Consider the following 72089-nt stretch of genomic DNA (forward strand, 5'->3'; position numbering starts at 1 on the left):
GAGACAGCCAACCGTTAAGCGAACATAATCTACTAACTATCTCATCACTCCTGCGAACAGGAAGGGGGCCAGAGCAAATTACAGTCCTTGACATCGTACTTGCAAGTTCACACACCTCTTTAATATTAATTTTGGTGATCTCCGACTGGCGGAGTCAAACATCATTAGTGCCGACATGAATAATGATCTTAGAGAATTTACGATTAGCATTAGCCAGCACTTTTAAATTTGCTTTGATGTCAGGCGCTCTGGCTCCCGGCAAACATGTGACTATGGTGGTTGGTGTCTCTATTTTCACGTTCCGTGTAATAGAATCGCCAATAACTAGGGCACAATCATTCTCAGTGGGTGTTTCACTGAGCGGGGCAAATCGATTTGTTATGGTAATCGGAACGGAAGAGTGGTTTTTAGATCCGCGACTAGAGCGATCCCTCACTGTCACCCATTTGCCCGGCTGCTCAGGCTCTACTTCAGCCAGAACCGACTCATGTAAAGTGTTCACTATTCTATGCGCATCCAAAACATCTAAAGCACTAGCACTCTTACTATCCTCAATTAATGTTTGGATGCGTGTTTCTAATTCTGAAATCTTCTCTGTCAACCTAACTGTCTCCTTACATTTATCACATATAAATCCTATATTGTCGACAGAGAAGCCTATGCTAAACATGTGACATGAAGTGCAAGTGACAATAACAGGACAAGACATTACTCACCGTGTTTGTTGAGTGATTCTTACTCACCTGAGCTTTTTATGAACTCAAAGGCGCGGACGCGCGAGAGAAAAATAAATAAATAAAATAGCTGAGCGCACGGGTGGCGCGTTAACAGGCTAGCGAATTACTAGCGTTTTGTGCTAGTAGTACTAATAACAAAACCTAGCGATGTCAGGTTAATCTGAGATGTTGGGTAAAATGTAGTAGTATAAACAACTAGAAATGGTAGTAAAATGATGGTTCAAAACAAAGAAATATATGGCTAAGACGGAGCTTATCGCACACACTCACAGCAGGCAGCGAGGCAGACAGGAGCAATCGATCAGACAGCCTCTCTACAGAAGGAACTGCTTTGCTGGAAAAGCTCACTCTGAATGGATCTACTCTCACTGATGTTCTATCATCAGATGATGTAGGCCTATCTCACCACATGGCAGAATATCATGCATTCAGAGAAGCAGTGAGAAATGGGGAGCTGGGAGAAACTGGACAGTTTTGGATGGAATACATTGACTGCATCTGGCTAGTCCTGTCAATGAATAAGGCAATCAAAATGAATGACTACGAAGGATACAAAGCTGCTCTAAACAACATGCCAGACCTCTTCTTCTGCTCAGACCAGCAGAACTATGCAAGATACCTCACATACTTGGGATATTTTCTTGAACACATTGAAGAAACACATCCAGGATCAGAGAAACTTTTGCGCGCTGGAGCAATCAGTGTTTCCAGATCACATATCCCAGGCAACCGTTGCCACACAGACAAAACGATAGAGGAGACAGCTATGAAATGGCTCAAGTCAAACTCAGGGTCTGGGACATATTCTGCTGGGATCTGTGGAATAACCAGTAATTATGAAGCGAGTCAACGTCATATCCTGACTGCCCATGCCAAAGGAGAGTTTGTAGAAGCCATGTGGGAAATGACAAGTGGTCGAGGCGAACATACAGAGAAGCAACAAAGAGATCTCCGACCACGTGAAATCACTCGGTCTGAGGAGCAAGTGCAGCAAACAGTACAAGCTTTTCAGAGTTTTATCAACCCATTTCAGCTTGAGACTTCTCAGCCCTTGACAAGTTTGAGTTCAGGAGCAGCTATGCCAGAAGAGGTGCGCTATGATGTGCTGAATGCCCTGAAAAATGGCAAAACTCAAAAAGAGAAGTTCACCCGTGATCGACTTCAAACAAAAAAGGTCCTTTTCTTTGAACCCATCAAGAGGAATAAATTCAAGACAATGTCGTCTACCACACCTAAAAGGAAGCTTGTGGCATCAAACCAGAAAGTGATCCAGTACAAGGCCACAAGTGGGTTTATCTTTCAGATCTTCATCAAATCACAAGAACTTAAGTCACAAATAAGCATCTCTGACCTAATGACCTATCCCTTGACTCTGACGCCATACTCCATCTCAACAATCGATGGCTTTTTCGCAAAAAACAACAAAGCAAAAGGAATGAATCACATGATCAAAGATGCTGAGAATGCACAACTTCCTTCTCCAAGCCAATGTGCTCTCATTCAAGATGGAAACTCCTCATTCTACATGCGTGATTTACCACAGACAATGAAGACTATATCAGAGCGCACCTTCAAAAGTCTACCTGCTGCAGCTGAAACAGTATTCAGCACAGACACTTACATTGACCGTCTTTATTCATCAAAATCAGCTGAGAGAGATCGCAGAGGTTGTGGTGAACGTTTTATAGTTAATGGGCTGAATGTTCATCGACCTGCTGATTGGAATGGTTTTCTCACAAATGATGAAAACAAGAAGGCACTCATTCATTTACTTCTGGATCACTGGAGCTCTCATGATATGATGGAAGACATCATCCGAAGGCCTGTCATTTTCATAGAGGCTGGTCAAGCTTTCAAGATAGAATGCAATGATGGAGTTATGTCAAAAGAACTTCTACCAGAGATCTGTTCAAAACATGAAGAAACAGATGTGAGGGTGATCATTTACATGCAGTATATCCAAACCAAAATGCCTCACATCAGAACAGTTAGAGTCAGAGCAAAAGACTCTGACATTTTCTTCATCTTCCTGTATTATGCCAAGTCATCAACTGTCAACATCATCTTTGACATGGGGGATAGACTAATCAACATCAACCAGCTGGCTGAAGATTATTCACAGGAACACATTTCAGCTCTTCTGGCCTTGCATGCGTTCACTGGTGCTGACTGCACTTCAGCATTCAAAGGCAAAGGGAAGGTCCATCCGATGAAGATTCTTAATCAGAATTCAAAGTTTATTCAGATCTTTGCTGAAGTGGGGAACTCTTGGGAGCTCGATGAACAGATTCTCAGCGGTGTTCAAGAATTCACCTGTCGCCTCTATGGTTTCAATTGTCGAATCAAGAAAGTTGATGAGGCAAGAGAGATTAAAGTCAAGAAGATGTGTGGCTCAAGCCTTGAACTTCGACAGGGTCTCTCCGTTGACCTCTCAAACTTCCCACCTTGCAAGAGGGTCCTCTTACAGCACATGAAAAGAGTAAACTTTCAAGTATGCATCTGGAAGAGGGCTCATGAGCACTACCCAGAAATCCCAAGCCCTCTCGACCATGGATTTCACATAAACACCGAGACAGGCAAGCTAGAACCACTATGGTTTGAGGGCGACGTCATCCCCAAAGCCCTTGTTGATGTCTTGGCAGAAAATGAAACAGATGAAGATGACTTGACTGATGAAATCTATACGAATATAAGTGAAGATGAGGAAGAGGAGGAAAATGATGATTGAGAGTTTATATTCTACACTAATACAATACACTAACATGACCAGTCGTCGGAGTACAGCAAGGATAAGCAGCAAAAAGATCTAAGAACCAAAGAAATGTTTTCTATTTTATGTTTGAGCTGTATTTTAGTTCTCTTACGAGAGGTTCTCTCGTATTGCGTAAGTAGCTTACGCATCGGGAAAGTCTTCTTTCTTCGAGATCTGAAGCCAAAAAATTATCCTTAATTTTGTATTCATTGTCAACGCAGTGCAGCAGCCGACAGACCTAGGCAGGCTATATAAGCGTGCTCATTGGCTGCTCGGCTGCAACTGCTTAAGCCTATCGGTGAGCGCTCTGAACGCGGCAACCAATGAGGGCGCTTCGCGCCCTCCACACCCTTCTAACCGTCAGAATGGGCGTGGCCAGCGTGTATATATTCAGCGCTCACAGGCTAAAATTCTGATTTTCTTGTCTTCAGCGGCGCTCTTCGCATCGCTGGATCTTGAGAGCCGCCGCCGTTGAAACCAGCGACCAGCAAGCTTAGGACAGCGCCTGAGGAAGCCGGCCGTCTTCGCCGCCTTCAGCCATCCGTGCCTGCTACGCTATCCGGCGACATATCCTTTACATTATTACTGTTTCTGTGTGTACTCTAAACTGCCCTACAAAGCAAAAAGGCAGTAACTGCATTTTTGGTCAAAAATGAGTTATTATCATTTTCATGACATTCAAGGCATCCTTTGTTATGTGACAAAACATTTTATCTCAAATGTGTGTCGTTTTGGAGAAAAATGGTAGTCGTTTGTACAGTAACTGCAAAAAGCCCTCGTGAAACAAAGCATGAGTACAGTAACATCCATTACTGTGTTCTTGTTATGTTTTACCTAACAAAAAAATAACCGTGTTGCTGCGCAGTGAAGTTACTGTTGCCATGGTGAACACACACAGCTGATTTCGCGGCATCTTCACGGGTAGTGTTGTCAAAAGTACCGGTACTTCGGTACTGAATTTTTTTAAATGTGACGATACCAGCATTTCTGTAATAGGAGCTGCAGTTGCTTCTATGTTTATCTAAGTGCATATTGACGTAGCCGACATATACCACGATATAGTGTCTGTGTATAATATATTAAACCGCAAAAAGACAATTTAAACATTAACCCTGCATGTTCTGCTTGTCTCTGTGAATGAATGGCGCAGACGCGCGGTATTTACGGTACCTCTCTCTCTCTCTCTCTCTCTCTCTCTCACACACACACACACACATACACACACACACACACACACAAGCATGAGTGACGCTCGTGCTGTTTTCAGTCTCTGCTGCCTCACGATATGATGGCATGATGAAATTCATATCCAGAGCCGCTCTGAGAGTCACTTCATGAGCATTTTACCGTTTAATTTGAGAAAAACTATCGTCATATCATACACACACAGAAACTCAAAGGTCTTCACGAAAAATGTGATAAAAATAAAATAAAATAAAAGTTCGGTTTAACTTGAAGGAATTGACAGAAATAATTATATTAGGCTACTGTACAGTAGATTTAGCCACGTCTCCATGTATTAAAAATACTACTACTACTACTAAAAATAATGTGTTCATAGAAGGTTGCTTAATTTTCACTTGATTTTTTTATAAGCAATATTTACGTTTAAACAGCATGTAGCCTTCAATGCTTATGTATTATTTACTTATGATCACCGTCATAAATATTTTTTTTTCCCAAACAGTTAAATAAAATAGAAAAATTTCAACAGATTTTGCTGTGGTACCGAAATTGGTACCGAGAACCGTAAAATTTATCGGTACCGACTACTGGAATTTTGGTATCGAGACATAGGCCTACTCACGGGACGGTTTTAACATTTGCGATTTCACCCTTCTAACTTCACACAAATTAGAAACACGTAGGCAAAATGATTTTGTTTTGCTCCAAAGAAAAGTTGTTTTGCAGTGCTTTAACATTAATGTGATTTGTAGGTATAGCAGATACTACATTACAGATACAGAAACACCCCCAGACACACATTAATCTAATACTCACACATAATAATGTGGTCCTTTTTAAAATAAATGGTCCCCATTTGGACCTTGATACAGCTTAGCAATGTGCGACTTTAAGCAGCCGTTTCAGCACCAGAACAGCTTCCGGGTGGAAAATATTTACCTAAAATGGTCAAATTAGTTTGGGATTGGTATATCCATGTTCAGGAAAACAAATGGTTCCAATTAATTCAAATACAGTGTATCTAACACACCCAGAGCCCAAGTTGTGGCAAAATAGTTTTTGGAGAATCTGTAGTTACTGCTTTTTTCCTTGGTATGGTGCCACGATTTTAGTAAGTAATACAAAGCAAGAATACAGTAACTGCAAAATAGGGGTAAAATATCAAATTAAATATGAGGATTGATATGTACAAAGAATAAGCTAACATAAAGTAACAAAACAGCCACATGTCCAATAATCTACCTACAACTACTTAGGCTGGATGACAGGATAACTTTAAAGTCATTTTTCTCAGTTCTGCACTCTGCGTAGTTACTGCCTTTTTGCTTTGTAGGGCAGTAAAAGAGCACGAGGCGTTTTTGTGTTTTTTGCGGCTCGTGCCGCGCCCTGCTCAGCAACGGAGACCGCCACCTCTCTGCGCTCTCCGCCTGGGCCGCGGGCACGCCGCCACCGCACTCTCCGAGTGCGAAGAGCTTTCAATGTCGACCCTGCGGGCTCGACTTGAAGCTTTCGACCAAGCTGTCGCTCCGCCTGTCCCTGCCGGGCCGCGCAATAAGAAGCGCCGCTCGCAGCGACCACCGGAGACTGTTGTGACTGAGGAGCTCGCCGGAACCTCTCCCTCGAGCTCTCTCTCGCCTTCTCCCTCCCGGCCGCTCAACCGCCGGCTCTGCCCGCGCCGCCGCCGCGTCAGGAGATGAGGCGAATGTGATAGATACCCGTACTCTCCCTCTGTTCGAGCCGTGCAATACGCCGCTCACAAGGGATGGCAGAAGCGGACGGTCTCGGAGCGAGTTTCCTCTCCCTCTGTTCGAGCCGCGCAAACTGAGCCGCTCACGAGGGATGGCAGAATCGGACGGTCTCGGAGCGAGTTTCCTCTCCCTCTGTTCGAGCCGTGCAATACGCCGCTCACGAGGGATGGCAGGAGCGGACGGTCTCGGAGCGAGTTTCCTCTCCCTCTGTTCGAGCCGCGCAAACTGCGCCGCTCACAAGGGATGGCAGGAGCGGACGGTCTGAGCTCTCTTTACGTTACAAGAAAGCTACTCCGTCCTCGCGCGTCACTGGTGAAAGGGGAACAGAGTGTTTTCGTCCCGCTGTGGCCTGGACTATAACCTCCATTCTCACACATTTCTCAGTCCCCTCTTAAGTTCAGGCGACTGGAATTGTTACTATTGCAGTATACGAGCCTGTTATAAATACACGCTCGCCTGCAAGCAAACGCCGTCACAAGACATGATACTAATGTATTCTCCCCTGTGGCTCAGTGGCGGAATCCTAGACTGTCAAGCTAGAGACCGGGGTTCGGTCCCCGCTCTCGCGGCAGTTAAAGTTTATGCTGTTCGCTTCTCCGAGCTCGCGGCCAGTTTTTCTTACATACAGAAAACAAGCCCGCTCTCTCCCTCGTTGGGCCGCGCAGATTGCGCCGTTCAAGGGATGACAAAGCGGACGGTCACGAACAGCGTTCAGCGTGCGCGCCTCACTCACCGGCGAAAAGAGAAGAGAGTGTGTTAGTCTCGCTACGGCTGGACAACCGCCAATCCTCACACATTTCTCAGTCCCCTCTTAAGTTCAGGCGACTGGAAATATTACTATTGCAGTAAACGAGCCTGTTTTAAACACACGCTCGCCTGCAAACAAACGCCGACGCGACACATGAGGTCGCTTTTTATATGCTCGCGCTAACTGAAAGCTTATGTGTTTCCCCTGTGGCTCAGTGGCAGAATCATACGCTTTCATGCGAGAGATCCGCGTTCGATCCCAGCTCTCGGGGAAAATAAAATTTATGCTGCTTGCTTCTCCGAGCTCGCGGCCAGTCTTTCTTACTTACAGAAAGCGAACCCGCCCCTCGCACCACACCTTCTCAGGGTGCTCGAGTATTTTTGAGCGTCTAAACACGAGAGAAGAAAAGACGGTTAAATCCCGCAGCCCTGCGGCTGGACCACCGTCGAAGCTTAACGCTCTGTCAGTCCCCGTTGCTACGGCTACTGCAGCTGTTTACCCCGCAGTCAACGAGCCGGTATCTACCCGCTCGCCTGCGCGCATCCGCCGTTCTCACGGCAACCCAGAAAAATTTCAAAAGAGCATAATGTCTGGTTGCACGGCTGACGCCGTATGTGTTTCTAGTACAGTGAATGTGCCCACGTTCTGTGCTCACCCCTGTACACAAGCACTATACATCCCGTGTCTCTCACAGAGCCCACTCTCATGAAGCAGGCAAAAGCCGCTTTAGTGTTAAAAGTAGGTCACGTGTCCACTTCTCCGTGCCCACACCTACTCACTGCCCGCTCTGTCACACGGCCTCGCACGACCGGTCATGTTTTAAATGTGAGTCCTGTGCCCGCCCTCGAGCGCTCACACATACTAACTACATTTTCGCGCCTCACACTATGTTCCCCGTCCAAAGCCACCGGGACACTGTGTGTAAAACGGCCAGCTATCGCTACGTGCGATCCGCCGTATCTAACCACCAAGAGCGCGCGCGCCGCGCCCGCCCCTGAATGTAACTCCTGTGCCCGCCCTCGAGCGCTCACACATACTAACGAACATTTTCGCCCCTGACGCCGCCATCGCGCGTCGCGCCTCACACTTTATGTTCCCCGTCTAAAGCAACCGGGACACTGTGTGTAAAACGGCCAGCTATCGCTGCGTGCGATCTGCCGTATCTAAGCACCAAGAGTGCGCGCGCCGCGCCCGCCCCTCCGTTTCGAGCTCTCGAGCCCGCGATGCGCGGCGATCGGAGCCCGGAGGCCATTCTGCCCCTGGCTGCACACGCAAAAGCGTGGGAAACTATTCCAGGCGCATCAGAACGGGTGCTAAGCACAGTAAAACAGGGCTATACTCTGCAGTTCGCTCGCCGCCCTCCGCGCTTTCAAGCGCGTATCGAGACCAGAGTGAATGGGGAAGTAGCACATCTACTTCGAGCAGAAATAGCTACACTTCTGTGCAAAAGGGCTATGGAACCGGTTTCCCCTTCCATGAGCGAGTCGGGCTTTTACAGCCGTTATTTCCTCGTTCCCAAGAAGGACGGAGCTCTCAGACCAATTTTGGATCTGAGACGTTTGAACGAGGCTCTTATGAGAAGACCGTTCAAAATGCTCACAACCAGACAAATTCTCGCGCAAATTCGCCCGAGGGACTGGTTTATATCTCTCGATCTAAAAGACGCGTGCTTTTCAGATCCTGATAATACCCCGTCACAGGCCATTCTTGAGATTCGCCTTCGACAGTCAGGTATATCAGTACACGGCCCGCCTGTCGACACAGCGCGCGCACTGCATTCGACGCCTGGCCGCGTCCCTCCGGCCGGGCAGCACCGTACCTCTCAAAACATTTCAGAGGCTACTGGGTTGTATGGCCTCAGCCGCAGCAGTGCTTCGGCTGGGTCTTTTACGAATGCGCCCGCTACAATGCTGGCTGAATGCCCGAGTGCCTCACAGAGCATGGGCTTCCGGCGGTATTCGCATCAGAGTGACTCAGAGCTGCGTTTCAGCTCTGAAGCCCTGGTTAGCAGCCGACTGGTACCAGCGGGGAGTGACAATGGGAGCTATCTCACACCGCAAAATTATCTCGACGGACGCTTCCACCTCAGGCTGGGGCGCTCTGTTCGAGGGCAAACCGGCTTTTGGCCTATGGTCAGACTGGGAAAAATGCCTCCACATAAACTGTTTGGAGATGATAGCGGTCGAGAACGCGCTCAGGCGCTTCCTCCCATTCATACGGGATCACCATGTGCTAGTCCGCTCGGACAACATGTCCGTGGTATCCTATGTGAACCGACAGGGCGGTGTCAGATCCAGGAATCTGTGCAGGCTGACAGAACGCCTTCTCGTGTGGGCTTACCGCTCGCTGCACTCGCTGAGAGCCGCGCACGTACCGGGCCACCTGAATGTCGGTCCAGACAGACTGTCCAGGGACAACATTCCCCCGGGAGAATGGTCTCTGCACCCCCAGACAGTCCAGTTTCTCTGGCGCCTATTCGGCAGAGCGGAAATCGACCTCTTTGCGTCGAAAGGCAATGCTCAATGCCCGAAGTTTTATTCGAAGAGCGAGGACGCGCTGTCCTAGACATGGCCCAGCCTCCCGCTGTATGCTTTTCCTCCGATCTCCCTGTTGCCACAGGTCATTTCGAGGATCAGAGAAACGCACCACTCAGTGCTGCTTATAGCCCCGCGATGGGAAAACTAAAATTGGTACCCAGAGCTAGTGAGGCTGTCGCACTCACCCCCGTGGCCGATCCCGGTGAGAAAGGATCTCCTCTCCCAAGCCGCTGGATCGATCTGGCATCCCCATCCAGAGCGCTGGTCGCTGCATGAATGGTCGATCAACGGATACCCGTTGACCTGTCAGAAGGGGTCGTGAACACGATCACACAGTCGAGAGCCCCCTCCACGAGACGGCTCTATGCGTCTAAATGGTCGGTGTTTTCTAAATGGTGCGCTACTCAAAACCTGGATCCGCGCGCATGCGGGGTCCCGCGAGTGCTCTCCTTCTTACAAGAGCTGTTGGAAAAGGGCAGATCCCCTTCCACGCTCAAAGTATATGTGGCCGCTATTACAGCGTTCGCTGAGACGACGCGCGGCCGGGCAATGGGAAGGAATGAGCTCATTATCCGCTTCCTCAGAGGAGCTAGACGGATGAATCCCCCGTGGCCCCCCTCGGTTCCCTCGTGGGATCTGTCCTTGGTCCTGGCGGCCCTAAAGGCTTTTCCCTTTGAACCGCTTGAATCCGCGGATCTAAAATATCTGTCGCTTAAAACCGTTTTTCTGATAGCTCTGTCTTCAGTCAAACGAGTGGGTGATTTGCACGCGCTATCTGTTAGCCCTGCATGTCTCGAGTTCAGGCCGAATGACTCGAAAGTCATTCTCAGACCGAGGCACGGTTACATCCCCAAAGCGATTGGAACCCCGTTTAGGGCACAAGTTATTTCCCTCTCGGCTCTGCCAGCATCCGATAGTGGGGACAGTGATAACCTCCTATGCCCTGTCCGGGCGCTGAGAGTTTACATCACGCGCTCCGCCGCTTTCAGGCGTTCAGAGCAGCTCTTTGTTTCCTTCGGCGGACGCACCAAAGGTCTTGCCGCCTCGAAGCAGAGCTTGTCCAGGTGGATAGTGGACGCGATAGCAGCAGCTTATGCCTCCAAACACCTGCAGTGCCCTCTGGGCATCAGAGCCCATTCCACTAGAGGCATGGCCCTACAGGCAAAAATATTGTCAGTATAAGTGACATGTATGCTCTGCCCAGCTCCCGTGTGCAGACTACGTTCATATGCTGGCGCTATTCTGGTAACTACTCAGGGTGAAGTGTTTGACTCAGACCGGCTGATCCGTTCTGTTTCCTATTTCCCGTTACGCGCTGTTATCGGTGCTGGCCCGCGCTGCTGGCCGCCCGCATTATTCTCTGCCGCGCGGGAATTTTTCTCTTCATGTGAGACCGACTATGTCGTTTTCTCCTACCCTTATGAGTGCTTATGTACTGTATGGGCTCGCTCCGCCGGCCCTACTGTTTGTACTGTTATGTTTATAGACCGGCCGCGCCGCTCTATTTCATATGCTGCATGAAGTGCATGTACTGCGCTGGCCCGTCTCTCCGACCGGCCACATTTCCCAGCAGAGTGTTTTCCCCGGTTCCCCTGGGATTCATGGGCTGGATGCTCGGCGCACACGGCGTTGACAAAGGGTTCCCGATGCGTAAGCTACTTACGCAATACGAGAGAACCTCTCGTAAGAGAACGTACTCGGTTACTAATGTAACCTCGGTTCTCTCTAGAAGAGGGAACGAGTATTGCGTAACCTGCCGTGTCGCGCCACGAGCTTTTGTGCTTCAGACTGCGAAAACCAGAATTTTAGCCTGTGAGCGCTGAATATATACACGCTGGCCACGCCCATTCTGACGGTTAGAAGGGTGTGGAGGGCGCGAAGCGCCCTCATTGGTTGCCGCGTTCAGAGCGCTCACCGATAGGCTTAAGCAGTTGCAGCCGAGCAGCCAATGAGCACGCTTATATAGCCTGCCTAGGTCTGTCGGCTGCTGCACTGCGTTGACAATGAATACAAAATTAAGGATAATTTTTTGGCTTCAGATCTCGAAGAAAGAAGACTTTCCCGATGCGTAAGCTACTTACGCAATACTCGTTCCCTCTTCTAGAGAGAACCGAGGTTACATTAGTAACCGAGTACGTTTCACCATTTGGCTGTAAAGAATGTTTACCTTTACAAAGGGTTACTATCGTTTACTCTATTGAAGTTTGGCTTTTTGTTAACAGACTGCACAGAGTCATCTTTATTTCTTGTGTTTGCGAGGACTTTGTGGGCTTTAATAAATATCACATTTGGTTAATTGATTTTGTGTGAATGTACCCTATTTTGCACCCTGACCCCAGTCCACCTGGGGGCTTAATATTACTCACTTTTCATGCAATTCACTTCATATTTTATAGCAGTACATAATTCAAGTCTCAACTCTTTTTAGAAATATTGTTCATATGTGACTCTGGATCACAAATGTCACATGACTCACATGTCGCACGGGTATATTTGTGGCAATAGCCAATAATACATTGTATGGGTCAAAATTATCGATTTTTCTTTTATGCCAAAAATCATTAGGATATTAAGTAAAAATCATGTTCCATGAAGATATTTTGTACATTTCCTACCGTAAATATATAAAACATTTATTTTAGTGAGGGAATGCTGCACAATCGCCAACATAAATGGGCAACTTTAAAGGCGATTTTCTCAATGTTTCGATTTTTTTGCATCCTCAGATTCCAGACTTTCTAATAGTTGTATCTCGGCCAAATATTGTCCTATCCTAACAACCCATACACCAATGGAAATCTTATTTATATTTAGCTTCCATATGATGTATAAATCTCAATTTAATAATAAATTACACATGTGACTGGTTTTGTGGTCCAGGGTCACATATGCAAAAAATATGCTCAATCCCATATGGAATGGTAATGCTTGAAAGTTCTGTTTTCTCCGATTTGAGGTACAATGGAGATCTTTGGTTATTTCAGCTGTAATCCTCCTGATAGAAAGGTCATCTTGGACTTAAATTGAAGCCTAAACTTGGGAAGTTTTTCTTGTACATTTGAGGCAGTGATATGTATAATAAAATGCTTGAAAATGATCACCTTTGATGACAATTTGTCAGGCGGACAGACATTTTTTTGTCTTTTGGGGTATGTTGAGGGTGATATTTGACAGCAAAAAGGCACCAATCCCCAGAATCTTTTTGTGCTAGTTTCCCCTATGTGTCAGGATACACCATGCAAAATTTTAGGGTTATATGACCATTTATGTAGCTGCAGTACCTTAATATTCACAATTACATCATTCCGCCAAACGATTTTCCCAGAAAGGGTGTTTTTTGGCCCCTGAGACCAAACGGGGCCGAGTTGGGGGTGGTCATTATCAACTTGTGATGGCCCAAGGTATAAGATAATAGGAAATAATAGTGAAAAAAAGGTAGCAAAAACATCCTGAGGAGTGGACTTGGCTCCCGGCCTATTAGTTGTTACTGAAATATTTTGGAAGATTTATAGGCTGCTATGGTTATTGTTATTATTATTTTATGCAGCACTGCGCATAGCCTATGCCTACAAGGCACAACAAACCTGGTGTTCATTATATTATATATTGTTGGAAACATTTATGTGTGTGTGTATGTGTGTATTCTGTGAATTTTAAAATGCAATTTTAACCAGAAAAATCTAAAATTTATTCCCAAAATCGTGCAGGCCTATAGTTTCTCTTGATATCAGTATGTTCACTTTTTTTTTTTTTTTCAGGGCCCAGATGCCACTCCTGCTGACTTCAACATTCACATGAGTCTCTGTACATGAACATGGTAAAGTGAAAATCAAACACCTTGGAAATGAAAGGTATGAACAATGTTTTTAGGAATGGCACAAAGGTCTCTGTCTTTGGATAACTGTTTTCAATGAGTGCTTTTTTGTCATTTGTTTTGTATCTTTGGATTATGTTGTGTTGTAAATAAATCCAAATAATCTAAAAGCCATTCTTTTTTAAATCTCCTCATTCTTTGTGCAAGGTTGCTCAGAATGATAGGGCCTGATAGCTCCTAATTGGGCCGTTAGGGGAGGGTATTTGTCTTTCTCAGGTGTGAAAAGCTTACATATTAATGAGCTTCATAAAGCTTTTTCACACAAAACACGTCGTAAAATTTTTAAATCAATATATTGTCTTATCTGAATGAGCAGTCAGGGTGATTTTCACATAGTTTTAGAGCAAATATTCTAGGCTACGTCATACAATTTTCAAAAGTATTGTGAAGATATAATCAGTATGGGTTTCATGACCTTATTTCAGTGAGAATTTTTTTTTGTATTTTCACAAACTACGCATAAATGTCATTATCTCAAAACTACAAACTTTTACACAAATGCTGCTGATATATTATTGTAGCAGAGTTTGTGCTGAATACAGTGTAATTAGACTTTAGCCATGAAAATGTCACAAGTAAGAGAAATAAGCACAAATGTCAGAGCATGTCAGAACACCTCCAAGGCCCAGAAAACACCTCAGACCCCAGAGGGTTAATAGGGAGCCAATGCAGTGTTGACAGAACCGGGCTAATATGGTCATACTTCCTGGTTCTGGTAAGAACTGAGCTGCTGTGTTTTGGACCAGCTGTAGTTTGTTTATTAACCCTTTCACACGTAAGTTTAAAATATTCTGGCTGACCCCCCAGCGTGAGTTTTTCAAGGCGACCGTTATTTAGAACGTGTCACTTTATGGTTTCCATGGTGACGCGTCATTGCTTCTCACGTGACATACCGCAGCAACAACAGCACTGAATGAATGATGATCTGCTTTTATGTCAGTTTTCCTTTTTAATTCAAAATATTCACAAATTTGCTAGCTATGGCATGAAATATCTGATATTCCGATTGTCAAATATATGCAAGTGGAAGTGTTTTGTTGTTTAAACACCTTTATAACGATCGCGTTAGTTGAGCTGTATGCGCGATGGGCGCCGCCATGTTAGTTTGTGCCGCAGACGCAGTTCAGAGAATCAGATCTGTTGGATTTATTTACAACACGTGAATTCATCCACTTCTCCTGAAATACATAAAAGTAAGTGGCTGGTGAACTGGGAGAAGAATAGAGTAAACTTTAAAGTTACTTACACAATGTGTATCTGATATGAATAAAACGTTATAATGGAAAGGATTGTTGTTGCCTCTTCCATAGACATCAGTGTGTATTTTACAAACTCTAAATGTATTGTTTTTTTAGTACTTATGTAAATGTATATGTCTAAAACCTAAAATAAGCATTATGTGGTTGAAAACACTGAAAAGTTGTAATATATGACAGCTCTGAGCGCGCCTGTCTCTGGCTCAGCGCCAGCCAATGCGCGAAAGCACATTTGAATTTAGCAGTTGATCACGTGATGCACTGACCGTTCTAATCACACCGGTGTGATCGTACGCTCCAGGGACCAGCCTAGACTGATCACACCGGTGTGATCGTACATGCGAAAGGGTTAAGTGCAGGACAACCACCCAGTAGAGCATTACAATAATCTAGCTTTGAGGTCATGAACGCATGAACTAATTGTTCCGCATTTGTCAATGAGAGCATCTGGCGTCATGATTGAATGTCCTAAAAATTTAACACAATGTTAATTACCTACAATGTTTTATTCTAAAAACAACAATGTCAATAAACATAATCATGTCAATAAACTCCATGAATGACTTCACTCCATTCTTAATGGTACAATTTACACATTATTATTACTGGACATACTTTAAAACTTGTCTGGGATGACTTTGAGGGGGTACTGGAACCTGGTGAAGATTGGACTGATGACCAACACTGAAATAGACATGACACACAAAGACACGTAAAACAAAACCTGTCAGCCACAGCAACAATAAAGATGAGCAGACAGTGTAAGAGAGAAATTGTAAAAGAAAATTCTGTAGAAATAACAAAAACAACCAATTTTAAAAGTCTTTTTTTTTTTCTCATTCCCAGGATGCAAAAATAATTAACCCACACTGTAGTGTCACAGATCACCCTAGCCACAGTCCTCTTCACTTCATTTTCCATCACTCTCCTTGATTCCCAGCTGCACATCATTCCCAATCAATCACACCTGCACCTCATCATCACCCTCTTCACTGCCACTATAAAGGCACTGTAACGACTGAGACAATCAGACACATAACTATCTGTTACATTTAACAAATAAGCTTCAAAACCCACTCTTAGGAATGAAACATGAAATGAAACACCCCAAAAGAGACAAGAAAGGAGGAAAGGTTTCATTAACCAGGACGATGATCAGATAAGATGTCTTTATTGCTGTGAAAAATGTGGTCATGTGGTCAGGACCTAGGCCATAGGAAAGACCTACAGACCTTAAAAAAGACTTTCCTGCATTCATTTATTGACGAACTGATCTATAAATGAACATGCATCCCAGAACATTTTGTGAATGATTTACTGTCTTGTGTAATGTCTTTTAATGCTATTATTTTTTTTGATACTGTGTATTTTACAATAGAATCAGTGATCAATGTAACCTCACCTATACCATGTTTGGTCTCAATAAATTGGAACTTTGAGGATCGAAATGATTGTTTACATATGTTGATAGCTGCACAACATATGAGTATTACAAGAATCTTCCATAGTTTCTTCATCAGCAACCAATCCAGCTGCACATGCAAATGAGCACGCTTAAAACAAAGATCCATAAATCAACAACAGAGAAATTTTCCCACTTGGAAATTCCACCCTTCTCATTGGTCAAGCAAACCCAGAGAGGTGGGGCTTTTCTCGGGCTTTATTAGAGACAAATTCACAGTGACTCACCCTGTCTTTTCTTCTGGCCTCTACTGCGGCTTCTTCGGGTTGATGTCTGTGGGGGCCCCCATCAGGCCGTGACCACAGCCTGCCATGCATTCACTCTCCCAACAGAATCAGACAGTATTTTCTTCACTCCAACTCAGAAGAAAACTGCAACTTTACCATCACTGAATGGGCAACCATCAACTCTTCCGACTTCCTCACTCTTTGGTTGCCTGCGTGGCCTCTCCAGCCCAGGGCCAGCAGGCCACAATCTGCATGTGCTCAGCCATGTGCTCATGGAGAGAGAGAAAACCTTCAACCAGAACAGAGTCTAACAAACCACTCAAGTTCAGCAACTTTTCTTCATTCAACAGCGAATAAATCGATCGAGACTCATGGAACCATCAAAATCCTTCTTCAGGAACTTCACGGAATGTTTTCACTGCAACGGCCATGCAAGTATACATTTAATGAGGTGCTCTGAAAATAATAAGCTGATGGTTCTTTTCATAGTTAAATGGTTCTTTCCCCTAGTTCCATTTCCTGCTTCCGGTTTCATTCTGTCACTGGCCTTGCATAGGTACCATTTTACCTATGCATCTTTGTATGTATGTTTAGATTAGTTATGTTTGTGATTTAGCTAATAAAACTTGTGCACAATATGCATTTTTAGATTCTCTGCTTGCAACAAAGTTTATTTTACGATTTAGATTTTGACTACAGGCTCCTAGTAGTACTGCACAGTAAGAAAGACATTTCTCTCCCATTTCTTAGAATTAATAAACAATTAACACTTTGTGTTCACAGGATGAACAGGCTGATTGATTGTAATATTAATTTTACTACAGATGGTACTCAACCAGAATGCCTATTACCGCCGCGCCAGCCACCGCGGCAAAACTACCACGGCAAAATAAACCAGTCGCATTTCAAAGTCATTCGCAAAATGACCGCCAGGTGGCACAAAGGGATATTGTGCAAAACAACAGCAATTTTTTCAATTGCCTTAAGTGGGGTTAATGTCAATTTACAGTAAGGATGAAATACTACAACTATGGTAAACAGAATAGAACATTTTTATAAGGTCAGAAAAATAGAATAAAAAATTAAAAATAGAGACGATAACAATATAACCTGTATTTCATATTGTAGGCCTAGACGTCGGTGGGCGACAAGCCTATTCCCCGGGGAGCAGTGCGATTAAAAACACACACACACACACACACACACACACACACACACACACACACACACACACACACAAAAAAAACCACACAAACAAATTTAATAACAAAAATAACAAACAAAAGTAAATTATGTGTAATGAAGCTGATTATTTGTACTATGCTATTGAGGAATGACACGAATGAAGAGCGCTTCTCGGCTCGCTCGTGTGAGCGAAGCGAACACACATTGGAACGTTTGGGCATTTCGCAACGAGTAAAGTCATGGCCGAGTGGTAGAACGTACGTTTCGATCATTTAGATGACACGGGTTCAAATCCCGAACCAACTTGGACTACTGTAATTTTTATATTAGCCTATTAATGCATTTTATAGCCTATTATTGATGCAGAGAGATTTGTCTAGTTCTAAAACTCACTATAGTTACACCATAATTTTTTGCTTATATTTATAAAATAAAATTACCATGCATTTCCATTTTACACTAAGGACCAAATATTATGCAATGACTTTACATCTGTAGCCTATACTAATTCCAATTGTAATTTCAAAAGCAGTTCTGTTATATATATATATATATATATATATATATATATATATATATATATATATATATATATATATAAGTACCAGTCAAAAGTTTGGAAACATCATATTAGAATGATTTCTGAAGGATCATAAGACACCAAAGACTGGAGTACTTGCTGATTCAGCTTTGCATCACAAAAATAAATTACATTTTAAAATATATTAAAAAAGAGAACCATTATTTTAAATTGTAATAATATTTCATAATATTAGTTTTTTTTTTTAACTGCAGGCTTGATGAGCATAAGAGACTTCTTTCAAAAACACCAAACTTTTGACTGGTACTGTATATATATATTGCTACTTCACCAATAAACCATCATCAAATAAAGATATGCAACAGGCGTGTTTAAACGACAAACAATAAAATCAGAACCAGTATTCTGTTAAGTTCATGGTTCCAGTGGCTGTAATGCATGCATGGATTTTCAAAATGTCACAAAGCGGTTTGAGATTGTTTTGAATGAAATATTGAAGTTTATAATTAAGTGTTTTGGCACACCACGACGAGTGGCGCTATGCATTGTTCTAAAGTCGGGTTTTATTCTGGCATGTTGAATTAGTGTTCGACAAACGCGGCGGCGCGTTCATTTGGATTTATTTTTCTCTTAACAGCTAAAATAACTTAATCGGCTACTCTGTAATTTTTCGGTCATACAGATAAGAGTAGAGTTGCCTACATCGTTCAAAACTGTAGACCTTTATTCATATTAGGCTAACGACAAAAGTTTGTCTCTGTCTCCGGGAACTGCGCGTCACAAAAATGAACCGAACGCCACTTGCCTCAGCTCAGTCACGATACGAAATCGGCTATGTCTAAAGCCTGATTATGTAATCCATATGAAACCGAGAGGTACAGAGAATCTACTCAAACATGTTTAGCTATCATGTGAGCGCTTCCCAATGAGGAAAGGACAAAGAAAGGATGAAAATCTCGCTCTAATTAACCCTTTCACACGTAAGTTTAAAATATTCTGGCTGACCCCCCAGCGTGAGTTTTTCAAGGCGACCGTTATTTAGAACGTGTCACTTTATGGTTTCCATGGTGACCCGTCATTGCTCGTCACGTGACACACCGCAGCAACAACAGAGCTGAATGAATGATGATCTGCTTTTATGTCATTTTTCCTTTTTTATTCAAAATATTCACAAATTTGTTAGATATGTCATGAAATATCTGATATTCCGATTGTCAAATATATGCAAGTGGAAGTGTTTTTTAAACACCTTTATAACGATCGCGTTAGTTGAGCTGTATGCGCGATGGGCGCCGCCATCTTAGTTTGTGCCGCAGACGCAGTTCAGAGAATCAGATCTGTTGGATTTACAACACGTGAATTCATCCACTTCTCCCGAAGTACATGAAAGTAAGTGGCCGGTGAACTGGGAGAAGAATAGAGTAAACTTTAAAGTTACTTACACAATGTGTATCTTATATGAATAAAACGTGTCTAATTATAATGGAAAGGATTATTATTGCCTCTTCCTTTGACATCAGTGTGTATTTTACAAACTCTAAATGTATTGTTTTTTAGTACTTGTATGTCTGAAACCTAAAATAAACATTATGTGGTTGAAAACACTGAAAAGTTGTGATATATGACAGCTCTGAGCGCGCCTGTCTCTGGCTCAGCGCCAGCCAATGCGCGAAAGCATATTTGAATTTAGCAGTTGATCACGTGATGCACTGACCGTTCTAATCACACCGGTGTGATCGTACGCTCCAGGGACCAGCCTAGACTGATCACACCGGTGTGATCGTACGTGCGAAAGGGTTAAATGTAGGCTAAATCGCCCTGAATTAAATTGTAAAAACAGATAAAATAAATGTATTTTTCAATGTTGCAATATTGTTTTATTTAAGTTCATAATTATGTAGCAACAATGGGTTGTACATTAATATTAATATTAGCTCAAATGATCTATAGGGAATTTTAATAATTAATCATGAATATAATTAATATTTTGCATATTACAGTTACATTAATTTATCGCAGCTGAACTAGATTGATATATGAATGATTACCATAACGGGTTATGGTTTGTCATTAATACATCAATAGTCTTATTTCAGCTCGAAGTTATGGGATAACTTTAATGGAATTAATTTAACTATCAAACAATCTGTTTGTCCAGCAAACATTAAACGTACGATTAACTTAACTCTCAAGGAAAATTATCCTTCTTACAAACACAAGAAAGAGTATCTATTCCAGGCCTTGAAAAGACAGCTCTCGGTGTTTGTAAAATTAGGTTACTTAAATCGTACCAAGATAAAGCATATAGCTAAGATCGAACATTTCAGTGACTTAGTAACATGGGCAATTAAAACAGAGTCAGTCAAGGACATATGGAATTTAATAATTGGACTATACATCGAACTAAGGAATATATCAAACTACACAATACACACGGATTATATGTCTATGTACATAAAATACAGTTAAACAATACAAGATAACGAATAACAGTGAGAGAGAGAATAAAATGATCAGAATTAGAGAAAGATAGAATGACAGAAAAGGATGAGAGAGAGGATGAGAGAGAGAGAGAAGGATGGGAGATGAGATCGGAAGTGAAAGCAAAAATCTGCGATCAGAGATCGCAGTAGGCTATGGCAAAAATCACAGACAGTAACCCTTGAGAGACCACAAAGAAATTACATTAAAAGTTCAATTCAATAATCGAAACTTGCATTGCATATGGTTCTCTTTGTATGAGGAAGGAAGGCAGGGTCCTGCGTGTATCTTTAAAGAGCAGCGTGAGTCGTCTGAGAGGAGGCGTGCGCGTGCTGTGTCTTCCATGCGAGCGCGAGTGCGGGAGGTTCAACGAGTCTCTTTCTTTGAGGGGAAGTTGCCGGGAATGTAACAGGCTAAGTTCATTCAGCTCGTGTACATAATAAGAAATAAAAGAGAAGAAAAGAGAAGCAGGCCGAAGCCGGTCCGGACTTGGGTTTCCAAAGTTTTGGAGGAGGGAGAAGAGAGAGCGAGAATTGAAGGTTTGGACTTTTTATCAGTGTTCCGTGTACGCCTCCTTTTTCGTGGAGGACGAATCATAACATTCCGAGCGGGAAGATTCTCTTTGTGTGTTAATGCAGCCCGACCCTCGTGTGGAATCACGAGAGGGCAAAATATGATATTATGCTCGGGGAATTAAAACGCATGGAACCATAATGTTTATCACAGTCTCTTATCAAGAATCTCCTTCGTCGTGCAAAGGGGATTAAAACAATACTAAGGACGAATATTGACAAAGATAGCAACATAGAGATACATTCTTTTGTTGAACAAAGGCACTTTAAGTTTACCTTACTGTAATCCAAAAAAACACAACTACTCTAATATCACACATGTGAACATGCAAATCACCCGGGACACTCTTTATAAATTTGTAATAGTTAGTAAAGGCCCTTTCACACTGGACGCGATTTTGACGCACGAATAATTCGCGCAATGGGTTTATTTTTTGATCAGCTGTTTGTGTAATGAGTGCTTCCACACCGAACGCGAATGTGCTGCGGCGAAAAAACGACTTTTATTTTTTTCGCTTCGATGTCGATTTTTTTTTACTTTTGCTGCGACAGAAAAGGCTTCAGCCAATCACATACTACAAGGACAACAATTTGAAAGACAATGTGTGGCGTAGCATTGCCAACCAAATCGGTTATCTTGACTGTGAGTACACTGTGTGATAGTTTTAGTCATTGTATAGTCCTGACTCCTGTGCTGTGTAGGCTAGCTGGCCAAACTACATTTGGGATAGAAAGAAACAAAATGTAGTGAGACTATTTAGGGCTGCTTTTACATTCTTTGATATCTACAGTTTCTAGTCGAATGATTTTTAACTTACTTACGTCGTGTGTTACATATAATGTGTATTTACATTACAAAACGAACTGTGTTTAGTTGAAGACGCAAAAAAAACTGTGCACATAAGCATACTCCCCTTCAGACTCTCTGTTCTGTAAGATTGGCTGCACCCAAAACCTTCTTTTCTGTCTTTTAAATAAAATGAAAAGCTCGTCTTCACTGGATGCTATGACTATGACTGGATGATGATGATGAAGTGTCTATGTTTTCTCAGCTGTCGGCGCGATTCTCGCGAAAGTTTTGGAATGTTGAAGCTCTCTGAACGTCACAAACGTCGCAAATTCGCGTTGCGGCTGATGTGAATGGTTTTGATGTGAACTATTTGCACACGAACTATTCGCTTTTTCGTTTCGCTTTTTCGTTACGCATCCGGTGTGAAAGGGCCTTAAAATGAAAGTTTGAAAATGAATGGAATCAGTCTTTGTCCTTTGCCGTCAGTTCACAAAGAACAAACGTTAGACACAGTAGGCAAGTGTTCTTCCCCAGTCCGGTGACAGTTCGATAACAACAGGGGTCTGTTCGTTGATTTCATTAAGTCGTGTAAAACATTAACCAGGGCCTGCTTGTAGACACTTGTGTCAGAAAGCTAGTCAATTAAGCCTTTCTGGGTATATGCTCATAGGTGTTTTAGCATGAGAGAAACAATCAGGATTCGCTAATTCAGAACATCTGCCGGATGGACTGTCAGTGTCGTTACAATTATTCTATAAATGTTATTTCGTTTAACAGCAGCACGAAGCACTGTGGTTCGAGATTTATTTGAATAAAAAATAAAAAATAAAAAACTTTATTCACAAATCGCACCCTGGTTGTAAGGATTCAAAGATCACTGTGGAATTTAATATTGATTTGAACATTTTGTTCATGACAACAAATGAACATGCGTTTGAAGATTGTATTTAGTTTTGCTTGGAAAAAGCTGGCCCAAAGTACCGTTTTAATTCTTCAGTTATTGAAATAATTAAATATTTAGTAATAAACATATGACAGAAATATTACTACATAGCCTAAATTATTTAATTCCTTCATTATCAACACTTTAATAGCCTATTGCTAATGTCTAGAATAGCGATTTAAGTGTGAATTGCACACTCTTTGTTTTAAGTCAGTCTCAAACTCAGATAGTCTGTGGGAGGTTTGGAGAAGGCAGTAGGCTATACTGCCCTACAAAGCAAAAAGGCAGTAACTACGCAGAGTGCAGAACTGAGAAAAATGACTTTAAAGTTATCCTGTCATCCAGCCTAAGTAGTTGTAGGTAGATTATTGGACATGTGGCTGTTTTGTTACTTTATGTTAGCTTATTCTTTGTACATATCAATCCTCATATTTAATTTGATATTTTACCCCTATTTTGCAGTTACTGTATTCTTGCTTTGTATTACTTACTAAAATCGTGGCACCATACCAAGGGAAAAAGCAGTAACTACAGATTCTCCAAAAACTATTTTGCCACAACTTGGGCTCTGGGTGTGTTAGATACACTGTATTTGAATTAATTGGAACCATTTGTTTTCCTGAACATGGATATACCAATCCCAAACTAATTTGACCATTTTAGGTAAATATTTTCCACCCGGAAGCTGTTCTGGTGCTGAAACGGCTGCTTAAAGTCGCACATTGCTAAGCTGTATCAAGGTCCAAATGGGGACCATTTATTTTAAAAAGGACCACATTATTATGTGTGAGTATTAGATTAATGTGTGTCTGGGGGTGTTTCTGTATCTGTAATGTAGTATCTGCTATACCTACAAATCACATTAATGTTAAAGCACTGCAAAACAACTTTTCTTTGGAGCAAAACAAAATCATTTTGCCTACGTGTTTCTAATTTGTGTGAAGTTAGAAGGGTGAAATCGCAAATGTTAAAACCGTCCCGTGAGTAGGCCTATGTCTCGATACCAAAATTCCAGTAGTCGGTACCGATACCATTCAAATTTTACGGTTCTCGGTACCAATTTCGGTACCACAGCAAAATCTGTTGAAATTTTTCTATTTTATTTAACTGTTTGGGAAAAAAAAATATTTATGACGGTGATCATAAGTAAATAATACATAAGCATTGAAGGCTACATGCTGTTTAAACGTAAATATTGCTTATAAAAAAATCAAGTGAAAATTAAGCAACCTTCTATGCACACATTATTTTTAGTAGTAGTAGTAGTATTTTTAATACATGGAGACGTGGCTAAATCTAGTGTACAGTAGCCTAATATAATTATTTCTGTCAATTTCTTCAAGTTAAACCGAACTTTTATTTTGACGGGTTGCCGTGAAGACCTTTGAGTTTCTGTGTGTGTATGATATGACGATAGTTTTTCTCAAATTAAACGGTAAAATGCTCATGAAGTGACATTCAGAGCGGCTCTGGATATGAATTTCATCATGCCATCATATCTTGAGGCAGCAGAGACTGAAAACAGCGCGAGCGTCACTCATGCTTGTGTGTGTGTGTGTGTGTGTGTGTGTATGTGTGTGTGTGTGTGAGAGAGAGAGAGAGAGAGAGAGAGAGAGAGAGAGAGAGGTACCGTAAATACCGCGCGTCTGCGCCATTCATTCACAGAGACAAGCAGAACATGCAGGGTTAATGTTTATATTGTCTTTTTGCGGTTTAATATATTATACACAGACACTATATCGTGGTATATGTCGGCTACGTCAATATGCACTTAGATAAACATAGAAGCAACTGCAGCTCCTATTACAGAAATGCTGGTATCGTCACATTTAAAAAATTTCAGTACCGAAGTACCGGTACTTTTGACAACACTACCCGTGAAGATGCCGCGAAATCAGCTGTGTGTGTTCACCATGGCAACAGTAACTTCACTGCGCAGCAACACGGTTATTTTTTTGTTAGGTAAAACATAACAAGAACACAGTAATGGATGTTACTGTACTCATGCTTTGTTTCACGAGGGCTTTTTGCAGTTACTGTACAAACGACTACCATTTTTCTCCAAAACGACACACATTTGAGATAAAATGTTTTGTCACATAACAAAGGATGCCTTGAATGTCATGAAAATGATAATAACTCATTTTTGACCAAAAATGCAGTTACTGCCTTTTTGCTTTGTAGGGCAGTATAGTTGCTTTATCGTGGGGGTGCAGGACAAGAGGTGTTAATGTTCCGTCTTTCATACGGAGAGTGTCGGATAGCCAGCCTGATGAGCAGGCAAAGGCAAAATTCTTTTAAGGATAAATCTCAAAATCTCCAAAAGTCCATATGTAGCCCCCATATCTTATTAAATTATAAATATTGTAGTTTTATTTATTGTATTTAAAGGTTTTCCACACACAATTTCAATTTAGCAGATACAGAGCTCTTTAATTCGCGATCAACCTCGTTTTATTGTAAGGTGAATTCAGCAAGGCATGCTGTATCTTTGAAGCAACAAAGGTATTTTTCTTACAGTTTTTTCTTTCGCGATTTGTGTGGATGACACGCAGCGACATATACAGTATTATCAGCTGTATGATGTGTTTTTACCCTGAAAGAAAGACCCAGCGCGCGCAGTGAGGGAGACAAAAGAAACTTACTAAAAAGAGATCCAGCGCGAGAGAGAGGCAAAGAAAAACGTCTGTTCTTACTTTATGTTGCTTTGAACTATTTTCGTTTTGTACCGTTTTCATTTTTTAACTTAGCTGCAATTTCGTTGGCAATACACATGTAAAATGTCGCAAGAATAAGATTCTGTGTTTCTTATTTTGCATCGCAAAGGGAATAAACTCTAAACTCGATGCAACCCTGTTTTAAATAAATAAACTGCCCCGACACTTTATTTAAACCTTGAAATGTGCTCTTTTGGGAGTGTTCTTGTACTTTTTTTGTGTGTTTTTTTTTGTGTGTGTGTGTGTGTTTGTGTGTGAAAGCAACAGCCTACTGTAGGCTATTGAAAGTCTTTTTCTGATTTGTTCGATCTGTTTTGAAAAATGTCTTCCATTGCTATTGCCGGCATCACTGTCAGTCATCTCAATTTCGTGAATGATTCACAAAAAAATAATTTAGCAGATTAAAGACGAGCTTCATCATCTTCATTTTCTGGTGCGATCGGCTGACAGTCTTCCTTCATCAGATGTGTCGTCTGTGCAGCGGCTCAAATGGAATGTAGCAAATTTATGTTGTAATGTACAATTGATAATTAAACAAAACGCTTGACTTTAATAAACAGTTACATATTTAAGCATCAAGAAAGGTAAAATATAAACGCTGTCGGCTACACTGAGATTCGATCTTGGATCGGTTGAAGCTCCGCGAGGCTTAATGTTGATGCGTTGACCACAGAGCTATAGTCTGAATGCAGTTAAGTTAATGTCTATGCTCTTACAAAGCCTCGTTGATGTAGCCTGATATTTTTCATTATTAAATGTATTCAATTTAATTTCAGTAATTTCAGTATTGTGATTAATTCGTTAAATGTTTCATTTGAATTGATCTGCTACCAGCTTTCAATCGCTCTCAATGAGCCGCAGCGCGGCGGCAGATTACGCAATAGAGAGAATAAACTGACACTTTGCAAAGTCTGTGATTGTTGCACCTAATTTATGTTGCTTTGAACTATTTTCTTTTTGTACCGTTTTAATTGGTTAACTTGGCTGCAATTTCTTTGGCAATACAAATTTAAAATGTTGCAAGAATAAGATTCCGTGTTTTGCATCGCAAAGGGAATAAACTCTAAACTTGATGCAACCCTGTTTTAAATAAATAAACTGTCCCGACACTTTATTTATACCTTGAAATATCCGATGGGGTTTCTGTTGGAGAATTTCCTTGATTCATGTCTAAGTATGATGTAATGAAAATGACAAGCATGACAAAATGGGTCTGAGAAAGAATGAGAGAATGGTAAATAACCAGCTTGCATCAGCAATGCAAAGTGTCAAAATACTGAACCAACAGAGCACCATTGTGTGAGGTTTGACCAATAGAGAAGATATGTCTAACTGTGCCAAGGTCACCAGGCGTAACTGAAGAAGAAAGATAGGTCTGAGGGTACCCATTGGAGACTTGATGATATGAAAAAGGTAAAAAAATGAATGATGAATATTATAACGTCAGATGACCAGCTGGCTTCTCCTTTATTGTTTGTACAATAAAGTAAATTCTTCTGACCTGGAACCTCGACTCCGAGAAAACTTTTTTGAGACCTGAACCAAAAAGAACTTTGAATTTGCCACAACATAATTGGCGAGCCGAGCCAGGAGGGACAAGGGGTCGAGGAGTGACCACGGTGGGCGTGCTGGCAGAGGCCTCACAAAACAAAGGCGCCATAAAAATAAGGTAAGCAAATTTTGCTTATATTTGTTTTGTGCTGCCCCTGGTAAGCTAGCACCTGGTTGGTGACTGCCTTAAACAAAAGACTCCACCAAAAAGAACCTAAAAGTGATAAAAGAAGGGAGGAAACAGGAGGGTAGGTTCCAGGTTTTGAGAAAAAAGTGCATGCAGTATCTGTTTGTCTGTCCATACGCAGAAGTGCGTATTCCATTCACATGAAGGTGCATTGTACATGTGTGCGTCACAGTATTTTATGTGAAAAGTGCGTTTGCAAGATTATATGTTGTATTGTCCCTAAAAACGCAGAAGGTGTGTTATAACGTGAGAGGCACGTTATTTGTGTACGCGAGAGGCGCGTGTCCCCAACGCAGAAGACGCGTTGCACGTGAGAAGCACGTGATTTGTTTGTCTTATATGTTGTAAGTGTGCGTGCAACGCCCTACGAGAAAAGTGTGTTTGAAATGATAAGCACGTGATCTGTTTGTCTTGTCTTATATGTTGTAAGTGTGCGTGCAACGCCCTACGTGAAAAGTGTGTTTGAAATGATAAGCACGTGATCTGTTTGTCTTGTCTTATATGTTGTAAGTGTGCGTGCAACGCCCTACGTGAAAAGTGTGTTTGAAATGATAAGCACGTGATCTGTTTGTCTTGTCTTATATGTTGTAAGTATGCGTGCAACGCCCTACGTGAAAAGTGCGTTTGAAATAATAAGCACGTGATCTGTTAGTCTGATCTGTTTTATGTGAGGAGAAAAGTGTTTTTTTGTTTGTATAAATGATTTTTCATCTTAAGTAGAAGGAGAGAAATCGTTTCTGTTTTATGTGAGGAGAAAAGTGTTTTTTGTTTGTATGTCTAAATGATTTTTCATCTTAAGTAGAAGGAGAGAAATCGTTTTGGAGAAAATTAGCATTGATAATAGTAATGATACCTTTATAATATAATAAAATATAATTTGTGTTTTCTAAAAAACCCAAAGTGCTAGAAATTAAAAGTTAGAAAATTATATAGCCGTGTTTGAGCAGAATTGATAGAAAGGACGGAGACGCAGAGACAAAGTGTTTTTAACTGAGCTCTGTGCTCTGCATGAAATTACATTTGAGCTACTGTCCCGGAATTGTTACAAAGTACAAAACCTTGGCACCGCTCAGTGAGAAAAAAGGGAGTGAGAAAGCTGAGACAGACAAAGGCACATAAAATAAAACTCTCACAAAAATAATTTGTTGAATCAGTGTTATTAAAAGTTTAATGGATGATAAAACAAAAATTGATGAGAGGAAAATAAAAAAAAAAACAAGGTATCAAGGAACAAAGAATATTCCCCGAAATTGGCTTTGTCAGCTGTTTGGCCATTCTCCGAACTGTAATCAATGTGATCCGGATAGGGAAACACAGCCCATATTGTCAAAAGTTTGATTGATTGACTTTGTCTTTTCATTTGTTACAAGAAAAATAGGGAAATAATAAGTGTGTGAGAGCGGCGCTGCGTGAGTGTGGGAGAGCGACTTTGTGTTTGTGTGTGTGTGTGTGGCTTTGAAGTGGGTGTGAGAGTGGTTTTGCGTGTGAGAGCAGCTCTGTGTGTGTGTGTGACTCTGAGTGTGTGTGCTTCAGAGCGACTCTGTGTGGGTGTGAGTGACTCTATGCACGGCTGTGTGACAGTGTGTATGAAATCCCGAGTGTATGAGTGTACGTGTGTCAGAGTGGCACTGCGTGTGTGTGAGTGGCTCTGTGCGTGGCTGTATGTATGAGTGTGCGTTATAACAGACTGAAAGTGTTTATGTTGTTATAAAGAAATAAGGAGGGAGAGAAGTGATAAAGATAGAGTTTGTTCACCTTTTGACACCTGAAGAAAAGTACTCATGTGGTCTAGAGTGAGAAATAATTATGAGGCAGAGGAGATTAGGTTACAGAAAGAAAGAGAAGATGAAGATGATTGTCAAGGGGCATTAAAATTAACTAAAGGTATTAAGAATCACTTCTGGTTAGAAAAAGAGTTCATAGATAGTGAAGGACAGAGACAGGAGTTAACAGACCAAGGGAAGAATGAACTTTTGAAAAAATTGACAGGAATAACAAATTTGAACCAGGTTGAACGAAAGTGGCCCTCAGTGGATTGGCGTAATGTGATAAAAAAACAGATAACTCTTGAAGCCCTGGGACCACATTTGAACAAATTGAATCTTCCAAAAACAGTTCTTCTGAACCCACATCTCACAGCCATCGAAGTAAAGATAGATTCAGTATGGATTCCATATGTGAAAGGGAAGGAAGGACCAAATTTGCCTAGAGGATTGCAAGTGGCATCCGTTCTGAGAAATGTATACATGAAGGTGAGTTCGAGCATTAGGTCAGTGAAATGGGAGAGTGACACAATCTTTGAAGTCAAGCAGGGAGGGGAAATAAGGCCAGTCCTTGTAGATAATTGGACATTGGAAAGACTGGCAGTGGAGATTGTTTTGAAAGACAATCCAAGACGTATAACTCAGTGGTGGGTTGATGTTCAGCAAAACAGGCGGGAGATAGAAAGACAGCCTGCACCACCCGAGAATGCCGCAGTTTTGGAAGAACAGGAGGGGCGCGAGGGACAATAGAGGGAGAAGAATTTTGAACAAAAAAGGAAGAAATGCTTTCATTAGGCCTCAAAAAAGAAATTACAGTATTGCCTGCCTCAAGTAGAATACTTGGGACGATTAATTTCACACCAGGCAAAGGCGATATCACCTAATCAATTAGTGGGAATAAGCAAAGCACCACAGCCCCAAACTGTGGGACAAATGATGACATTTTTGGGGATGACAGGGTTCAGTGCTGATTGGATAGAGGATTATGCCATAAAAACGGCCCCATGACGTGCTTTAATGAAACAAGCAGGTAATCAAAATCTTAGAGCACAATTGAAGTGGGATTCTGAGGCACTGATAGCGTTTGACTCATTAAAGAAAGAATTGCAAACTGCCCCAGCATTAGCAACACCTCAATATAATAAAGATTTTCACTTGTATGTCGCACACAGAAAGGATGGTTTTGCTTCTGCTGTTTTGATGCAGGAAACATGTAGTGGTAGGAAAAAACAACCTATCGCATACTATAGCACCAAATTAGACGATGTAGCTCAAGGCTACCCCCCATGCTATCAACCAGGTTTGGCTGCTGTATATTTTGCGTATGATAAAGCCTCTGCTGTCACCATGGGTTATCCAGTCGTAATATACACACATCATAAAGTTGCTGAATTAATAGAACAAGGACGCTTTGTTTTAACCCAAGCTAGATGTTTGACATACTCCAATTTGCTGACATATCCTGATGTTACGATAAAGAGATGTGCCACAGCAAACCCAGCTAATTTTGTCCCGCTAGAGGGGGAGGGAACACCTCATGAATGTGTTTCTGCCTCTCTGGCTTTTACTCGTCTGAGACCAAATTTGGAATCAACACCAATTGTTGATGCAGAAGTGGACTACTTTGTGGATGGCTCGTGTTTTAGAGACCACTTAGGTAATCATGCTGGTTTTGCTGTTGTACAAAGAGATGGGGATGATTTCAATTCTGTTGTGATGCAGCATTGTGAACAACCTTGCTCGGCACAACTGGCCGAATTAAAAGCACTTACTGAGGCTTGCCTGTTGGCTAAGAATAAAGTAGCCAACATTTATACTGATTCTGCATATGCCCATGGTGTATGCCATCTTTTCGGTGCAGTATGGAAACAAAGAGGATTCAAAAAGAGTGATGGCACCCCAATTCTACATGGGGACCAAGTTGCTAAACTAATTACAGCTATGATGTTTCCAACCAAATTGGCCATAATCAAGTGCCAAGCACATAAAAAAGACAATGACTGTGATTAAAGGTAACAATGAGGCCGATCTAAAAGCTAAACAAGCTTCAGGATGTCAGTTAGCAGTCATGGCCCCATCTGTTCTGATTCAGCCCCTGCCTACCTTAGATAGTATAGCTCAGATACAATCCAGAGCCTCTCTATCTGAAGTAACTTTATGGCAGCAAAGGGGAGCGACAAGAGACGCTAAAGATATATGGAGATGACATGAAGGCCATATGATAGCCCCCAACCCATTGCTGAACATTTTAATTGCAGATGCGCATGGTTTTGACCATTGCGCAAGGGGGGAGATTATAAGAAGGATAAAAAGACAAGGATTCTGGTCCCCATACTTACAAGCGAGGGTGGATGAATTCATAAGTGAATGTGAAATCTGTGCAAAAAATAATGTCAGAAAGGGAATCGCAACTCCAATAGGCTCCATTCCAGTTCCAGAAGGACCCTTTAAACATCTGGTAATGGATTATGTGGACATGATAAAATCAGTCAGGGGAAAAAGGTATATGTTAGTCATTGTAGACAGATTTAGTAGATGGGTGGAGGCAGAACCTTCAGCAGATCAAGGAGCACAAACTGTGATTAAGTTCCTAACCAGAGAAGTAATACCAAGGTTTGGCATTCCATCTCAGATAAGTTCTGACAATGGATCTGCTTTTATCCAACAGACAGTAAAGGCAGTTATTCAAAAGCTAAGAATAAAACAAAGATTCGGTTCTATTTATAATCCACAATCACAAAGTACGGTGGAACGTTTGAACGGAATTATTAAGGCTAAAATCAACAAAATTTGCATTGACACTAAGCTGAACTGGGTAGATGCATTACCACTTGCACTAATGAGCTACAGAATGCAGACCAGCAGAATCACTCACATGACTCCACACGAGATGCTAACAGGACGATCAATGCCTGCACCTCATTTGAGGGGTCCATATGAAGGACCATCTTTAGAACAATTGCAAATGGAACTAAGAGCGTATATGAGACAATTGACTGCTATTCATGAAGCTATTCATTTGCAGGAGCATAACAGGGGACAAAGAGAAGAAGAGGAAGTTCCCTGTCCAGTAGTTCCTGGAGACCAGGTGTATGTAAGAATTTTTAGGAGAAAATGGAATTAACCCAGGCGAGAAGGACCTTATACTGTAATAAGAGCAACTCCAACAGCAGTACAGGTAGAGGGCAGCACAACGTGTTATCATTTGAACCATTGCACCAGGGTCCCAAGACTAAGGAATAGGAGACAAGAAGAGGAAACAGATAGATCAGAGGGAAACCAAGAGGGAATAGCTCAAAATGCCCATGGGGAATGGAGTGCTGAAGGGGAGGATAATAATGTTACTGAACCTCATTCTAGAGAAGCTGAGTACGCTGAGCCAAGAGATGAAATGCAGATGCAGGATGGTGTATCCTCTCCGAAGGACTCAGGCCATGAAGGTGAGAGAGGTCCTGATACTGATCCTAGCAGTGATATCTCTACTGCAGCAATTGCCTCAGGCACAGGGCCTCCAGAAGGGCAGTCTGATGAAGCAGGACCTCCCAACAGTGAACCACACCAACAAGAAGGGATCAATGTACTCGACCTCCAGGACATTGATTTCCCCGACATTGATCTCCCTGACATCGACTTCTCCAATGTTGAATGGGATGAGTTACCATAACATGAGTAAACCAACACGAGGTAACAAAACAAGCAAACACAATGTAAGAAGGTCCTTGAAGTGGGATATGGCCACTCATGAGAAATACACACAAACTGAGTATTATTTTGAATCAGAATTAAGAAAAGAGAAATTATTGGACACTGCTTATCACAATGAATGGTACAGCTGGGCAGAGTATACAGTAAAACAGGCAAAAAGAAACACATGCGTGTTATGTTCACCCTCTCCTTTGAAAAAGCTAACGATAGTACCAAACCAATATGACCATGTGCACTGTGCCAGATTTGGTTCACGGTTTTGTAGCAGTCGAGCTGGACAAATAACTCCGTACTGCTCAGTGGAATGTTTAGCAATGTTGGGGAATCATTATTACAAACTGTTTTTCAATCAGAGAGGGTGGGGGAGTGAATGCAAAAAGCTTGATGTAAGAATAGACCCAACCAAACGAGAAACCCCAACCAACTACATACTAGACAGATTATTGGAATATGAATGCTTTAACAAAACTATAGGCCAACGAGATATGGGGACATTCCGAGGCAAATGTGCCATAATATGTCATCTAGACAAAGAAATGTATTATGACCCGAATGTGTATAAGTCCTCTAGCATTATATATGCCACAGCGACAGTGAACAATAATATGACAATAACGACTGTTCAAGAGAATTGTGAAAATGCCACCTTGGCTTTTCCTCTGATAGGACCATTAGAAAATCAAACTGAAGCAATAGCTGACTATTTCTGGTTGTGTGGAGGAAAGAGGTTAAGAGCCACCCTGGTAGACTGGAAGGGACTTTGTGTCAGAGTAAGATTAGCCCAGGAGGTGGGAATTGTAGACTGGGATCCTAATGACACAGGAACATTGGAGGAACTTGATAGACAAAAACACAGAGTTAAAAGAGCCTATGTCCCAGACCCAAAAGTATCGATAGACTCAATTGGACAGCCAAGGGGAATACCCCATGAATATAAAGCAAGAAATGAGATAACAGCAGGATGGGAGTCAATACTTGTATGGATATTACCAAATAAGAATCTAGAGTGGATCAACTATATTTATTATAATCAGCAGAGATTTATCAACTACACAGATCAAGCAATGGATGCCCTAGGCCATCAACTAAAATACACCAGCAAAATGACATGGCAAAACAGACAAGCTCTGAATTGGCTATTGGCAGAAAAAGGAGGGGTTTGTGTGATGTTTGGAACTGACTGTTGTACCTTTATTCCGAATAATACAGCCCCTGATGGAGCTTTTACTAGGGCCATGAAGAAGCTGAAGGATCTGAGACAAGAGGTTGCTGAAAATGCGGGGAGAGACAGAGACGTTGGATACTGGTTTGATTCTGTGTTTGGGCCTTGGAAAGAATGGTTCATTCAGAATAATAATAGCTGTGGCTGTTGATATTTTTCTTTTGTTGTTCTGCTGTGTTGTGCCTTTTCTCAGATCCACGCTAGCCAACGTGGCCGCCAAACAGATGATTAATGTGTCAGTCAAGCCATCGGGAGTTGACATCGGGTGCACAAACACAAGAGTGCACCAAATTGGGCCAGGACTGGACGAGCTAGATGACTTCCTGTAAGGAGATCTGGTGAAGGAGTAAGGAATGGGGTACCTTGTTACTTTTGATTTCTAACAGTTTGATTCTGTTTTTGATAGAGAGGGAGGTAGTAACACTGTGTATTTTATTTTTGGGGTAAAATTAGACAGATCATTAGAACATGAATAGAGTAGGGAGTTAGTAAGAGGGCTTTTAATTGTTTCTCTGATTTTTATGAAGGACCCCTTCCTGAGTGTTTTTCCTTTTTCTTTTTACACTTATAATCCTACTGAGAATATTTTTACATATAATCACACTAACAGTCACAAACATGAATATGTGAATGAGAGGGGACGATACAAGGTTTGAAGCAGGTCATTGCCCATGGTACGAGGTAATGCAACCAGATACAAAGGGAAAATATAAGAATGTTTTTTTACTATTTTTATCACTTACTAATCATTTTACTCTTATAACAGAGTACTTTTAATATTTTAAAGTTTTTTATGAATCAAAAGTGAAGTACGTGCATAAGACTACTGGTGGATGTTTCCATGGGGTAAACAGAGAAATTAATTACAAGCGCGGTCGCCAATTGCCGGACCAGCAAAGGCAGACTCAACTGGTGGTTTAAAAACCCGCTGTCTGCTCCAACACCAGATAGTGCCCAGGGCACCTCTGGCAACGATGGAGCAACCCAGATAGTACTCCAGGCCACCGGATGCGCCTGTGCAGTTCCTCTGGCGCCGCGGGATAATCCTAACTTCAAGTCTGTACACTGAGATATGTTGATTAAGCTGAAAACAATCTTAATTTTGAGTCTATACACTGAAATATGCTGACTATGTTGAAAAATCAAATGTTTGAAATAATCTATCCCTTCAAGACTGAAGATAGAAAAGGAAGGTGGAATCGTTTACTCCACCCTAGTCAAGTGGGGGCGGAGATGTTTGGTCTCACTATTCCTCCAGGTTGTACCTTCGTGAGTGGGCTTATTGATAAGAGAGATAGATGGTCCATATTGGCCATGATTGAAAGATAATGGAGAGAAGCCTGTTCATGAAGATACATTCTGGGACAGAAAAGAAGGTGGGACTAGGATTAGTCCCAAAGGGGGGATATGTTGGAGAATTTCCTTGATTCATGTCTAAGTATGATGTAATGAAAATGACAAGCATGACAAAATGGGTCTGAGAAAGGATGAGAGAATGGAAAATAACCAGCTTGCATCAGCAATGCAAAGTGTCAAAATACTGAACCAACAGAGCACCATTGTGTGAGGTTTGACCAATAGAGAAGACATGTCTAACTGTGCCAAGGTCACCAGGCGTAACTGAAGAAGAAAGATAGGTCTGAGGGTACCCATTGGAGACTTGATGATATGAAAAAGGTATAAAAATGAATGATGAATATTATAACGTCAGATGACCAGCTGGCTTCTCCTTTATTGTTTGTACAATAAAGTAAATTCTTCTGACCTGGAACCTCGACTCCGAGAAAACTTTTTTTAGACCTGAACCAAAAAGAACTTTGAATTTGCCACAACATTTCAAACTTAATTAATTTAGTGTTCTCTTACATTTTCATTTTTTTTATTGAAAGCAATACTGTAGGATTGAAGGTCTTCTCTTTATTTCAATCTGTTTTGAAAAATGTCTACTGTTGCTATGGCCGGGTATCACTGTCAGTCATCTCAATTTCGTGAATGATTCACAAAACAATAATTTAGCAGATTAAAGACGAGCTTCATCATCTTCATTTGCTGGTGCGATCGGCTGACAATCTTCCTTCTAAGTTTTGTCTTCTGTGAGGCTCTAGCCTACTGGAATGTAGAAAATGTATGTAGTAGTGTAGCCTACAATAGATAATTAAACAAAACGTTTGACTTTAATAAACAGTTACATATTTAAGCATCAAGAATGGTAAAACGTACACGCTGTCGGCTACACTAAGATTCGATCTCGGATCGCTTGAAGCTCCACGAAGCTCATGTTGATGCGTTGACCACAGAGCTATCGTCTGAATACTGTTAAGATAACGTCTTATGGTCGTGCAAAGCCTCATATTTCATGTAGCCTAATATTTTTCTATTGCAATGTTTTATGTTGAAATTTTTTCATTATTAAATTCATTCAATTCAATTTCAGTAATTTCAGTATTGTGATTATGAATTTGTTAAATGTTTCATTTGAATTGATATGCTACCAGCTTTCAATCGCTCTCAATGAGACGCGGCCCGGCGGCAGATTACGCAATAGAGAGAATAAACTGACACTTTGCAAGGTCTGTGATTGTAGCGCCTCTTAGCGGTAAGAGGTTGCAAATACACACCTGCAATTTCCGGTAAAAGTATTATTTCGCGGTAAAAGTATTATTCTGGTTGAGTACCATCTGTACATTAAGTTAATTCTATTAACTGATCCAAATATTCATAATCAATTATAACAAGTTATGATTGATTATTAATATTTTTTTAGAGCTAATTTGCTACAGCACACTCCTCACCACAGTTCCTTGTCTGACCTTGTTTGTTCATGTGTGTTACATTTGTTACATCTCTCCGTCTCCAGCGATCTCCCTGTCTCCTGTGATCTTCTTGTCTCCTGCACCTTCCTCGATCACCCTTTGGACTCCACTACCCGGCTCAACTCATCACATCCTTTGTATTCAATAAATATCACCATTCACCATCATTCTTCCTCTCCTGTGTCTCCATATACTGTAACAGAAAGTCGGACCAAAACTGAAAGAATGGATCCTGCAGTGCAGCTCCTTTGCATGGACCAGAACCTGCATTCTCTCGAAGCCCACACCGCAGCGTTTCTCGACCTGGCGTGCCTTACCTCCTTCCCTAACCTAACATTGAGTGTCTTCTACCACACCAGCCTTAATGCGGAGACCAAGGCACGCCTGCCTGGTGTGGGACCTCGAGAACATTTCGAGGCGTTTGTGGAGTGGGTGTTGGCCAGCTTCGAGTCCCCGTTCACCATTGGCAATCCCAGCGATGGTGAACTCACCCCCATTGAGAGCCTCGTCCCAAGATGGCCGCCGCCATTCCAGAGTCTCGTCTCAAGATGGCTGCTGCCGGGCCTGAGCCCTCGTCTAAGATGGCCGCACCGCGCCTGAGAAATATATTGAGGACTTATATTTCATACACTCATACACTCCAACAATTCATCTAGGTTAATAAAAATAAGCTTCTGCTTCACCTCTCCAAATATTCTAATGCTGGGTACACACCAAAAGATTGTTTAGATCTTATAAGATTTTCAAAATGTGATAGACTACAAACATGAGGACAAAAAAATCCTAGATTTAACCATTTTGCTCCTATAGTGTGTGGTGTGCCATGATGTGACAAAGACAGCACACCACACACAAACAGATTTTCAACCAGAGTCTTGACTGTGAACACAGGAAATCTCACAAAATCTCGCGAGACTTCAGAATAAGCATGCCGAACGATATGCAGGAAAAAAATTTAGATGATAGTGTTTGGAATGATTTTGTTGTTGGAACAACAATACTTGTTGGAATTATCAACAAGCTGATCCTCCATTTCTGCTGTCCACATCAATTTCACTTTGTGCTGCGCCATGACTGCGTTTGTTATGCTTCTGTCTTCCATCATCTCGCTTTCTGATTGGATATTGTTTCGTTTCACGTGATAATCTCCAGAGCATGCGCGCGTTTGTCCTCGGGGTTCCCCACAGACATCAGGATTTCTGATCGTAAATATTAACCCTCAGAGGTCGGAGATCACGCCGGCGTGATCTGCTCGCTTTTTTCCTTATGAGTTGAATTGAGACCCAAAATACTCTTTTGACTTTGATTTTACAAAACAAGTTTCATACATCAATCGATTCTGTTAAATGTGTATTATTTTTGTGTATACTCAAAATAAAAACAAAGTGTTGTGCTTTTTGCCAAATAAAGAAAAATAAACGTGATGCGAGTTCTGCCTTCTGTCTGTCAGTGTAGTCCATTCTGAAACGCGTCCGAAAATGAACTGTAACTCAGCGAATACTCAGTCAAACAGACATACAGATACACAGACATGAAGCTTGAATTCTATGCTTTTAAATGAGGTAATTTATATAAAAAACAAATATTCTCATCTTGTGAAATCTGTATTAAAAGAGAGCGATCCCAGTCGAGCTCATTAGAGCTAATTCAAAGGTAATGTGACTCCGCCCACGGAGAGCGCGTGCTATTCAAACGCAAACTACTGAGGCAAACCTGTGAACGCCCCCATATGAACGAAACCAAGTTTATTCAGATAATTGTAGCCTACGTGTTTACACCATCTGGCAGCGCTGTGAGAAATATTAATAATGGAAAATCTACCTCAGAGTGCGGATATTGCAGGAGAGAGGATCCGAATATGTAGTAAGTTTTTTTTCCTTCTCAAGTTAATCGCGTTTCTGTGAATGAATGAACGGCAGCCGCAGAGATGCGCGCTGTTTATCACAGCTCGCAAAAAGACAGTTTAAATTTAAATTGCGTCTCTGTGTGAATGAATGATGATGTTTTAGCAAACTGTATTGCTATACTGAGTTGAGTAAAAATCGACAGAAATATGTTGAAATAAAATGTAGGCTATTTGTATAAGCAACGTTTTAAACTGAAAATTAACATTTATATGCCCTAATATTTCATAAAAACAACGTTACAGTCAGGCGTTTCTGTTTGTGTATGAATGTTTCGGTTTTAGCAAACTGTATTGCTACACTCAGTAAATATCGACTAAAATATGTTGAAATAAAATGTATTTGTATAAGCAACGTATTAAACTGCAAATTAACATTTATATTTCTTATAATAAAAATGAAAGACCTATGTTACAGACATATGAAAGACAACATTTCGTTGATTAGTTTTGGATAGATTATACATTTTTACTGTAAAATATCTGCCACCTCAAATAAGCTTTTGTTTGCCAATATTTGCTTATGTTTAAATATAATATGTTTTGTCAAAAATAAAGTTATCAAATAATCAATCAAATCCTTAACTTTGAAATATGTATGATAAAATGTATACTTTAGTTTTTACAAAGAAAGATTACACTTGAATTGTTGTTGTAATTGTAACCTTTTTAATAAAAAAATATATTTACAAGGTAGATGTAAACAAACTATTAAAAGGTAAATATAAGCCTTTTCTTTAAATAACTTTTATTGTGTTTTATTATTGACAAATTTGGGGAGAGGATAAATATTCCAAAACTGAAAATACAGAATGAGAATTAACTGCACAATTACTAGACATGTTTTCCTTGGATATTATAGGCCAATTTGCAAGCACAATATGTGGAAAAATAAAAAAGAATTGAGATGCTTCCAACTGTTGCTCTTGCATTCTTGTGGCTCAGTGACTCACCTGAATGAATGGCTAATTAAGTATGCGGCCCCATTGTCTCCTCGGGTGTGAACCACTACATATACATGACCGTTGACGCCCACTCCGCATATGGCCTTTCCAAACAGAAAGTGCTTTGCAAAATTCAAATCAATGTATTGTGTTATGTGAATGATAAGGCAGGGTGATTTTCACTTTATTTTGAAGAAAAAACACTAGGCGATGACATCTTTTAGACAAAAGTCTTATTGGCACATATTTAGAATGTGTTTTATGGCCTTATTTCAGAAACTTTAGTTTTTAGTTTTTTCAATAACCATGCATAAACATTATTCTCTAAAAAATGCAGACATGTACATTCTTGTTGCTCACATTTCATGGTAGCCCTGTTTGTGCTAAATAGTGTGTAATTTTTTTTTCTATTAACATGTTTATAAGCAACTGAAAAAAGCAAAAATGTCAGGGCATGTCAGAACATCTCAAGGACCCCAAAAACACCTTAGACCCCAGAGGGTTAAACATGTTGAATATTTACGATTCACGATCGGGGTGGCTCCGACGTTCTTCCGAGCAGTTTCGGACACTCTTAACACACCTCACACCAAGGGAAAATCTGATAAAATAATCTGTAGAACCATCAAGATAATCGGGACATAGCTAGGATTGTCAGAAGAGGGGAAATCGGCCCAAAGTCAGCCCAATTATCTTTTGGTGTGTACCCAGCATAACTTGCTTTTTTGTCATGCATTTTACTTGTCTTTGTTGCCTGATAGATCATTATTAACTCTGAAAAAAGTTTTTTTTGAACAATTTACACCTTTATTCATATTTCTAATTATTATGATAATCATTATTTGTCATTACAAATCACAATGCTACAGAACTGGATCTCAGAGATGGTACCAATGGCCAATCTCTCTAAGCCCAAATCACGCATCTGCGTTGCAAAGGAAAGTTCAGTATTTTTAAGTATTGTTTCCACATGTTTTTGTGTCTAAACAACTTATTCAAATTGGTCCAGTATTGACCGTGACCGCTGCAGACATCATCCGGGAAACGAATTGCAAATCTTTTTAGAAATTTGAGCACAATCAATGTTATGTTACGTCTATTATAAGTGCTTGTTTTAACCACTGACAGGCTCCAATCAGATTTTATGGAAAGGATCCCTACAGAGATAAGTTAGACATTTTTGTTATCATAAGATCATTCAAATCTAAAATGTCAAATGCAGTAATTTGATCTCACATTTAAAACACATTTAATCGAAAGTCGACATAAACAAAATAAAAAAAAACTTCTTTTTTTTTTTTGAAAAGTTCCAACACTCACCAAGCCTGGTTTGGTCGAAATAAACGATAAGGTTCCATTAATTCACTGAGTTAGATTTGAAAATGTGGGGACAAGCTGCGGGGTGACAGAGCAGATCTAACTAACAGTGTTTTTAAAACTTATACTGTCATTTCACACTAAATGCTATTTACACTATACCGTAAAATCCTAAAACATAATTATAAAATAAAAATTAACTTACCAAACTTCCAGATATCCACAGAGTGCAACATCCATATATCCAGTGAGTGACCTGCCTTCTGTTGTGCTCTGACATCAGTCAGGCGGCGCATGCTCGCTTGCTGTTTACAGCAATCCTGTATTATTGCCTGGCATATTACAGCCAGGTTACAGCTAGATTATAGCAACACTAAAATATACTGTAAAATGTTCCCAGTCAAACAAAATTACCCAGAATGCAATGCAAATTATGGTATTTTACTGTAATATGGAAATTAAGCATTGTTCTGTAGGTTTTTACAGTACTGAGCTGCTAAATCTACAGCAACATTTAACAGTGGCTCAAACCTCAAAGCCCAAAGTATACTTTTCTTGTCTGTGTTCCTCTCCGCCAAGGAGCGCACGCACAGAAAGCTGCTTGAGGAATAGTATATTAGCGACAACTATCGGCACCTGATCAGTCAGAGCACCCTTAGTAAAAGGTATGTCATTTTAAAATTCACAGAATACACACATACACACACACATAAATGTTTCCAACAATATATAATATAATGAACACCAGGTTTGTTGTGCCTTGTAGGCATTGGCTATGTGCAGTGCTGCATAAAATAATAATAACAATAACCATAGCAGCCTATAAATCTTCCAAAATATTTCAGTAACAACTAAGCTAGAGAAAAATATATTGGTTAACATGTTACTTCAAATGTTTCCATTCGTTATGATGATATGAAATGAGATAATAGTAAAAACATGAAGCTGTTTGGTGCTTTTCAAACGCGATCGCGTAACAAAATATGATACATTCAAACGCGATCACGCTCAAATATAAAACATTATGGTTACCGTATCTACATTTGAGCAGATATCCACAAACACAGTAACAGTAAACACGGGTCTAAATATTATAATATTCACCATATATCTAGCAACAGTTCAACTGCAATGTGAAATTTATGCAACAATAACAAACTAATATGTAAGAATTTCTTACCTTACATCTTTCTTGTCTTCAAATCGCGTTCTTCTTCTTCTGAGGTAATTCCAATGTAAGCTCACGACGCGTCTTTCAAACTCTACGAAAAGCAGAGACTTGTGAAGTGTTTTGGTGTTTTGTTTTTGAGGTAACGAGCGCGTTCGCGTTCCATGTGGAGATTTGCAGGTGAATATCTTTTGCGCGAGTGGGCGTGTTCAAATTAAAAAATAATTAGGAAGCGTCACTAGTGTCACAGTATGTCCGGTGTGTTTAGTTTTTATGGACTTTTAGTTTGTTTTCATTCATCTTCTGTGTTCCTTGTTCAGATTCCCGCCACTCATTTGTCTCCATGGTCACCGTCCGCTGCACTCCGTCCCTTCACCCCTACGGCTGCAGTGGGTTCCTCCTTACCATCGGCGTCTCCCATCGTCTTGGTCTCCCATGCCAGTGATGTCGCTTGATTCTATCGGCTCTCTGTCTGCGCCTGCGGATCCATTGGCCACGTCTCCATCGGTCGTCACCCAGTTGTCATCAGCCTCAACACCACCTGGACTCCTCCCTCCCTTGTCTCTGTTGTGGGCTGTCGGCACTGGCAAGCTCTGGGTCTGTGTAGTGGACTATCTCCACCTTTACCGCCAGGGGATCATCGTCCACTCACCACCATCCCATCACCACTGTCTACATCACCCTGGACCCTTCAGTTCCATCTCCTCCCAGTCAGTCGTCGTCCACCTGAACCTCCTCCAGCTTCCTCTGCTGGCATGCCTACCCTTTGCCATCCCTTCACCATACCTTCGCCATCTCCTGGCTCCTTGCCTGCAGCATGACCTCGGCCACCTCCAAAGCCCCCTCCATCCCTCCCTCACTTCTTCACTTCTTCTGTTATGGCGCGAAGTCGCCAACAGCTGTGTGTTATCAATCATCTTGTTTGAGCCACTATTTAAGTTCTCCCTTCACAGTCTGTCATTGTTCTGTCTACCGTTAATCTGTATGCCTGCCTTTTGTGATTTACTATTAAACATCGTTGTTTGGAACTATCTTTCATTGTCTTCGTCTGCCTTCCTGCAACAACCATTGACAACTAGATGGCTTTGGTGCACACAGGGATAAAACATAACTCATGCCCACGGTAAAATATACTGCTGTATCTTTAATGTTGTGGGCCTTTTTTTTTTTCTTTTTTTTTCTGGAGGTCCTGGACATCTTTATTAAGAACATTAAAAACATTGATTTCATAAAGAGATTTTCCCCACATTCTTTTACTTCAATGAAAGGTTAAAATTTTGTGTTTTGTTTGTTTGTTTATTTTTTCTTTAGTTTTTTTTAAAATAAAAGATCAAAAGAATTAGCAATGCAGATTTATTTTTATAGGCTTCTTTGTTCATTTTTACCCGGGTTGCCAATAATTCTGACCATGACCATTAAACAATTCTCAATAATAATTGGTAAACCAAAATGTATCATGTGTAATGGATTATGGGTATAATAACTATATAAATAATACATACATCATTTATAATAATTATAATAAATAATCATCGTTATTGTCAAGTGTGGCAGTAGTGGAAAGAAAGAAAATAAATAAATAGAAACGCTGCAAATAAAGTGTTTTCTTGGTCCGGTATTCTGTCACTGTGCGCATGACAAAAGAGATCAAAAACAGTCTTTAATAAAATGAACAAGGGACACCCGTGAGATTGCATGATAATAAATCAAACACAACCACAATAACATTAACAATACCGAACAAATGAACTGGGGAAAATTAGGGCTTAAATACACATAATTAAAATAACCAGGCAGGGACACATGCAAAAATCAAAACCAGCAGAGACAAACTAGCAAAAGGAAAACAGGCAAACAGGAACAGAACAGAGAAAATGAAATCAAAACTGAACATAATTGTTACAGCTATAGCCAGACAATTTTACCTCTCTATGGGACCATATGAAAACTGAGCTGTGTTCGTTTAACACTTAATATTTTGCAGTATACCTGTAAATGTAATCTCCAACATACATGTTTCTTTATTAAATACATTATTTTATTAATTTATTACAATTAACTGGATAATTGTCTTGGTCTTTATTTAACTATGAACACACACTAAGAAAATGTTAGTAAGAACCCTAAGAACTCTAATCAGTAAAAAAAACACTTGAATGTATTTAAAGATGTGACTGACCAAATTGACTGGCTTGATTTGGACCCCCCAAGCTCAAATGTCAAGCTATGTCTACTCAAAAGAATCATTCAGGTTCACCAGCACACTAGCATCCCAAGCTTCTCCAATCATGTAAAACATACCTTATGCTGGTCCACCTGTGAACAAGCAAAACAGCAACCAGCATCTTTTTTTTTTTTTTTTTTTTCATATTGTTTTTGTGTGTGATTTTTGCCTTTGTTGTGTGTTATGTTTAGATAATCCACAGCAGAACAGACGAGAGCAACAAGCTAGCACCAACTTTACTTCTTTACTTTATTTTCTTCTTCTTCACAGTTCTTACCAACATCCAGTACAATGTATTGTGATCTACAGCGCCCTCTACTGGTTAAGCCGTAACTCAATACACAACATATTTCCCCTCTTGTTTAGGAAGCTTACCAGGTAAAATAAAAATTAATATGCCGTCTCTTAAATCACTTAGACCCCGGCTGTAATATAATGCAAACTTAAATGTTTCCTTATTCAAACTTAACATTAGCATCCTTTTCTTTCCAATCGTTGTATCAATTTAACAGTTATAGCATGCAACATTATGTTGAACACACTTCTAACAGAAGCGTTAAACTTGAGCGGAATTAAACAAACAATTTCACAAGCAAAACAGCATTTCAATTATATTTTACCCCCATAAGAATGTCCTCCACTTTTCCGCTGCCCACACACAGGCTAACGCCTCCTTTTCAATAATGGAGTATTTCCGTTCCGCAGGGGTAAGTGAACGTGAGGCAAAAGCAACTGTGCGCTCCATGTTATCAGAGTGCATTTGTGTCAGTATGGCCCCCGGACCGTAATCCGAAGCGTCTGTAGACACAATTGTAGGAAGGCTGGGGTCAAAGACGGATAGCGCTGAACTGGTTACAATGCGAGTCTTGACCGTGTCAAAGCTTGACTGTGCTGCTGCCGTCCACTGGAATGTGTCGTCACACAGGCAGTCTCGCATGGGCTCCACCAGAGATGCATAGTTTTGCACAAATTTTGCATACCATGCTGTGAGCCCCAGGAATGAGCGCAGTGTGGTGGCGTCGCTAGGCGCTGGAGCAGCTGTAATAGCCTTGAGGTGATCTTTGTCTGGCAGCAAACCCTGGGATGAGATGGTGTGTCCAAGGAACTGTAGGCTGGTCTGGTTGAAGTGGCATTTTTCATTGTTGAGCTGGAGGCCAGCTTCCTTTAGCGCAGCAAGCACCATCTGCAGGTTACGATCATGCTCCTCCTTTTCTGTACCATAGACTATGACATCATCCAGATAGTTCTGGACCCCCTTGAGGTCTTTCAACACCAGAGACATCATCTTGGAGAACGCACTTGGGGCTGAACACAATCCATATGGAACCCTACGAAACCTGAAGAGCCCTTCGTGAGATATAAATGTAGTCATATCTCTGCTTTCCTCTGTCAGTAACACCTGATGATAAGCATTTGCCAAATCAGTGGTGGAGAACACAGTCTGATCTCTCTCTGATCTCTGTCACTGGGCCTGCAGGTGAGAACACGATGTTGTTGTCAATAGAAAGTCTCTGTGCCCTGAATAAGTCCATTCCCAGCAGAGCTGTGCCTGTCTTCACGACGTACAGTGTAGCTGGTACTGTAATGGTCGCATGGTCGCTGGCAGGCAACCCAGCACCCATCAGATTTGGTGTAAGTCACTAACCTTTTTTTGGCTCAGCAAGTGGCACAACACTGAAGTGCGCTCTGTAGAGGTGCTCAGGTATGATTGACAAAGCCGATCCTGTATCCACCACTAGCTCCACAGTACGGGAAGTTGCCTTTGCATTTATGGCTACTGTGCATGCAGTTTTGTCATCTAGTTGTCCATTTTCTATCACTTGCACCGTATTCATATCCAGAATAACTACTTCTCCTACCTTGGCCGTGGTTTTCTTGGACTTACATACACGAGCAAAGTGTTCGACCTTATTGCAGTTTCGGCAAGTCACTTTCCTTGCAGGGCAGTCCTGAGCATTTGCCAGGTGAGCTGCTGATCCACATCTAAAACAGCTTTGATCCTGTTTCAGTGCTGCTGCAGGCTCTGCGGAGTAACTGCTCTTTGCTCTGGTTCTGAATCGACGTTTCGGTCTCGCCTTCACCATGTGCACTGGAGCATGCGGCTCCGAAGCTAGAGTCTGGGCGTGTCCGATGGCTGCTTCCACTTGACACGCCAACTTTACTGCTGTATCTCGAGTGAGATCTGCCTCAGTTTGTACTAACAGCCTCTCACGTATTTTTACACAGCTAGCATGCTCAATCAGTTGGTCCCGTATCATTTCATCTGTGTTCCCAGCAAACCCGCACGTGTCCACAAGACTTTTGACTAATGAATGTTGTCGCCTATAGTTTTTGCTTCAAAATGATCTGAAAATCACCCTGCCTAATCATTCACATAAAACAATACATTGATTTAAATTTTGTAAGACACGTTTTTTTTGGAAAGGCAATATGCGTGGGGGCGTGAATGATCATGAATAATGATGTGATTCACACCTGAGAAGACAATGACCTGCATAATGAGCCTTTCATTCAGGTGTGTCACTAAGAGGGTTTACCACAAGAAAGAATGTGAGGACTTATTTTGTCTGCATGCAAATTGTATAATATCCAAGGTAAACAGTTCTAGTAACTGTAACCGCATTAAGTATTAGCTCAATTGATATATAGGGAATTTTAATAATTAATCAGGAATATGATTAATATATATCGCATATTACAGTTACATTAAATTATCGAAGTTGAAAATAGATCGATTGTATATATGAATAATCAATCACAACAAATTATAATTCCTCATTCATATATCAATAGTCTTATTTCAGATCGATTATATGAGATAACCCTTAATGGAAATTAATGTAATTATCAAACAGTTGTTTGTCCAGCAAACGGCCGTAAGATTAACCTATCAACTTCTCAATAAAGTTATCACTTCTTATAATTTCAGGAAAATTAGTTTCTGGCCATGGAAACTATTCTCCTGTCCTTATACAATTTAGGTTACTGAAAAGTAACAAATCGTAAAGCTTTGTAGCTTAGATCAAACATTTCATTGACTTCGTAATGTGAGCATTTAGACAGAAGCAATCAGGAATATATTGTTTTAATAAATGGAACTATGAGTATAAAAACACTACAATTTACACGAGTATTCATACACAAAATACAGAACACATAAACAAATAAAACATTACCAAACTAACACGAATTAAGGTTGGATGAGAGAGAAAGAGATCAGAAGATGAGAGAGGTGAGAGAGAATGAGAGAGTGAGGATGAGAGAGGATGGAAGAGGAAGGAGAGAGATCATCTGGAATGATCACAGTAGACTATGGCAACTATCACAGACAAAGTGGACCTTGAGAGCCAACAATGAATCAAGTCACATTAAAAGTTCCATAAAACTATATACTTGCAAAATGGTTCTCTTTGTTGCTGAAGGACGCAGAGTCCTCGAGCGTGTGTGTGTCCTTAAGGAAGCGGGGCTTGCGCTCTCGTCTCTTCCGGTGAGCACACCGTCGCGGGGATTTCAAAGTTAAGACGCCAGTAACGTTCACTTCACTGAACGTAGGAAAAGTCCAGAGACGACAAATAAAGAAAAGACTTAAAGAAAAAGAAAAGAGAAACGGAGAACGCTCCCTAAAAGGGAGCCATGGAACCGAAAACCTCTCACAGAAAAAGTGCTCTGCAGAACTTTTTTGAGTCGGTCTTTTATGGAGTTTCTTAACTTACACCTACTTCGCGTACGTGGACCAATCACCTTAGAGTATCTCGAGCGGGAGAAAGTTCTCTTTGTCTTGTCTTGTCTAGAACTTATTTGCATAGTTTATGATAGTATAAAAATTCAGCAGTTATATTCCAGCAAGATGGTACACACAGAATAATACATTTTCCTGTAATCTCCTGTATACGGTTGGTTCAGTCAGAACGAGACGGTTAAACAGATACCAAGGATGACATATAAACAGTTAAGGATACAAAGTTACAATCAAAGGCACGATTATAGGCATTTAAAGTTCGATACATGGCTAGAAATAAGGTTGTAACTTTTATGACCTAGCAGGAGGTAGGGTTACACGACAATATTGGGGAACATTCTTACAATAAACACTTAGAATTCAAAGCTATACACTAGAGAATCACACTATAGAATAAACAAAACTAATCAAGCATGCATGCTTTAATATGTTTTCTACAGGTTCTGAATCACTTGTATTCTGAATTAAATGCAAAGGGATGTTTCTGTGTGCTTGTGTGTGTGTGTGTGTGTGTGTGTGTGTGTGTGTGTGTGTGTGTGTGTGTGTGTGTGTGTGTGTGTGTGAGAGGTGACTTCTCAGTCTCCCGGGGGGGTTGTAAAGTGTTATCCTATAGCAGGGGGGTCAGGTTACAAGACCATGATTCTACTTGAGAGCATTAATTAGGAGAAACACTTCCAAGTTACAAATCAGAAAATCATAACTATGGCATGAAAGGGCTAACCAAACATGCAGGCCTTAATACATCATCTTAGATTCTGAATCATTCTGAATTAAATGCAAGGCAAGTTTTTGTGTGTTTGGAATGTCTATAGAAAGTTTCGTTATCTCTCTGGCTGAGAGAAAGGGGGTTTGGAATTCTTTGAAGCTCATGCGCGTGTCTCTGGGGACTCTCCTAAGGTGCCATAAATGTCGGGAGAGACCATTTGTTGCAGACTAGCTGGAGCCGACGTATGATTTGTATTTGGGAGTTCAGAGCTCGAGCCTGTATTTTAAGGAGGAATGTGCATTTGTGTTTAGATTCAACAAGCCATGATTCATTAATTCAGAACCAATGAATGAATGATCTGCTCATCCGCTACATAACTATGCAGTTAATTCTCATACTGTATTTTCAGAAAGTTTTGGAATATACCCTCTCCCCAAATGTGTCACTTTTAAAAAACAATAATAAATAATTCAATGTGAAGGCTTATATTGACCAAATAAGATGTTGCTTACATCTACCTTGTAAACAGTGTTGGGGGTAACGAGTTACAAAGTAACGAATTACAGTAATGATATTACTTTTTTGGGTAACGAAGTAAAGTAACGCATTACACTAAAAATATCGGTAACTACACTACTTTACTAGACTATAGGAACGCGCTTTCCTGCGTTACCCAAGCCGTGTTTGCCTGTGTGTAAAGTTCTGTCTGTTTAAGTGACGCGTGCATGCGTGCTGCCTGTGTGTGTGTGTGTGCTTGCCTGGGCACCGTTGCCATAGAGATTGATTTGAGTGACGTAGCTGCTGGTGCGAAGGAGAGGGAAATGGAGATGGAGACAGAGACAGGGGGTTTCGGCCAGTGGCGATATTCACATTACTTTCAATTTATTGCTCGAAAGGACAAAAATATTCGTGTGGAATGCACTCTATGCCCAGGCGACAAGTGTCTTTCAACTGCTGCCAACTCAATGAGCAACCTTTCCAAGCATTTGTCAGCCCAACATGGCAATACAAAACTTGTGGCGAAAGATCCTGCTCGCCGGTCATTTGAAGGAGTCACTCATCAGCCAACCCCGCCTAAACAAGCTAAGCTTTTCTCAAGTCTTGGGGCGCAGCAGGTAACACAAAACGAAATGAACAGGCTAGTTGCAGGGTTCATTGTAGAAGACATGCTTCCCCTGTCGACCATTGGATCACCCAGGTTCAGAAAAATACTAGATAAAATACCCACGTCCGACAGGAAAACATTTTCCCATTACCTGGATAAGTGTTATTCCGACATGGAATCGAAGCTCAAAAGAACTTTCGAGTCCCTGGATCATGTGTCTACCAACGCGGACATTTGGTCCGCCAACAAAAAAGTTATTTAGGAATGATGGTGCACTGGATAGACAGCATAAGTTTTAAACGCGAGAAGGCTGCTCTTGCCTGCAAACGGGTGAGAGAAAGACACACTTACGATGTCATAGCTAGCGAAATAGAACAGGTTCATTCAGCCTTTGGACTATCACATAAAGTAACAGCATGTGTCACTGATAATGGCAGCAATTTTGTAAAAGCCTTTAGAATGTTTGAATCCCATCCTGATGATGGGTCTGACTCTGACGAGCCATCTGATGAGGAGGGGGAGGAAGAGGTCACTTTTACTGTTGTTGCTGAAGCACTCTCCACAGAATCAGATGAGACATTTTCACTGCCGCCTCATCTGCGCTGTGCAGCACATACACTAAACCTGATCTCAAAAAATGACCTGGAGAAATGGCTGACCAGTAACAATGACTGTAAAGCACTTTACAGAAGTACTCTCGCCAAGTGTGCAGCTCTCTGGACAAAAACTAGTCGCTCTACTGTGGCTTCAGACCAGGTTGAGGATGTGCTAAAAAGAAAGCTCATCATACCCACTGCTACATGCTGGAACTTGACTCATAACGCCTTATCTCTCATCACAGAAATCCCAATCAGAGATTTAAACACCATTTTTTCTAGACTGAGTGTAAAGGGCATCACTGAGCGAGAGTATCAGTTCCTGAAGGAATATTGTGCAGTGTCAAAACCTCTTGCTGCTGCATTAGATATACTACAAGGAGAAGATGATTGCTACTACGGCACCCTCCTGCCAACCTTGGAGATTCTCATGTCAAAGTTGCTTGCATTGAAGGATGGCCTTTCCCAGATGACAGCTGGCATGCCTGGTGCTATTGTACAGGTAAACACATATTGAATAATAAAATGAATAGGCCCTACAGTAACGAATGTGCAAGAATCATTATTCTGTTTTCCCTGCACACAAAAACTCCATAAACCTTGTCATTATAAATTTTGGGGGAAAGCTTTTAGCTTTTAACCTGGTAGATATAAGTCACTAACTGGAGCCGCCTGGTCTATGACTAGACCACCCTCCTGGGGTGTTTACGACACTCACTGCATCTCAGAGACACTCCAGAACCTGAAACTAACATTCCTCTCTGCACCAAAGAGATAACGAAACTTTCTCCTGCTACGTGACATCACACCCCCCCACACACACAAACATCCCTTTGTGTTTGAATTAGGATAGAATATCCTTTAATATATGTACAATTACATTATGCATGTGTGATTAGTTTTTGCTTTATAATAGAGGTGTAGTTTTCAAATGTGTAATCTTGAATCAAAAGTGTTTAGTTTAAGCTTGTCCATTTAGCTTGTCTCTGGCAATTGCCTTCCCCCCCCCCCACTTTGCTGTTTTATGACCTTAATGGAATGTCAGCAAGCCAGGAATCTCACTGAGATTCTGGCAGTGGAGCAGAATTAAAGTGTTAATCTTTACTCCTACTTAAATCCTACATTTTCTACGTGTAGGCCTATAACCACTTAAGAAATGTATAAACATGGATTTGATTTCCCTGTGTCATAGTAGCTGATATCATGGCTTGATAGTGTGTGAATCGAACTTTAAATGTTTGTAAGATGCATACCGTATGTAACTTTGTGTTCCTATAATCTCCAAATGACGTGTTTCATATCTCTGTAATTCTCTCAATCTAACGGAGTTGAATTTCGATAACCAACTGCAGTAATTTGTATCATTTGACACATTTCATATGTCGTGAGCAAATCTTCACAAATTCGATCTCACTCATGACTCATTCCAGTGGGCTGCCTGCAGGACAAAGAAACTTCTTCCCGCTCTGAAATCTCTGAAGATGATTGGTTGTTCGCGCGAACAGAGGCGTCAACCCAGCTTCTCCATAAGAGACTGACACCGAAGTTTCTCGGGGAGCACTTTTTCGGTGAGAGGTTTTCTGGGTCCATGGCTCCTTCGGGAGCTTTTCTCCGTTTTCTCTTTTATTTTCTTTAAGTCTTTTCTTTATTTTTGTCTTCGGACTCAGCGAAGCAAACGCAGCAAGCAACTTCAACTCAAAGAAAAAGACTCTTTTGAAAATCCCGCGACCGCGCTCACCGGAAGAGACGAGAGCGCAAGCCCTGGTTTTCTTAAGGAAACACACGCACGTTGCTCCTAACGACGCACGCACGACTCTGCGTTCTTCAGCAACAAAGAGAACCATTTTACAAGATAAGTTTATTGAACTTTTAATGTGATTTGATTCCTTGTTGCCTTTCAAAAGGTTACTGTCTTTGATTTAGTTTACTGTGATCATTTCAGATGATCTTTTGCTTTCACTTTCTCTCGCTCACTCTTTCATCCTCTCTCTCTCTCCCTCTCTCATCTGTTATCCGTTTGGTCTTGTAATGTTTTCGTCCGTATGTTTCTGTTGTAAATACTCTGTGTATACTCGTAGTTTCGATGTAGTATTAGTCCAATTTATTAAAATTCCATATATCCTTGATTGTCTCTGTTTTAAATGCCCATATAACCAAGTCAATGAGATGTTTCGATCTTAAGCTACATGCTTTATCTTGTTACGATTTCAGTAACCTAAATTTTATAAGGACAGGAGAGTTGTTTCAATGGCCAGAAAACAGCTTTCTTTGAATTATAAGAAGTGATAAGTTGATAAGTTAATCTTACGGCTGGTTGCTGGACAAACAACTGTTTGATAATTACATTAATTTCCATTAAGGATTATCTCAAATAAATCGATCTGAGATAAGACGATTGATATATGAATGAGGAATGATAATTCGTTGTAATTGATTATTCATATGCAATCGATCTATTTTCAACTTTGATAAATTTAATGTAACTGTACTGTCCCTGTCTGTGTGTGAGCTAGGTGCGTGAACACAGACTCAACAGCAAGCCAAACTCGTTTCCACGAGCCAGGACGCGAGCACCTTGCTCCTTTATTTTTCAACGTTGCAAGTGAAAATCGAGTAAAACTGTAATAAACAGAATACAAAATATACTTAGGAGCCTGCCTCGCAAGTACAAGATATAACTTTCACCATTTACCAGCTTTAAACAGTCACGTTAGCTTAATAGAAAATGTACAATAACTAGCACGTTAACAGAGTATGAGTTATCTAATTAGCAAAAGACGAACGTTAACAACGTAACGTAGCTACTAATATACATTCTCGAGTTGACGTTACATCGTGCTCATTAAGTTTACCTCTACACAAAACATACAATATACATCATCACTCAAGTTAGACACTTACAGACATTGCCGCCTTACGAGTGTGGGACAAACAAGATTCGGGAGCGAAACATCAGAAATATCCCGACGCGCTTCGTGCCGGTAACATTACGGTTCTGGCAAGCTCAAGGACCGGAAGCTCGTGGGATCGCCCATACGTAAACAGGAAGGTCATGTCAAAATAAAAGCTCTTTCAAAATAAAGACTCTTCTTACATTACAAAATACCTGTGTCTCTTTTCTTATAATAAACAAAATAATTATCAAGCATGAAATTTAACTTATAGCAAAAAAAACAATTTACAAACTGAGGACAGAACACTCCCCGTCTGGCATAATGCCACTACTCAACTTGTCTTTATATACTTTCCTTTTTTTTCTTTTTCAGTGCACGTCTGTTCAGTCTTTTTCAAGGAGAAGGATGACGTCCGAGATGGGCCGCAGATAAGTCTTTGAAGTGCCCTGAGATGCGGTCTGCACCTCAACTTTGCGGACTCGTCCATCGCTGCTCGGAGAGGCCGATGTGACCAAAGCCATTGGCCACTCGTTCCTTGGTGCTTGAGTCTGTTTCAACAGCACAATGTCTCCAGTTTGTAGGTTGCGCTGATTTCTGTGCCACTTGCGTCTTGAGTGGAGAGTGCTTAAGTACTCAGTTCTCCAACGGCCCCAAAACTCGTTTGCCAGTGCTTGCACTTGTTTCCACTGACCTCTCAGGAGATCTTTACTGGTGAAGTCTCCAGGTGGAGCATGTAGGCCTGGCTTTTGGGTCAAGAGCATAGCAGGGGACAGCAGAATAGGCGAGGAGGGGTCTGATGAGATGGGAATCAGCGGCCGTGCGTTGATAATTGCTGATATCTCTGCCATCAAGGTACACAGGACCTCGTGCGTCAGGTGAGTATGCTTGTTTTGCAAAAGCATAGAGTCTAGTATTCTGCGTGTGACCCCAATCATACGTTCCCACACTCCCCCCATGTGGGAGGCGTGCGGCGGATTGAACTCCCATGTGCAGTCTTTGCTGTGGAGATAACTCAGGATTTCGGTCTGCTTTTCCTCAGGACGCTCCATGCCCAGCTCTGCACTGGCGGCTATGAAGTTCGTCCCCCTGTCTGATCTGAGCTGCTTTGCCGGGCCTCTGATGGCAAAGAATCTTCGCAATGCATTAATACAGCTTGTGGCATCCATTGACTCTATGACTTCAATGTGTACCCCCCTGGTGTTCATGCACGTGAACAGAATGGCCCACCTTTTGCTCTGCGCTGCACCTCCTCGAGTGCGTCGGGTCATCACTGTCCACGGTCCAAATACGTCCAGCCCTACGTATGAGAAGGGTGGGGAGGTGTTGAGCCGCTCTGGAGGGAGGTCAGCCATTTTCTGCACTTCCAGCTTCCCTCTGAGCTTACGGCATGTCACACAATGATGAAGGGTAGAACTCACCAGTCTCTTGCCACCGACAATCCACAGTCCAGCTGCTCTGATAGCCCCTTCTGTGAACTGTCGCCCCTTGTGTTTCACTTCAGCATGATGGTGTTCTACAAGCAGCTTGGCTACATGGCTATACTTAGGGAGGATAATTGGGTGTTTTACCTCAGAGTCAAGAGAAGCATTTCTAAGACGCCCTCCAACCCGCAGCAGACCGTCGCTCATGTAAGGGTCAAGGGTCAAGAGCTGACTCGAGTTAGAGACTTCTCTGTTTGCTTGAAGAGCAGCGTATTCATCTGGATATGCATCTCTCTGAACAGTCTCTAGTATGAGCCTCTTAGCTGCTGTGCGCTCCTCAGGAGTGTGAGGCCCACTACACTGATGCCAGCCTTTGCATGTGTGCTGAGGTGTGTCTGTTGTGTCTGCCTTGTGCGAACGCACCTGATGTTTCAAGTAGGAAACAGCTCTCAGCAGAGACTTCCATGTGGAAAAGCGCTGGAATCTCTCAGAAGTAAGTCTCTTAGGTTTGAGGTGGGTAGCTAGAGCGGTCACCTGTGGTCTAACTTCCACATCTGCTTCAGAATCTATCAATCCAAAGTGATCACGTTTCTCCATCTCTGGAGGCTTGTAGAGGAAGTCGGGTCCTTTAAACCACATTGTGTCCATGAGCTGTGATGCTGCTACAGATCTGGTGGCTAAGTCCGCTGGGTTCTGTTCCGAAGGGACGTAATGCCACTGATCTGGGGATGTTGTCTGGCGTATACGATGCACACGGTTGTGCACGTACACATAGAAGCGCTTTGAGTCATTACAAATGTATCCGAGGACCACCTTGCTGTCACAGTAGAATTTAACAGCGTCTGGCTTGAAGTCCAGTTCGTCTAAGATCAGCTCTGCCATCTCAGTTGCCAGAACAGCTCCACAGAGCTCGAGGCGTGGGATTGTGGGTTCTGGTTGTGGTGACAGCTTAGCCTTCCCTAGCACAAATCCAACCTCACAATGGCCCTCTACAGTGACAGCTCTCAAGTAGGCTACTGCCCCTATAGCCCAGTTCGAGGCATCAGAGAAAAGGCACAGTTCTGTGTATTTGGCTTTTGAGAGTGACATCTTCACATAGCAGCGAGGGACATTGAGGTTACTCAGCTTCTCAAGTGAGGCTTTCCACTCTTCCCATCTGCTCACCTTTTCATCAGGCAGAGGAGTGTCCCAATCCTGAACTCCGCTGGACAGCTCTCGTAGCAACAGTCTGCCTCTGATGGTCACTGGCGTTGCCAGACCCAGGGGGTCAAAGATGCTGTTAATGACTGACAGCACACCGCGCCGGGTGTAAGGCTTGTCAGCTACGGCGACCTTGAAGGTGAACATGTCTGTGCTGATGTCCCAGCATAGGCCTAAGCTCCTCTGTACAGGCAGGGTCTCGTCGTCCAGACCTAAGTCTTTGATGCCTGTGGCCAGTTCTTCAGGCTCAAAGGCTTTCATCACAGCGACGCTGTTTGAGGCAATTTTGTGCAGTTTCAAGTTGGACTCTGCGAGTGATGCACATGTTCGCTTCATCAGGTCGATGGCTGCTGACTTTGTGGGCAGGGATACGAGCCCGTCGTCCACGTAAAAGTGTCTATCAACAAACTGCTTAGTGTCTGCGCCGTACCTTGACTCACCTCTCTGAGCAGCTCGTCGCAGGCCGTAGATGGCAACCGCCGGGGACGGGCTATTGCCAAAGACATGCACACGCATGCGATATTCTTGAATCTCTTTCGAGAAGTCATTGTCTTCGTGCCACAGGAATCTCAGGTATTCTCTGTGGTCGTGTCGCACCAGGAATCCATAAAACATCTGTTGGATATCAGCAGTGACTGCGATGAGGTCCTTTCTAAACCGTATCAGCACGCCCAGGAGAGAATTGTTTAGGTCGGGGCCTGTGAGCAGCACTGAGTTGAGGGAGACACCATGCTGTTGGGCGCTTGAGTCAAACACGACTCGTATCTGCCCTGGCTTTTGAGGATGGTACACCCCGAAAATGGGCAGGTACCAGCATTCCTGTTTCTCTTGGACGGGCGATGCCCTCTCTGCATGCTTGTTCTCGAACAACTTGTCCATGAAGGAGGAAAACTGCTGCTTCATCTCAGCATTCTTGTTCAACGTGCGTCTCAAAGAATTGAGGCGTGACAGAGCTTGCTCTCTGTTGTTGGGGAGCGGAGGACGAGGAGACTTAAATGGCAACGGAGCTACCCAGTTATTCTCTTTATCCTGATGGAGTTCCTTTTCCATAATGCTCAAAAACAGTTCATCCTCAAAGGACATGGCACTCTTATTGTCATTGTCTGTTCTCTGGAAGACTGTGAGCCCGAGCTGTTCTTCAGCTGGCTTAGGCTTTGTCATATGTGCAGAGTGGCCATACCTGTGCTCCCCGCCGTAGCTCAGTCTTTCTTTCACGCAGATGCTATTGTGGCAAGGAGTGAGGAGTGACGGACGTCCATTCTGGAGAATGTGGGTCCTGAAGGTGTTCACGGTTGGCTTGTGAGCATTGTCGATACACACTTCACCTATTATCACCCAACCTAAATCTAAACGCTGGGCAAAGGGTGCGTTGTGGGGCCCATTGACTTGATCTCTCACCTTGTGTGCACGAATCATGTCTCTCCCTAGCAGAATCATCATCTGGGCGTCAGGATCCAGCTTGGGAATATGCAGAGCGATGTGTCTGAGGTGAGGGTGTGCGAGGGCGACCTCTGGTGTCGGGACTTCAGACTTGTTGGTCAATATCTCGTTGCACTCGATGAGTGGCGGTAGATCAAGGCACACACCTCCATTCACTGCTTTGATTTGAAAGCCAACTGCTTTTCTTCCGGTCATCTCAGTCGTGCCGGCGCATGTTCTCATCAGATATGGTGACGGGCTGCTGTTGACCCCAAACAGCTGGAAAAATTCAGAGCGTGCCAAGGAGCGGTTACTTTGATCGTCGAGTATGACGTATATCTTGATGGCGCGTTCTGGTTGACCTTGAGGGAAGACGTGCGTCAGGCATACATTTGAGCAGGAGCGTGGAAGACTGTTTAGGCCGCAGACCTTGGTGCACTGCGATCTCACTTCCACGGGAACACTGGCTGGCTGTGCCTCTGCGCCTGGTTGGACAGACGACGGAGGTGGTGGCTGAGAGGTGTCAGGATGCATTGCTGAGCAGTGTCTTTCGCTCTCACACTCACCGCATTTCAGTGTCGTCTGGCAGTCCCTGGCAAGGTGGTTTGGGGTACAGCATTTATAACAGCGTTTGTGTTCTTTAAGAATGTCTTTTCGTTCTTGCAGTGTTTTCATTCTGAATGACCTACATTTCTCTAACGGATGTGTTTTCTTATGCACAGGGCAATATCGAGCTGGATCAATGTCTTTCTTTTCAGCGTCTGTGGCGCTTTTGGTGTCTGCGTCAACTGTAGCAGACACGTCTGTCTTGTGAACAGATACAGCAGTCTTGAATCCACTTTGCTTGAATGGAGTTTTCTCACCTTTGCTGTATGACTGGCTGTAGCTTGACAGGGTGAAACTTGGGTCATTGCGGGCTTTAGCCTGGCTGTTGATGAAGTCAACGAAGAACGAAAAAGGAGGAAAAGTCACTCTGTGTTGCTCTTTGAAGCGGGAGCCTGTAGTGAGCCATTTTTCCTGCAGGCCAGGAGGCAACTTCTCGACTATGGGCTTTATCCCACGAGGAGTATCGAAGTAGGCCAGCCCGGGGAGATAACCGTCGTCCTTAGCTGCCAGCAACTCCATAAGAAGATCACTGAGCTCTCTCAATTTTGCATTGTCTTTAGCAGACAGACGTGGAAAGCTATCCAGTCTTTTGAACAGCGCATTCTCCACCATCTCTGGTGTGCCGTAGCATTCCTGCAGTCTCTGCCAGGACAGATGGAGGGCAGCTTTGGGGTTAGTGACATGAACAGCGCGAATCCTTTTCACGTGCTCCGATGACTCTTTACCTAGCCACTTCACGAGGAGGTCTAACTCTTCACTGTAGGCGAGCCCCAAGCCCTGTGTTGCATTGTAGAATGACGACTGCCATGCGCGGAAGTTCTCTGGTGAGTCGTCGAACTTGGTAAGGCCAGTGGTCACTAATTCTCTGCGTGCTAGGAACTTGGCGAAATCTCTCATGGGTGGAGAGTCAGGGCAAAGAGGAGGCTGATCATGTCCGTATGGACTGTGTGACGGTTTTGAGGTTGGGGATTGTTCAGCTGCATGTGCGGGCTCATGTGCAAAGGGTCTGAAGTCTCTGAGTGGGGGCTTTACCTCTACAGTTCCATGTGCTGACTGACATGGAGGACTGTTCACTGTGTGCTGCATTTCATAGTGATACGGTGAGGAAGAAGACTGTACGCTAATACGTGGCTGGCATTGCACATACTCTTCGGTGCGCTGTCGAATCACTTGTGGCGGAACCACACTTCTTAGACTTTGTACATCTTCATTCCCCATAGCTACAGCTGCTTCTAAGACTTCAGCTTCAACCCGCGCCGCCTCTGCATCCCTTTCATACGCCAATGCCTCCAAATCTGCTTCTAATGTGGCCTTTTGTAGATCTAGCTTAGCTTGTTCCTTTTTCATTTCTACCTGTCGCTTAGCATAAGATACCTTGGTGAGCGCTGCTTCAGCTGCGGCTCTAGCTTTGGCGGCAGCCTCCATGACAGAAGATCTTGAAGAGGACGAGTGTTTTGAGCTGGCTCTCGAGTGAACCGAAGACTTTGAAGACGATGGACGTGGTAGCGGGCTTGCTTCAGGCTTTGTTTCATCTCTAGATTTCGTTTCAGACGCCATGTTGGAGTTCTTGCGTTATCCCTTGCACCCACGCTGGTTGTCTTTTTACTGTACTGTCCCTGTCTGTGTGTGAGCTAGGTGCGTGAACACAGACTCAACAGCAAGCCAAACTCGTTTCCACGAGCCAGGACGCGAGCGCCTTGCTCCTTTATTTTTCAACGTTGCAAGTGAAAATCGAGTAAAACTGTAATAAACAGAATACAAAATATACTTAGGAGCCTGCCTCGCAAGTACAAGATATAACTTTCACCATTTACCAGCTTTAAACAGTCACGTAAGCTTAATAGAAAATGTACAATAACTAGCACGTTAACAGAGTATGAGTTATCTAATTAGCAAAAGACGAACGTTAACAACGTAACGTAGCTACTAATATACATTCTCGAGTTGACGTTACATCGTGCTCATTAAGTTTACCTCTACACAAAACATACAATATACATCATCACTCAAGTTAGACACTTACAGACATTGCCGCCTTACGAGTGTGGGACAAACAAGATTCGGGAGCGAAACATCAGAAATATCCCGACGCGCTTCGTGCCGGTAACATTACGGTTCTGGCAAGCTCAAGGACCGGAAGCTCGTGGGATCGCCCATACGTAAACAGGAAGGTCATGTCAAAATAAAAGCTCTTTCAAAATAAAGACTCTTCTTACATTACAAAATACCTGTGTCTCTTTTCTTATAATAAACAAAATAATTATCAAGCATGAAATTGATCTTATAGCAAAAAAAACAATTTACAAACTGAGGACAGAACAGTAACTGTAAATATTTAATATATTAATCATATTCATGATTAATTATTAAAATTCCCTATAGAACATTTGAGCTATTCGTTAATGTACAACCCAGTGTTGCTACACTACACATAAAAAAAAATAAAAATAAAATAAGTTAAATTTACTTAATTAGTTTTTACACGCATATTTTTTAAAAGTAAATTTCACATATGGAATTAACTCTACTTAACTAAGTTAAATGTGATGCGATCTGGGAAAACCCGCCGGATGTCGCGCTGGGCCGGTTTCAGTAAATTCCAAAATAGTTTGAATGTCAGTTTTTTTGTAAAAAATTTTTTTTTCATTAAATTATTATTCTATAACATCTTTTCTCTTATCTCTGAAAATATCTTGGCAAAATTCCCTTGTTTAGTGAAGAAAAACAGCGATTTATAGTGTCAAGCTGAAAATACTCTCTTTCATAATGCATTCTATGCGACCATTTTCTCTAATGCCCGGCAGAGGTGAAAAAAACAAAAAACAATTGCTGTATATCCCATACACCCAGGGCCGTCCATAAGGGGGGATAAAGGGGAACTTTTTCTGGGGCCCAGCCGCTAGGGGGGGGCCATGCAGTCCAGCTATAATTATGTTCATCCTAAATATAAGCAACGGTTACCATATTTTATTTTGAACCATTAATTGTTGAAAGTGAGAAAAAAAACACATTTTATTTAATGTTGCTTGAGTAAAATGTAGCCTGTGTCATAATGAAACACCCCTTTCCTGAAAATGGTCTGAGCTATTTTTTGTTGTACTTAATATCGCGAGCGCGCGCGGGCGCCGTGAGCGTTGAGCGAGCAGCAGGTACGAGTAGTGAGTTGCCGTCGAAAAAGATGGATAAAGCAAAAAGGCGGGGGTTAAAAATAGAAAAAGAAAGAGGGAAAGGGAGATGGCATGTCAATTGATGCGACAGCAGCTAAATAAGTGGATGGTGAAAGGCAACAGGTATGATTTAAAGTGTGACGTCCAGACATGTAGGCTACTGGCCATCGGGACTACCGGGAGATTCCCAGTGGGCCGACTTTATGGGCCAATGCATCTCATACTTTTTTTCTTTTTTGTCTTAACGGCCCATAAAACTCGTACATTTGTTTTGTTTTGTTTTGTTTTGCTTAATCGGCGCGCTGGGTTAGTGCCGGTGTAATGCATTGGTCAAAAAAAGTCAGCGTTAGTTTTTTTCCTGAAACTCCCGCCCATGAAACACGTAGATCAGCGGAGCATTGGTTCTTTTCTTGATGGTCACTGGGCTGGCCCAATCACATCTTTAATGTGAAGTATAGAAATATACTCTTTCAAGTATAGAAATTAGTACAACACTAATTATGAAAGTTTCCTTTATTTTTCAGTGCATTTGTTTTACAATATATGGCTATTATATCATGGGATTAATATTATAACTATTATTATGTAGTAGTGTAATGTAGACAGACACTGTAACTGAAAGAGGTTTTAATTTTTAATTTGCACACTGAATATGGGTTGGAGTTTTTAATTTTGAACTCTCAAAGTGCACCAGATTGATGAATTTAACATTGAAAAGCACAAAATTTTCTTACGGGGGGCATGCCCCCCAACCCCCCTAGAGGTACAGAGGTCCACTCACCACAGCTTTACCAAAAATCCTGTAAGAAACACAGGTAATGCTATGGCAATGCAGGTTCTATATAATATATACATTTTTTGATTCATCACTGTGGAGTATACTTCGATTGTATTAATAAATTACTTTTTTTTTTTTACTTATTTCATCTATTAACTCTCACTCGTTCCTAATCACTCATTACATGGCACACTTATTTATTTATTTGCTGTTTTTTTTTTTTTTTTTTTTTTGGGGGGGGGGGGGGGGAGGCACAATTGTTGCTGCATACCCTTCTGACACTGGGTAGTTGCGCCTGAGTCTCTCTCAGTTAAATGTATGTGTTAATGTAGGAGAGAGAGAGAGAGAGAGCACACGCATGATATGAGTAGCCGATAGCAGATTGGGGGGGCCCATTCACTGGACCTTTTCAGGGGCCCAGCCATTTCTGTGGGCGGGCCTGCATACACCTGTCCGTCTCTTAACACTACAGATAGTTTACCTATAAAATAAACCACATAACATGTACAGTGAATGTGTATTAGTGCGCATTTCGCGCCAATCCTGTTTAAACTATAACGTCACGCAGTTTTATAACAATCGCGAGATGGAGGACAAGCGTCCTGACGGTGAGTTAATTAAACCTGTTTTTCTCAAAATTTCGTTCCAGAAAATCATAGCGATCGGCCGACTTCAGATAAACATAACTTTTGCTACCAACAAGCTATGATAAAAATAAAAACAGATTTGGAAAGGGCTTGATACCAGCTTCCATTACATATGATATCAAAATAATATCTGTAATAGGTAAAATTTCACCATTTGGTGGGTTTTTCCAGATCGCATCACAAATGAAAGTAACAAAGAAAATAAGTAATTTTAACTTGACTATGAAAATGATATGTGAATATCATTCACATATCTAAATGATATTCATTTAGATATGTTGAATATCTATTTAGATATTCAACATATCTAAATAGATATGTTGAATATCTATTTAGTTGAAGTTTCCTTTTCAATACATTTCACACAAACAATATAACATTGAATTAAGAATTTACTTCAGGGTTTTTTTTATTCTTGCCTGAACTTTTTCATGTAAATGTATTTACTTCACCACAAAATAATTTGTATCAGTGCCGCCTTAAATAATAGCTTGCAGTGTAGGCTATAGGCATACAGTTTAATATAGCTGATGTAGCCCAAATTTATGAGGCTATAAAAGCTGTTAATTGAACTGTATATGTTTGTCTAATCATTTCATATCACAGGCGGACAGATTTGCACCTGTCTTGGACAGCAAGGATGCTCTTATGGCTGCTGCCACAATGCCCAAATTCAAGCTCCGCTGGCTCAAAGAGGAGAAGAGAAGAGATGCTTTTAAAACCATGCTAATTTCTGAGTGTCGTGCCCGGATTCCTGAAGAGCCACTGATGAGACGAGCAGTTCAGAGCCCTGCCACCTCCAGTCACAATGACTTTTTTTAATTTGAAGAGGAGTTTTCCTACACCGCAGAGAGTGAAGTCATGGAGTACTTAAAATTGCCCGGATCTGACTGGGAGGTTCTCTCCAGGTTCCCCAGGATTAAGGAAATTGCAAAGCAGTACAACACTCCAATACCGTCAAGTGCACCGGTTAAAAGGCTTTTCAGCCTGGGCAGTGTTGTTCTGACCCCAAGGAGGAACAGGCTGTCAGATAAAAGATTCGAAAGACTTTTACTTATGTGATACGATCGTTATTTCGAAGAATAGAGAGAAAAATGAATTGAATGGAACTTTTGGTTGCACTTTCTGTTTTCACTGTTGCACTTTTGTTGCACTTTCTGTTTTGTGCATTGTGATAATTGCAACACACAATAATTCATTACAGTTTTTCTCGATTGCTTAAACACATTTCTTGAAACTATGCCTCGTATTCTCAAAACTATAAACACAAATCCATAACGTCTCACCCAATTCCCCAAACATCCTATTTTCAGGTCAAAATGAAGCTCTACACTCAAAACCATTCACTCTTGCTGAAAAACCAAACTTTGCCCTCAAACAGGACACACAAGCCCTCAAAATCACACACACTACAACATAGTCTAAGACACTGGTGCAATAAATTCAAAACAACATTTCCAAAACTGGTAAGTTATGTTGCTTGTGGTTCCCCCTCTCACAAACCTTTTCACATGATGAACACAAAACACACAACCAGTGGATACATTGGCACATTTTTATTCATACACAGAAAACACACACACAAAAACATTTTTTTTTTCCTGTTTTACTCTTTTTTTTTTACTTTTTTTTTACTCTCTCCTCTAAATTTTTTTTTTATATTTACTTGCAATAAGATGTGTGTGAACACCATATGACAGTAAAAGAGCACACACAAACCTTATTCTAATATGGAATTGTATTGGAATGGTAAAGAGTGTTGGTCGTGACAGGAGGGCCTCCACTCATGGAGACAATATGATGGACACGTCTAAGAATGTTCCACATATGGTTGAAATACCTAGAAAGATAACATTCTGGGAGTCAAGACTATAAAGGAGAAAGGATGCCCTCCCTTCACTGTCGCACTCTGTAGCCGCTCTGTGTGACTGTACGACTGCTGGCCTTTTCTTGCAAGAAAATAAACCTCATCAAAGACTATTGGAAATGTTTGTCTCTTATTCAGTGATATAATTTTGTTTGCCACCACTCCTCCCTGAAGACTCTCGAGGCGATGGTGAAGCGACTCAAATTTGGCCTTACTCGTAGCCGAGCCTCCCTTATAGTCATACCATTGATAAAGACATGGGCAACTAGAGTGGCTTGAATTTCATCTGAGACTGCTTGTCTTCTTGTCCTTGCCCTTCCTCCTCCTCATTCTTATCCCTCTTCCTTCATGTCTTTCTGGATCCATTGTTCCAAAACGCAATAAACTGATTTGGGCCCTTTTATCTATCTATTGAAGGTTTGATTGATGTGTGTTAAATTTTGACTCTTAGTGTTTCCACCTGGGTAACTGTGTGCTAACTGAGCTGAAGCTGTGCTGACTTGAGTGAACAATTTTGAATGCTAGTGCTTTATACATGACAACATGGTCTAAGCAATGAGAAATGAAGGGATTTGTGTGTAGAGTTTTGCAGTGACAGTTCAACAAATCTGACTCATGTGTCAAAACAGGGAATCGTGTTTATAGTTTAGTGAAATGGGTTTGCTTTTTGATAAATGGCGTTATGGTTTTGAAATTTTAGTTCAAAAGCCTGGTTATAGTGTTTAAGCAATCGAGAAAAACTGTAATAGGTTCAAGAGTTTGTGACTTGATTTGTTACCGCCTCTGGAAGCCACATCTCCAGGAGGCAGAGGAGAGCGAGCTAAGGGGAAAATAATGTTTTTGGGATGACGCAAATTTTCTGTTTATTTAATTAATTGCATTTTCTGTTTCCTTTTTATGGGCTTAAGTATATTTTAAATTAAGATTTTATTTTATGGGATAAAGTGACCTTTATTTTTATATTTTTCATTGACCATTTCATTTTTTTTTTTTTTTTTTTTTTTGCCATGAACCTAATTAATAAAAAGCTGGTTTTCTTCTCAGGAGAAGAGTTTTGTTCTCATGTTTCCCAAAGCCTGTGTTTTGAAACTTGACCCCATTTTAAAATGACCCAACCATAGCCTCCTTTATCCTGTTGTTTGTGGATTTTACAGTGAGGCATATTTCTTTGTGCAGACGGGGATATTGTTCTTTCATATGGATTTACACGCCATTTTGTATACATTTATACAATAAACACTATGCAGACAGTTGATGATAGGGCTATGATGTTTGTCCATGTTTCTACACAGTAAATTAAGAAATGGGAAAGTGAAGTAATAAGTAGTGAAGTTACTTTTCAAACGCAGTAACTAGTAAAGTAATCTCATTACAATTTACAGAAGTAACTAGTAACTAGTAACTAATTACTTTTTTTGAGTAACTACCCCAACACTGCTTGTAAATATATTTTTTGCTATTTTATTAAAAAGTTTTCACATGTAAATCAACAACAATTACAATTTTAACAATATTTCAAGTGTAATCTTTCTTTTTAAAAATTATACATTTTATCATACGCATTTTGGAACAAACACTATAATAACATCTTAGTTGATAATTCAATATACCTACTTTATTTTTGACAAAACATCACATACTATATATTTAACATATGAGCAGAACTTGGCGAACAAAAGCTTATTTGATGTGACAAGTCTTTATTACAGTAAAAACTTTATAATCTATCCAAAACTAATCAACAAAATCTTGTCTAAACATTCATATTTCGTCTGTAACATATTGTTTTTATGATATATTAGCATATAAATGTTAATTTGCAGTTTAATACGTTGTTTATACAAAGACATTTTATTTCAACATATTTCAGCCGATTTTTAATCATCTCAGTATAGCAATATAGTTTGGTAAAAGCTTAAAACTAGTAGATGTGTTCATGTAAAAATAACATGTTTCCTAATGTAAGTGCAAGTGTGAATGAATGGCACAGATGTGTGCTGTTGTTTACTACAGCTGTGCCGTTCATTCATTCACACACAGACATGCGATTCATATTTAAACAGTCATTTTGCAGGTTACAGACACTATTGCATATTACGATTAGAACAAAGCACTTAAGAATAAAGAACTTACCATCCTCAGCTGGATCCGTTGCTCCTCGAAGTGAAACTAAACCGCACTTCTGAGGTAAATTTCCCAGGATTATTCCTCACAGCGAAGCAAGACGACGTAAAGTGCACGAGTCTGATTAAACTTGATGTGTTTTATCCAGCTGATGTGGGCGTTGACACGTTTGCATGGATTGCCTCAGATCATTTGCGTTTGAATAGTGCGTGCTCTCCGTGGGCGTGTTCACATTAGCAATGAGCCATAATGAGCTGAACTGAGAACGATTGACATCTCTCTCTTTTCATACAGATTAAATAAACAGAGAATATTTGTTTTTTATATAAATTACTTAATTTAAAAGAAGAGAATTCAAGCTTTATAAAGACATTGTTTAAATCATACTTATCTGACCGTTATCAGTTTGTAGCAGTAAATGAAGAGATGTCTCATCGATCACAAGTTCAGTATGGCGTACCACAAGGCTCAGTACTAGGACCGCTGCTTTTCACTCTGTACATGCTACCATTAGGAGATATCATTAGGAAACATGGAATTAGCTTTCACTGTTATGCCGACGATACTCAGCTCTATATTTCTTCAAAACTTAACGAAACTTACCAATTCACAAAATTAACGGAATGCATAGCGGATATAAAAAATTGGATGACTCGTAATTTCCTACTTCTAAATTCTGAAAAAACAGAGTTTCTAATTATTGGACAAAAAACTTCCTCACGTAATAACCTAGAATACTGTCCAACACTTGATGGCTGCTCTGTTAAGTCTTCGTCGCCGGTTAGGAACCTGGGTGTGCTCTTTGATACCAATCTTTCATTTAAAAGTCAAGTGTCTAGTATCTGTAAAACTGCATTTTTCCATCTTAAAAATATATCTAAATTACGTCATATGCTCTCATTGACAAATGCAGAACAAATAGTTCATGCGTTCATGACCTCAAGGCTAGATTATTGTAATGCTCTACTGGGTGGTTGCCCTGCATGCTTAATAAACAAACTACAGCTAGTTCAAAACGCAGCAGCTCGAGTTATTACCAGAACCAGGAAGTATGACCATATTAGCCCGGTTCTGTCAAAACTGCACTGGCTCCCTATTAAACATAGCATCAATTTTAAAATATTGCTGATCACGTACAAAGCACTAAATGGGTTAGCTCCGCAGTACTTGAGCGAGCTCTTAACGCATTATAGTCCGTCACGTCTATTGCGATCTCAAAATTCCGGCCAGTTGATAATACCTAGAATATCAAAATCGTCTGCTGGCGGTAGATCCTTCTCCTATTTAGCACCAAAACTTTGGAACAGCCTTCCTACCATTGTCCGGGAAGCAGACACACTCTGTCAGTTCAAAGCTAGACTAAAAACACATCTCTTTGACCTAGCTTTCACATAATACATTATAGACTTTAGATTCAATATTAGGCTGCATAGATTAGGTCAGCTGGAACCGGGAACACTTCCCATAAATCCTGATGTACTCGTTAGATCATAAGAAGAATGGCATCTACGCTAATTTTAGTGTCTTTGTTTATCCAGAGGTTTTCCTGCAGCCTGCCGGATCCAGGCCGTATCCAGATCTGATGAAGGACCTGCGCCTGGACCAGATGACAACGCAGTGCTGAAGTGCCAACTAGTCTCTCCCTATGGAGGATCCCTTTACCACTCTACAGATAAAGCGTTGTCGGGAAACTCAATTCGCATATCTACCCCAAATTGATAAAATAAAATAAAATTCTGTATCAAAAATTATAAGGAAACACCAGTACTTTGTTTAGGCTTGGTTTGTAGGGAATTACAAACCTGCGTACATATATTGAAACACACATAACTATAGAACCAATTCTTAATGCGCATGTGAACGCCATCAGCGTTTCTCACAGGTTCGCGTTTAAAGTATATGTAGAGAGAATTGGGTCGTCTTAGCGGCCCCTAATTTAATAACAAATGATTGTTGCGACGAAAGCGAATCAATCATAACTAACCTTAGCTGGAAAATAACTTTACTAATGAACCGCTATAAAGCCAAAACAATCTCTGTTACCATAAATTATACGTTTATCTCTGTAAAGCTGCTTTGAAACAATCTACATTGTTAAAAGCGCTATATAAATGAAGATGACTTGACTTGACTTGACTTATCACTCTTTCCTGTGTGACAAGTATTTGCTGAGTTGCATCTCGGGTTACGACTGTAACCCTTGTTCCCTTTTGAGGGAACTCGCGCTGCATTGAGAATCGACACATTGGGGAACGCCTTCAGCATGACGCGTCTGAAGTCTGTATAGAACTAGTCCAATCTTGATTGGTGTTATGTGACGGTGATGCGGAAGCTATAAAAGGACGCCGAACATAACAGCGTCAGCTTCTGATTGGTCAAAGCAAGTCATTCTCAGGAGCGAGAGAAGTGTGGCCGAGGGACGCAGCGTCTCGTTCCCTTCTCAGGGAACAAGGGTTACAGTCGTAACCCGAGACGTTCCCTTTCGAGGGAACTCGTGCTGCGTCGAGAATCGACACATTGGGGAACTAAATGCCCACTGCGCCACAATGAGAGATATTAGCCCTGGTGTGAAGCAATCTGGCACATTCAAGACGAGAGAACTTGTGAACCCAGTGGATAGGGCAGATCCAGACTGCAATGTCTTATGAAGGTGTGAGGGGAGGCCCAGCCTGCGGCATCACAGACCTCTTGAAGGGAAACTCCTGCTAAGAGAGCTTTAGAGGAAGCCACTCCTCTGCTTGAGTGGGCTCTTATTAGAAGAGGCGAAGGCAAACTGCGTGCCTCGTAAGCTGAAGAAATAGCTTCTACTATCCACATGCTGATAGTTTGCTTAGAAACAAAGGAACCCTTCTAAGGTGACCCAAAGCACACAAGTAACTGATCCGACTTCCTCCAGCCAGAGGACCCTGGACTGGACGACAGGCCTCATCCTCCTAGTTCCACGAAGGAAATGTACTATAAGTGGGTGTCTCCCCAGGATGCCCACCCCTAAAGTCATGTGGAAGGCAGCTATGGCCGCCACATAGACCTTAAGCGTGGACGGGGAGAGCCCGTCAGAGAAACAACTCTGGAGGAACTCCAGTACTGAAGCCACTGGGCAGTTAATTGGGTCCAACTGATGTTCTCTGCACCATAAGTTGAATACATTCCATTTTAATGCATACAGTTTCCTCGTGGAGGGGGCTCTAGAGTTTAGGATGGTCTCAACAACCTCAGTGGAGAGACCAGCATTTACGAGTTGGTCCCCCTCAGGGGCCAGACCCACAGCTTCCACAGCTCCGGCCGAGGGTGAAACATTGTGCCTTCGGCTTGAGAAAAAAGGTCCCTCCTGATCGGGATTTGCTACTGAGGGCCTGCTAGAAGAGTCATGATGTCCGAAAACCATACTCGGGCCAGCCAGTACGGGGCTACTTGGAGCAAGCTGATCCCATACCGCCAGACCCTCTCTAGAACCCCTGGGAGCAGAGCGATTGGGGGAAATGCGTACAGGCGTTGCCTCGGCCACGTCTGCACCATGGTATCCAGTCCCAAGGGAGCTGGATGAGTGAGGGAGAACCAGAGCGGACAGTGCGTGTTCTCATGAGAGGTGAACAGATCCCCTTCCACCTGACCAAACTTCCTCCATATTAAGTCCACTGTCTCGGGGTGGAGTCTCCATTCCCCGGGCCTCAGCCCCTGCCTCGACAGGATGTCTGCTCCCACATTTTCGTCCCCAGGGATAAACATAGCTCTGACTGAGAGAAGTTTGCCCTGGGACCACAGAAGAACCTGATGTGCCAATTTGCATAGTGGGCGCGATCTCAGGCCCCCCTGTCGATTTATGTATGAGACCACTGACGTATTGTCTGTTCGCACTAGAACATGATGGCCTCTGAGGTCCGGAAGGAAATGTCTGAGCGCCAGAAATACTGCCAGCATCTCCAGGCAATTGATGTGCCAAGAAAGATGGTGGTCCTTCCAAAGACCCCTGGTGTAGCTGCCTTCCATGACCATGACTTCCACAGGCACCCCAGCCTGTGAGGTATGCACCCATGGTCAAAATTTTTCTCTGACACGGTGCTCCCAACACAGGGCCTTGGGACAGGAACCTTGGTTTCTTCCACATTGTCAAAGAACGAAGGCATCTGCGCGTTACTTTGATCGTGCAAAATGGGTTCCCCCTTGGGGAAAACCCTCTGCTCCTGAGCCACCACTGCAGGGCCCTCATATACAGCTGGCCAAAAGGTATCACTTTGGACGCTGCTGCTAGAAGACCCAGAACCCTTTGAAAATGTTTGACAGTAATGGCCTGGCCTAGCTTGATACTCGTTACTGTGGTCAAGATGGTGTTTATACGAGCAGGAGACAACTGTGCCCGCATCGTGACTGAGTCCCATACTACTCCCAGGAAAATAGTTATCTGTAGAGGAATTAGTGAACTTTTCTTGACATTGAGTCTTAATCCCAAGCACCTTAGATGGTTCAGAACAACATCTCGATGCTGAACCGCCATCTCCTCTGATTGTGCTAGAATGTTGTGCCAATCGTCGATATAATTGAGAATGCGAATGCCTTGAAGTCTCAACGGAGCAAGAGCAGTGCCACCCTCAGAGGCCTGCACATCGCATCAGGGCTTCTTAGCTAAAGCCTTCCTAGCCTGAATAACAGTCCTCAGATCTGCTTTTGGTTTTGAAGACTTCGGCTGAGGGTGTTTTTGTGGCTGCGGCTGAGTTTTGCGGCTGAGGGCTCCAGGCCTTTTGTGGGGGAGCACGGGAAGCAACACTCTCCCTCTGCTGCTGCAGGTATGAGGAGCTGGTGGCTGCCTCGTGGGACTGCCCCCTGGCAGCAGACCCACGAGACCTGGAACGACGGCGGGGGATGAGCTGTTTAAATGTGGCTGACTGTCGTTTCGCCTCCTGAAACCTCTTGACGACATTATTGCAGCGTCGCTGAAGAGGCTAGAAGGCGAAATCGGGGCATCGAGGAGGAAGGCCCTGTCCTTGTCCCCGATGCCCGACAGATTCAGCCACAAGTGTCTCTCCGTAGCCACCAAAGCTGCCATGGAACGGCCAAAGGCGCGGGCCATCTCCTTGGTGGCCCAGAGAGACAAGTCAACCGCTTAACGCATTTATTTAATATCGTCGAGGGTGACCTCCCCGCTGTCGTCCACCTCCTTGAGGAGGTTGGCCTGGTATTGGCCTGGAAGTCCCATTGTGTGCAGGCATGCACCAGCCCGACCTGCCGCCATATATGCTTTCCAAACCAAGGCCGATATTGTACGGCAGGGGC

Source organism: Scardinius erythrophthalmus (assembly GCF_964197995.2).
Source record: "Scardinius erythrophthalmus genome assembly, chromosome: 8".
Classification (NCBI taxonomy): Eukaryota; Metazoa; Chordata; class Actinopteri; order Cypriniformes; family Leuciscidae; genus Scardinius; species Scardinius erythrophthalmus.